Source organism: Nannobrachium achirus, assembly GCF_963921795.1.
Source record: "Nannobrachium achirus genome assembly, chromosome: 16".
NCBI classification, from domain to species: Eukaryota; Metazoa; Chordata; class Actinopteri; order Myctophiformes; family Myctophidae; genus Nannobrachium; species Nannobrachium achirus.
This window is the reverse complement of record NC_137823.1, coordinates 54,084,954-54,157,042: the sequence shown is the minus strand read 5'-3', so window position 1 is coordinate 54,157,042 and position 72,089 is coordinate 54,084,954.

The following is a 72,089-nucleotide window of genomic DNA, read 5'->3' as shown; positions in this document are numbered from 1 at the left end:
TGTAATGCACACGCGTTGGAAATGCGTTCTTTTTTAACCTCCGAAGCTTAGGTGAGTCAGTGCAATTGCTTTTTATCTCATGCTGGATAAAGTTCTGTATGGAAAAAGTGAAACGTTCTGCAGACTCTGCACAACTGTAGCTTCGGTCATCTTTGCCTCACAAAAGCCTTTAGCGTGTGTGTGTGTGTGTGTGTGTGTGTGTGTGTGTGTGTGTGTGTGTGTGTGTGTGTGTGTGTGTGTGTGTGTGAGTGAGTGAGAGAGCGCGCGCGCGTGCATGCCCTCATGCGCGTGCATGCATGTGTTTGTTTGAATTGATTGATTGAATACTTGATTAGCAGTTCGCATAGCAAACGCACTACTGTATGATTATCATCCATACCGTCTGTATGGCTTGTTTACATTGGGGTCCTCTGACAGACATGCAAAACATCTTAAAGTATAACAGTCAGAAATCTGTCTGTCTGTGGATGTGAGATGTATTATAATTATAATTGAACAATGAAAACGACATTCTTATTAGGAAACCTTATCTGTATTTTAACATCAGTCATAATGGTGTAGGCCTACTTGGTGGTCAATTGGCAAAAAAAAATGGGTTACAAAATCGTGGGATATACATATATTTTTTATAATAATAATGATTGTTCTTGGAGAGTCAAATATTATCTATAACTGGTACTCAGTCTAAAAAAAACACTGCTGCATTTAGATTTCACATCATAGTAGGAAACCAATTCTGGGCCAGTTTTAAGACGTATGCTTGGTGGGGATCTTTTAATTTTAATATCCTTCAAATTCTAGAAATATACGGTAAAATACTTTTACTTTTACTTTAAAAGTACTTTTCAAAGCACGTACTTTTTACTTTTTACTTGAGTAATTATTTGGAATGAGTACTTTTACTTTTACTTAAGTACAGAACGTGAGTACTTTTCCCATCTCTGTCTTTCTGTCATTTGTTTCTTTTCCCACGTCCGTCCGTCCGTCCGTCCGTCCGTCCGTCCGTCCGTCCGTCCGTCCGTCCGTCCATCACAGCGGCGCTTGCCCCCCCCCTCGCTATTTATCTATCCATCCAGAGCGTGCGCGACAGACAGACAGACAGACAGACAGACAGACAGACAGACAGACAGACAGACAGACGGCCAGCGCTTGCCGAAGTCAACTATTTCTCTCTCTCTCTCTCTCTCTCTCTCTCTCTCTCTCTCTCTCTCTCTCTCTCTCGCTCTCTCTCTCTCGGTGGATGGATGGATGGATGGATGGATGCAGAAGGATGCATCGGTGGACGCACAAAGCCTTATTGCTTTTCTAATTTTAAGTACTGTATATCTGTGAAGTATCTGTATTCATTCAATGTATATAAATCATGTTTTAATTGTCTGGAGAGAGAGAAGAGGGAGAGAGAGATGGAGAGAGAGAATGAAAGCAGGAATTAGTCATTAGTAGCCTATTACGCACCAGGCATGGACAAAACCTGCGCCATATAATAATTATTATAATAATAGCAATAATAAAGAGAGAGAGAGAGAGAGAGAGAGAGAGAGAGAGAGATAGAGAGAGAGAGAGAGAGAGAGAGAGATGGAGAGAGAGAGAGAGAGAGAGAGAGATGGAGAGAGAGAGAGAGAGAGAGAGAGAGAGAGAGAGAGAGAGAGAGAGAGAGACCCATTCAATGGGATTGAATGTAGGAGTCTCAGAAGTAATGTTGGAGTGCCCGTTGGGCAGATATTTATGCCCATATATGGTGGTTCCATGTTGGAGTGCCCGTTGGGTAGATCTTTATGCCCATACATGGTGTTCTTACAAACTGTCTGGGGTTATAGTATCTATGTTCCCCTGCAACCTCCTAGCCTAGCTGCAGCTAGACATCCCCACACATGTTAAAACCCTATACTATAGGCCTACTGCAGTTAGTTAGCTGCATTAGTATATAGGCTGGCCCCAGGCTAGCCTATTTTAATGTATCTGGTCATTGCTACTTCTAGCCACAAGAGGGAGGCAACAGACTCATACTGTACAGTCTATGTACTGTGTACCTATAGAAGTGTATTTTGAACTGGGGAGTTAAAAAGTTTAAACACAGCTGAAGTGAAATATCCCTTTAATTTCATTTGGTTGAGCTTGTTCCAAACCAGAGTGCCTGTGTGCTGAAATGATAACAGACATGTAAGTTAATGAAGAAAGAATATTCCCAATAACTCAAAACAATTTCTGTACAAAGGAAAATGGTCGAAGCAAAAGAGGTTTTATTACAATAGAGGATATAAAATAAATATACATGACTTTTTTTTTTATCATTTAACAGTCATTTGTACAGTGAAATTTGGACAGGTTTGCTAAAAGCAGCAGAATAAAACCTTTTTCTTTTTTAAATGTTCCTGCACTGTGCTATTGCTGCCTTATCTATATAAATACTATGGAAACACTGTGTATGCACACATGTACACACACACAACACAGCAACAACAACAAAAAGAGTTGACAGACAGACAGACAGACACTCCAACCTACAAATCTCACTGGTGATACTACACAGAAAGAGCCTCGTGGGGGAGGGAAAGGCATGTAGGATTCAATGGCACATTTCAGCAAAACGAGAAAGCTCCCTAATTGAAATTCCCCAAACAAGCATTGTTTTGCCTCATTTATAAGAATTCCATAGCCAAATTGAGACCACCATTATGCAATTTCTTTTTGCTTTAAAACAGGGAACACTTGCTGTAGGCCTATGCTTTTTGACATAAAGTAAAAAATAAAATACAATTTGAGTAGCCAGGGACAGTCCTGCATCACTGAAACACTTTGCAGATGGTGTGTCTCTCGTTCTGTACAAGCTGTTGAGAAAGGTGACAATAAGTGCTTAAAGGCAAATTTATGCTGGCGAGTAAAGCGTCATGTGACACTTTGAAGCATAAATTGGGCTTAATTGGAAAAAAGACAGGCACATGCAACACTATTAACTAAAGGAGTAGGAAATGTGAGAGGAGAAGAGAAGAGGCCTAGCGTAGGGGTCTTCAACGTTTTCAGGCCGGGGACCCCCAAACTGATGGGGAGATGGAGCAGGGACCCCCTACCACCTCGTAGGGTGGGGGGTCGGGGCTACGACATATTTTTTATTTTAAACATGTACAAGTTACAGCGAGCAGGGTGGGCCGTACCACTATCATTTCTAAACATACTACTTATTAACTGAGAACCAATGTCAATAATATCAACAATCTGTCAATTGCATAGTAATCATGTATTCAAGCTATTCAAAATGGATAGAATCATGATTTATTTTTTAACATAAATGTGAAAAAAAAAAAAAAAAAAACATTTTTTGAAATCTTTTTTTTTTTTTTTTTTTTAAGCAATAATTTCGCGGACCCCTTGCAGTACCTCCACGGACCCCCCTGTTGAAGACCCCTGTAGCGGTTTCATGTCATTATGCCTAATTTATGGTCCGTTGTATGACAGTGTTACGCAACAGCGCATAAATGAGGCTTTAGGTGTATATCCTACTATTGTGTGCCTGTAAATATCAACACACACAGCCAGAGGACGGTTGTCTGGGTTACTTATAACTTTCATATCCAATTAGTGTCTAAATGAGACATAAAAAGGAAAAACATTAAATATGCTTTTATTTACCACTAAATATATGAGCAACAACAGTGCATTAAAAGACAAATATCTTATCAATATTTCAATGAGAAATTCTTAAAATGTGTTCTTATGTACAGCATTTTTCAAAACATACTTAACCGCGTCTCAATAATGTGTCAGGACAATATATACTTAAATGACAGCTAATCCTACGTCAAAATTGTTTTGCAGTCTTAAACATTAGGTGGGACATGTACTTAAAAAAAAAAGATATTCAGTTGCTAGTTTGCACATTGTGTGAAATAATAATACACTAGGCCTACAGTAATGGGGAAAAAAATAATATTATGAGCACAGGAGAAATATAAATTATTCTTTTCACAAAACAAAATAAAACAATCATGAACAATCAATTCCCCATTCTTTAGGCGCACAAGATGAATGCTGAGATTAAAAAAGGCACTGTCCACACAAATGAAAAACATGCATCCTTTGATTCCTGAAAAACCTACGAGTCTACAGAGGAAAAAACAACAGATAAACAAAAAATTAAATTGGCCATGTCAGTCAGTAATCACTTAATTGTCATGACAACAGTAACACAAGCATAGGGTTAGGGGGCATTAGTGCCAAATAGTGTCCCTCGATGGTAAAATTCCTTAGTGTTCATTTAACTCCGGAAAGGGTACAAATGGAACCCCTTTGGAGTATAATTAACACTGGGATTTTACTGTGTACTGCAGCGGTTTTCAACCAGTGGTCCAGGGACCACTAGTGGTCCTTGAGGGGATTCCAGGTTGGTCCCAAGCTAAATGATGGAGAGTTGGTAACCAAATGGATCTATAGATCTTTAACTCTTGAGAGTCTAAAATGAAACCACTAACAAGAGTTAAATGATGAAAACCACTTTACCGTACACCTGCAACACAATAGCCCAGTGTTTCTCAATCTTTTTTCTGCATGGGCACACTTTTCATGTCCCAAGAATCCATGGGCACACTTTTCATGTCCCAAGAATCCATGGGCACACTTTTCATGTCCCAAGAATCCATGGGCACACAAACATAATACGGGGGTGTAAATATCGTCACTGTCGGGAAGAAACCTTGTATCTCCAAGTTTCAAATGTGTAAGTTTCTTTGCAAAGTAAAGCCCTGCTTCATCATACAAGGCTGTCGCACAACAGTAGTGAAAACAGCAGATCTACAAGCACACAACGCCTTGCACCGCGAGGCGCTGTGTGCTTGTAGATCGTCTGTTTTCACTAGTTTAAATCATTTTTAAAATGATAAATACAATACTGGCTTTCAAGCAGTTTCAAGGGGCACACTTGACCTTTCCCAGGGGCACACCAAAGGTCCCCAGGCACAGTGGTTGACACTGCAATAGCACGATACAAGCCATTCATGTAGATGATCGTTGCTGTCTGTGGGGAAAACCGTGTTATGTCCAAAACTGATACTTAAGAACCTGTGGTTCCAATGTTGTTACTATTTAGTCACAAACTCTTGTTAATACCACTTTCACGTCATTGTTTAAAAGTAGCCAAAATAGAAGATCTAAAAGTTCACCTGTCGCGTTGTCTGTGCTTGTATCAGTACTTTTGTGGGACACAGGCCAGGGACACTGTAGTGTTACAAATTACTTTCCGCGTTCATTTACGAAAAAACTTATAAAAAGTTGAAATGTGGAAATACAAGTTTTCAGACGGCAACGATGTGTGATTATCATAGTATGTCACTCTAAAGACAAGTAGGAAATAGGATCTAGAGATGCCTTATTTTGTCTGACAGAGGTCCCTTTCTATAGCTACTATAGTTAAGGCAGTGGAGAAGTCCAAAGTAAGGAAGATGGGTATTATTCATATATGTATGCAAATAATAAATATGATTGTATACTATCCATATATATATATGTGCATTTCTTTACAATAGTTCATTTTAAGTACAATGTAAAATGCTGTCAGAAGGGAGGGAAAAACGACAACAAAAGCCTTCAACAACGCCACGTTACAGAGAACAGATATATCCCAGTGAGAACCCATAGGGAACCCATGAACAACACGCTGTCACCATGAAACTCTTAAAGATGCACCTTTTTCCAACCATTTCTTCATAGAATTGGTCCTCACTATTGCGTATTATAAGATGGCACATTTCAGTCTACTTGCTTTTAGGGATGGGATGGGACGATATGAAAATGTCATGTCACGATGATGGTGACAAAATAAATCGCGATATACTTATCACGATAATCAAAATCCATTATCCTGGGGCGGAATATTTGCCCAAAAAAAAATAGCAGATCTACAAGCTCACAGCGCGTTGCGTTGCGACGCGTTGTGAGCTTGTAGATCGCCTATTTTTTGTCAAAGTCATTTGATAGAGAGTGAAAAAAAGGTGAATTGATCCCAGTGCACGACGATAAATGAAATCTCCACATACGATTATCGTGAGTGTTTTTTATCACGATAAACGATAATATCGCTTATCGTCCCATCCCTACTTGCTTTGTGTCTCAAGAGTTGGAGGGACGACGGTCCAGAAACCTGCCTACCATGACATCATCTTATGGTGGTTTCTTCCAAGCTAAAGGAAATGGGGAACTATAGCCTGCTGAAATAGCCAATAGTCACTGTTCTTACACCCGCCGACGCTGGTGAATGCTAACCTGCCGACGCAGGTGAATGCCAACTTGGTGAAGGCTAACCCAAAGCCTAAACCTACTGGGACCTCGAAACAACGGGACATCGAAATATCTTTATTATATATTGCCATCTCAGACTTCATATGGCCAGCCTCAGCCTGTGACATTGGTCATCAATGACGGTTTTCAGACCAGATCACTGACCCATTCAACTTTCATAAAATAAACGTTTAAAAAAAGATTTAAGTTAGAGGGCTCAATTTTGATTGTCTTAAGTACCAGCTCTTATGCCTTAACTCAAAGGCCCGGTCCATACTGTCTCCGACCACCGAACTTTACATCGGAAAGGTCCGGTTCAACTACAAAATTACATCACAAGCATTACCCCGAATTCGGAAAGCTGCACATCGGAAAGTCAGAACTCTCTGACAAACTGTTTTGTGGTTGGAGACAGTATGGACAGGCCTTAAAGTTAAGGCACAAGAGCTGGTACTTAAGACAATCAAAATAGAGCCCTAAAAGTTTTAACATTTTCAAACGATCCACCAAGGACGTGCAGAGAATGTTAGAGGCAGGGGCTGAACTTCCCTAAAAGGGCACTTTTGGCAAAAGAGCATGAACTGTAACACAGAAACACAGAGCAAGTAGACATAAAATAGCCATCCTATTAGTGAGCATTAATGAGGACCCATACATGGAGATGATGCAGTAAAAAAGGCAAATATTTTCCTTTAAGCACTGCACAGATGCAAGCTATTTTGAAAGCCTGTTTTCTTCTTTTTTGCATAGGAATTGTTGTTTTGACAGGATATTGCCCCCCCGCTGCAATCTGCTTCACACTGAATGGTAATGCTTCCCGACAACCTCGTTTTGTGCACTGTAAAATCCTGAGTGTTAACTTAACTCTGAGAGGAGCGTACAAATGGATAACTTAGCACTGAGGATTTTACTATGTGAAGAAGAAAATGTACAACATGTGATCCATTTAGGCCTAGAATTATTGAGTGCTTTAACCAGTGAAAAATAGCAGATATACAAGCTCACAGCGCGGCACCGAGTGCCGCGCTGCAAGCTTGTGGATCTGCTATTTTTTGAAAAAAGTTGTGAAAATGAGTGCAAATCTTTGAATATATTTTCAAAGCGAACATTTGTAACTCAAATTTTGCTTCTGGATGGTCCCTGGAACTAGATATTTTGAGATGGGGGTCCGTGGTCAAATAAATATCATTTTGGGGGTCCTTCACATGAAATGGTTTGAGAACATAGACATAGTAGTCTCTCAAGAACAGACTAACTGAGCTCCATTTAAGTGAAAAGGACCTTTTCTTTGACGATGGCTGGCCAGATTGCTGACATAGAAACATAGGGTTTTCAAAAAATCTTAGGATTCAAAAGACACTTATAGAATCGGGTCAAAATTCTAATGTTCACGATTTTTCAAAAATAGCAGATCTACAAGCTTGTATATCTGCTATTTTTCAATAGTTAAAGCATAAAATAATGATACACAATATAGTGTAATGTTCTGAATAGGTTAAATGCGGTCCTCAATGCTACTGAATTAGATTTCATACAAGATACACGGTACACATAAGAAAGAAACCAGATGGAGAAAACCTTTGATGAATAGCTGCTGGTTTAAATCCCCCATCAAATATGACTGCTCCTCTGAGAAGGTTATTGTACTGTACTGTACTGTACTGTACTGTACTGTACTGTACTGTACTGTACTGTATGCCATCTGGAGCCTATGTTCTGCCAGACCACTGGAACAACAACAACAACAAAATAGAAAAATAAATAAAGATAGATCTATTAAAGATTAGAGATTGACAGAGGTGGCAGTCCTCGTGCAAATGCAGGGGGTGGTTCGAGGTTTCCGTTTCGAGGATAATATTGAAAAGTGTCTCATAACCCCCTCCCCATACAAATTCAGTAATACATCAGTTAAAAATTTGCTTTAAAAAACTCTGGAATTGAAAAAAACAAAAACATATCAGTTCCCTAGCAGACGTGATGCTATAATGGAACTGAGCCAAGAGCATGACCAAATTACTTGGGTAGTTGTTTAACTTACTGGGGCGGCCTATATGACTTCTGACTCTTTCGCTTCATATTGCACAGAAATATGTCGTTCAGGGTGCAACCACTGAACTGAAGTTTTGCAGTTAAACGTATCAATTTTAGAAATCATACTAACTTGAGGCCAGAGGCCCAAAAGACACCAACAAACCCTCAAAGGTATTACTTCCTGCTGTAAAATGCAAACTATTGTCAGTATTCTCTTCCAGAAAGTAGAAGCCGATGTCCTATAATCTCCGACTGTGACAAAGGACAACGGTGACCATCAGCCGTGTTACACCAGTGCAACGTGGGCTGGTGAATTCTGGACACCAGAAGAAAGGCAGTTTCATAGAATTGTCTTGCAAAGAAATGTCTTGCAAAAAACCTCTTTGAGCACTGTATCAAACATGTCCAAGAGGTCCAGAGGTCCAGTTTTCTTTTCATCCTCTAGGTGTCAGTATTTCTTAATCCAGCTGTCTGTTTGCATTTCTTTCCCTTGTGTCCACATCTGCATCAGAGCATACTGTATGCGGTACAGTTACACTTGAGTCATTGGGTGCGTTCTTTAATACAACCCCGCTGACAGGCTGGCATGTGACTTGAACAGGACCAGTAGTATGAAATGAAAAGGCGTATAGCGACAGAGGGACTTGTGCTTGAAGATGTCCTCTAACCGGAGTGTTCTCTTATCTTATTATCAACATAATTCATTAGTTAATTAACACAAACCGAAGAGACATAGCTGAGTGTACTTGGCACAGAAGTAGATGTACAACTTCAAGATGGCCTGCACTGGCTCTGCAGCCTGGGGACAGCATATACACATATCGTCACTGTCGGGCAGAAACCTTGTATCTCCAAGTTTTAAAGTTTGTACGTTTTTTCACCAAGTAAAGCCCTGCTTCATCATACAAGGCTGTCGCACAAAAGTAATGAAAACAGCCGATATACCGTACAAGCACACAACGCTTCGCGGTGTGAGGCGTTGTGTGCTTGTAGATCTGTACATACAAAATGATCTGTACATACAAAATACAAAACGAACGGTCTTGGACATACAAGTTTTCCACCCGACAACGACAATATATATGCACATACTGTATATCCTGTATAATCTATATTAGAGAGGCACATAAAAAACAATATATATATAGCTTTAAATCACAACTGCATGTGTTCATTCCTATGTAAGTTGAACCGGGCAGGCCTGACGTTTCCTTATAGGCATTCTGGCTGTGGACCAGACAGCCTGCTGGGTTCCTACTGAACACCATCGGCACCAGACTTTCTTCTTTCGGCCCTCCGTTTCTCCAGATTAAAGAACGCATCCATTCTCACATGGACCACATTTTGATTTAGCTCACGTCTCTCTACCTGGGCTTCTTCTACTAGTCAGTGCACAGCCCGACAGAGGCGGGCGGAGGAGGAGTGGAAGAGAAGAGAAGAGAAGGATTGCGGGCAGCAGGGCTATCATCATCACCTCGAATATTTGTTCCAGCTCTTTTTTGCAGACGAGTTCATCATGAGTCAGTGCAGTTCTTTGACCGAGTGAGACAATAAACGTATTAATAATAACAACAAATAATAATAATAAAAGAAAAAACACGAAACAACACAGTTAAAAAAATATCAAAATGAAAACAAAGGACGCTGACATCAGGCAGTAACAGTCTCAGGGGAGCAAACGGGGACTGGTGGTCTTGGTTGAGGGCAGGGGTGGTGCACTGTTAGCTGCCCTGTATTATATACAGGGGTGGGTGCACTGTTAGCTGCCCTGTATTATATACAGGGCAGCTAACAGTGCACCCACCCCTGTATTATATACAGGGGTGGGTGCACTGTTAGCTGCCCTGTATTATATACAGGGGTGGGTGCACTGTTAGCTGCCCTGTATTATATACAGGGGTGGGTGCACTGTTAGCTGCCCTGTATTATATACAGGGGTGGGTGCACTGTTAGCTGCCCTGTATTATATACAGGGGTGGGTGCACTGTTAGCTGCCCTGTATTATATACAGGGGTGGGTGCACTGTTAGCTGCCCTGTATTATATACAGGGGCGTCACACCAAATTCTGGGCGCTGGGTACAAGGATTCACTGCGGGCCCCCCATGAATGTTAACTATTGAAAAATAGCAGATATACAAGCTCACAGCGCGGCACCGAGTGCCGCGCTGCGAGCTTGTATATCTGCTATTTTTGAAAAATCGTGAAAATGTGTGCAAGAAACCTATGTCAAGGACCCCCAAGATGATATGTATTTGGCCACGGACCCCGATCTCAAAATATTTCGTTCCAGGGACCCCCAGAAGCGAAATTTCAGTTAGAAATGTTCGCTTAAAAAAATACATATATTCAAAGATCTTCACACATTTTCACAACTTTTCAAAAATAGCAGATCTACAAGCTCGCAGCGCGGCACTCGGTGCCGCGCTGTGAGCTTGTATATCTGCTATTTTTCAATAGATAAAGTTATTAGGGCCCCTCCACCACCTTGGGCCCCAGTAACTCAGTCCCACTTTCCTACCCCTGGTGGTGACGCCCCTGATTATATAGTTTTATGCGCACGTTGGGTAACCTTTACAAGGTTCTTTGTTCCAATGATGGGATGCGTTTCAAACGAACACCTCCACCACCAGCAACACCTCAACACTGGAAGACCAGCACTCCACATAGCTGCCGGCCTTAAATGGTCAAACATTCAGGGTCCTTAAAAATGGCGTGTTTTGTCGGAGAAAATAAGTGCTACATGTTTTTTCTCTTACACACATTTGTTGAATAGCTTGTTTTGTTGGATGTGGCATCTCAAAAGGTAGAGGAGCAAAGGCGATAAAATATATAGAACATATAGTCCATAGAAAGACAACTATTCTTCTTTTTTTTCAAATTTAAATCTTGACAGACAGGTCTAAATATAGAAAAACCCATAACAAGTAGCTTAAGATAAATTGCGCATTTTTGATTTCCCTGCACATACATCAGCGGGAAAGCTGACTTACTGTGTACAAATATTGATTCTAAGGAGATAGTAAAGAAGCTCTCTTGTTTTAAAAAGGACAGGGTTGGCTCATACATCTTCTCCGTGTCATCTTGATTATCCCAAAGTTTAAGCCCAATTTGTATTCTTTCACGAGACAGTGGCACAATCTGTAAATAATTGAAAGTCAGTTTACGGCCAGGGCCACCGTGATGTGATGAAGTACAAGCAAGGCTTTAAGAGCAAGATGAATGAGAGTGATGACAGTAAAGGGCTGTGTGTTTCCTCCCAACGCTTCAGTATTTAACAATATTTACAATGACATCAACTATCAAGGTAAACCTTAAAACTCTAGGAAACAAGCAACAAAAAAAGAAAGAAAAAGCCAACAGAAAAAATAAATCCAATAGAAAAAAGGTGCTATATATAATATAATATTATACATATGAACACAGCTGCGATTCTTCCTCTTGAAGAACATGTTTCTATAAGTGCCATAGTTCTTAGTCTTTGTGATAAGGGTACGTCTCCCCACACCCTCAACGCCCCTTTGTTTCGTTTTTGTCTTTTTTTTCTCTTTTTTTCTTCTTCAAACCAATTCTATCTTACATGGTTTATCAGTTTGTCATCCCTGGAGGGCGGGATTCATGTGTAACTATAATTATTTTGGTTCCTATGTTTGAGTTGCCTTCATATTGCAGTGCCCTTTGGGGAGTGGGATGGAGGGTTCCATCATAGAGTTATGAGGTCATCAAAGGTGAAAGGTCTCCCCCCGCGGAGGGTAGGATCCGTGCGGGACAGGAAGAAGGGATGGCGCGGGTTCAGGGGGAGGAGAGGAGGGAGAGGGAGGACTGAGGAGTAGGAGGAGAAGGAAGAGGGCATGACTCCTCTGCTGGTTGGGGATGGAGTGACTGGTCAGCCTCTCAGTAGCGGTGGGTGGCGTGGGAGTACTGGGAGCTCTGCTGGGAGGACGACGAGTATCCCATGGTGCTCTGGGGCTGGGTGGAACCTTGGACGTTGCTTTGGTAACCAAGGCGGGAGCCGGAGTGCTGTCGGAGAGAAGACTTGTGTGATCACATAATCCAGTGGTTCTCAAACCTTGACATTTGAAGGTCTCCCCTTAACTTTGGCAGTGTACAAATGGAACCAAATGGACCCATTACAAAGCTCACAACGATCTACAAGCTCACAACGTGTCAAGCCATTGAGGAGCATGCAGATCATCTATTTTAGCCAAAAGTTTGCCTATTTTGACATGGCCAGAATAGGAGCGCCATGCAGGATTCATGTGGAGAAGTCGTTCGGTAAATGGCACCTGAAACAGCGTTCTTCAATTCTGATCATCAAGAGCGGCTACCAATGGCGACGTGGAAGTTGTCATTCTTTTTGAAAATAACTAACGAAGGACTTTCTGTGGACATAACTCTGTCTGTGCAAATTAGACCGCTGAATTTACGTTGGAGCCACTGCCAACACACATGAACCGCAGAGCAAGAGAGAGAGAGAGCAAGTGGTGCCCCACATGGTTAGAGAGGCCACTTCACTGATACACTTTATGAGCCACTAGTTATATGGTGGTTAAAGCCATTTCTGAAGCTGTATGTAGGCATTGAGACACCAGCAGGAAAGGTCTTTGGTTTCTGTGTATTCTACAATCAGGGACGTGCTGGCCATTGGCCTCTACAACTCTTTTTCCCGGGCTGAATCAGGGGCCCAGTATGTCCCTGTCTACAATGTTAGATGTTAAAATAAGTCCCATCTGGCATCATAACCTCCATTAAGGGTGATTTATACCGCTTCTTCAACACTGCAAAGCATTGTGAGCTTGTAGATCAGCTATTTTATAGTTAAGTATAATTTTCACTTATAATTTCCCCCAAAATGTGAAAGTGAAGCAGCAGTGTAGCAGCAACACAGCGACTATGCTTCAACAAATGACACATTTGCATCTCAAGTGTTCAAGTTACAGAACGATTTCATCAGTTTCCCTGTTGTTTGTAGTATCCTTTTGGCTGTGTGCGGTTGTTTTGCTCATAAATATATGTCAATAATAAAAGGCAAAAAGTAGCAGAACGGCCTTTGAGACCGTTTAAAATGCAAAACATTAGTCCAACAAGTCTCATAGCCAGGCAGTGACCTACATAATATTACTGTTGTATAATATTACCTCCAAATACTCCTTTCTGAGCAGCATCTTACACTGGGGGTTATTTCCAATCTGAGGTGCAAATTAGCACAGGCTTCCAAGCTAATTCACTGCGATTTTCCAGCAAAAGCCTTATAATCCCTTAAATCTAAACAAGTGATTACTAATCACAGAATTAACCTACTGTATTGAGATATACGGTATAATGTAGGAGTGCATGCCTCTCTAATTAACCACTAGCTTACTGGTCCCACTTAGTTGTCGACCTTTGACCCCTATTTGTAACTATGGAAATACTGTATCAGTGTTAACAGCAACCTCAGGAAAATACTACATTTCCTCACAGAAACTAATGCTCTGAGCAAATTACAAATTGGCTTCCTTCCAAATGATCATATAACAGACCATATTTTCACCCTCACCACCCTAATTAACAACCAAATTCTGTTGACTCCAAAAAGAAATTTGGCACAAGGGCCTGTTGTACAAACTGTTGGAAAGCGGCATTGGAGAGAAAACCTATGAAATCGTAAAATCAATGTACACCAACAACAAATGTGCTCTAAAGATTGATGGAAAACATGCAGATTACACAGAGGGTTCGCAGTTTGATCCCAGGCTCCCCAGAGTTAGTGTCGAAGAGTCCTTGAACCCCTAGTTGCTCCCGATGAGCAGGTTGGTGCCTTGCATGGCTTCCTCTGCCATCGGTGTATGAATGAGTGTGTATGAATGGGTGAATTTAATGCACAATTTCTGTAAAGTGCCTTGAATAAAGGTGCTATATAAATGCACCATTTACCATTAACCCATTTAGGCCTAGAATTATTGAATGCTTTAACCAGGGAAAAATAGCAGATATACAAGCTCACAGCGCGGCACCGAGTGCCGCGCTGCGAGCTTGTAGATCTGCTATTTTTGAATAATGGTGAAAATTTGAATTTTGACCCGATTCTATAAGTTTCTTTTGAATCCTTGTAAAGTTTTTTTGAAAAACCTATGTTTCTATGTCAGCAATCTGGCTGGCCATCGTCAAAGAAAAGCTCAGTTAGTCTGTTCTTGAGAGACTACTATATGTCAGTGGTTCTCAAACCTTTTCATGTGAAGGACCGCCAGCCAAAATGATATGTATTTGTCCACACGGACCCCCATCTCAAATATTTAGTTCCAGGGACCACCCAGAAGCAACATTTGAGTTACAAACGTTGAGCTTTGAATATACATAATTAGGTATTAAAATATTTGCACACATTTTCACGACTTTTTCAAAAATAGCTGATCTACAAGCTCACAACGAGCTTGTAGATGTGCTATTTTCGGCAAAGAGCGTTGGTGTAGAGGGGGGAAAAAAGAGCAGACCAAGTACAGAGTAAAAGGTCAAGTTGAACAAGTATTAAGGGTTCAAGTGGTTAAATATCTGAAAACACGAATTGACATGTAATGAATCCAAAACACACTGACGATTGTGCTGTCAAACAATGAAACTATATGGAATCTATGAACAGGTTGTGGGGGTCCCTGCTTCATCTCTCTCTGCTAAGGGGTCCCTGCTTAAAACCCCGGATTTTTAATCGTTCAACACAGGAGCCAAACAAACACTATAGCAATGATTACTGTCACAATATAGAGCTATTTAACACTGTTACTGAACACTCTATAGCAATGATTACTGTCACAATATAGAGAGAGCTATTTGATTGAAACTTGCTAAATGAAACTAAATGAATATACAGCACAAGCAGCATTCCCCTAATGTAAAAAAAGGGAGGAAAAAACTAAATGCTGACATTGATGTGACTTCTAAATAATAGGACTTGTGTCGCATTGGGTTCAGCCGTCTTTTCATCTCAGTGAGTTGAGAATGGAAACACTGCCCTCATGTGGATTCTTTCATATCACACTGTAACACTGTTACTGAACAAACACGCTATGGGAACGATTGATTCCTGTCACAATAGAGAGCCGTTTAACACTGTTACTGAACAAGCACTCTATAGCAATGATTACTGTGACAACGTGGGGCAGTTTAACCTGGTGCACTGCACTTCCTGGTGTGTCAGGTGAGTGACTGGGGGAGAATTCCTTGGCTACAGCGACATCTGTTGATGAGGTTTTATTTCACCAGACTCTACCTGGCTCCAGGGGGTTGAGGGGGGCCGCGGCCGCTTCGCGGCCGCAGCCAGAGCACGCAGTCCGGCTTGGGTGCCCTCCGAGACCTCGGTGTCTGAGTCTGGAGCTCTGAGAGAGAAAAAAAAAAAAAAAAAAGCCAGCTGCTAAGCTGAGCTGACCTGTGCGTGCGTGCATTCAGTGCAATGTGAATGCATGTGACTAATTGATAGGAAGATAGAGAGATAGATAGATACGTAATAAACATGATTTGGTACAAGCCCAACTAAAAGGAGATCCCAGTAATGTTGTTGGCTTATTTCCACAGGGAAGTCATTCATGAATGAACTAATTATTGATACAGGACTGTCATAGGTATACAGTGTCATTGACAGTACAGTTCACTGGTACAAGGTCAACTAAAAGGAGATCCTAGAAAAGACTAAGCTTATTTCCACAGGAAACCATTGAAGTATCTCATATAACATTGAATGACGGATAGAACAAAGCACTATGCAGGGGAAACAATTTAAAAAATAAAACAATAAAAACAGCCGATCTACAAGGCTGCATATGTGAGCGTGTGGATCAGCTGTTTTGGGCGCCGCCACTGTCGAGGCTGACAAATGAATGATTGCGACCGTCAGGTCGCAGTTACTATCGAAACCTCGACCAGCTGTCTGTATGTCCGTCACACTTTTGCACTGCTCATATCTCTGCAACCGCTGGCCTGATCCGTGCCAGATTTTGCACAGACAGTCCTTGCCCTCCACCCATCGATTCTCTCCTCCTCTTCTAGCGCCACCATGAGGCGAAACCCATTCTGGACACTACTCCTACAGATTTTGCCCTAAAATCACGCAAATCGCCACGCAGTATATATTAGGGAGTCTTACTGGTTTAATTATTTATTTATCCATGCCAAACGTTGCACACACACACACACACACACACACACACACTCACACACACACACTCCTTGGCTGTATTTATTTAATGAATGAATGAATTAATTAATTATTTCCCTGTCTGCACCAGGCCGAAAGGACACATTGGCCCCGGCAACTAACTTTCCCCCGACTGCGTAGGCTACTGATTCTTTAAATAATTAATTAATTAATTATGGCCCCGCCCCCTGCACTGGCTGGGCTCACTGGTACAAGGTCAACTAAAAGGAGCTTTATTTATTTCATTAATTATTATTATTATATGAGGCCCCTGTCGAGACTGACTATTTATTTATTTATTTATTTATTTATTTATTTATTTATTTATTTATTTATTTATTTATTTATTTATTCATTCATTCATTCATTCATTCATTCATTCATTCATTCATTCATTCATTCATCCAGGCGTCTGCCTATCGGCTAAATAAATAAATAAATAAATAAATATATATAAACAAATAGCGTACATCTTCCTTCCTTCCTTCCTTCCTTCCTTCCTTCCTTCCTTCAATAAATAAATAAATAATTAAATAGCGTGCAACCTTTCTTTCCTTCCTTCCTTCCTTCCTTCCTTCCTTCCTTCCTTCCTTCCTTCAATAAATAGATAAATAAATAAATAATTAAATAGCGTGCAACCTTTCTTTCCTTCCTTCCTTCCTTCCTTTCTTTCTTTCTTTCTTTCTTTCTTTCTTTCTTTCTTCCTAAATAAATAAATAAATAAATAAATAAATAAATAGCGGTCCCCGAGGGTGTCATCGCGTGCGGGGCGGCGAGCCTGATTATCATGTATATGAGGCTGCATTAATTATGCTAATGAGGTTGGGGGCGTGGTTTGCATTAATTATGTTAATGAGGGGCGTGGTCTGCATCAATTATGTAAATGAGACTGCACAACATGCATTTGACGCGCGCTTCTTGTTGCTAATTACACGCGAATGCAGGGGGGCGGGGCTAATTAGCCTAATTATTCAAATTGGGGGCGTGGTCTGCATCAATTATGTAAATGAGGTTGGGCGTGGTCTGCATCAATTATGTAAATGAGACTGCACAACTTGCATTTGTTGCTAATTACACGTGAATGCAGGGGGGCGGGGCTAATTAGCCTAATAATTCAAATTGGGGGCGTGGTCTGCATCAATTATGTAAATGAGGTTGGGGCGTGTTCTGCATCAATTATGTAAATGAGACTGCACAACTTGCATTTGACGCGCGCGTCTTGTTACACGCTAATGCAGGAGGCGGGGCTAATTAGACTAATTAGACTAATGGGAGTCTAACTTAATGAGTGGGAGGAGTTTAACTTAATGAGTGGTCGTGGTTTCGAAAAGAGGGAGGAGTCTGACTTAATGAGTGGGCCTAACGTAATGAGTTTTGTGGGCGTCGCACGCATTAATTATGTAAATGAAGCCGACTTATGCAAATGGGGGGGGGCATGGTTTGGAAATGCGTGTGGGCGTGGTGCGCATACATTATGCTCGCATACATTATGCTAATGAGGGCGTTAAGGTAGGTTTCCCAGCGCGTAAAAAATGCAGACGGCCGTATGTAAATGAAGGGGAGGAGCTTAGTCGACATATGCAAATTGGGGGCGGGGCATGGTTTGGAAATGCGTGTGGGCGTGGTGCGCATACATTATGCTTGCATACATTATGCTAATGAGGGCGTTAAGGTAGGTTTCCCAGCGCGTAAAAAAAGCAGACGACCGTATGTAAATGAAGGGGAGGAGCTTAGTCGACTTAAAAAAATTGGGGGCGGTGCATGGTTTGGAAATGCGTGTGGGTGTGGTCCGCATAAATTATGCTAATGAGGCTGTTAAGTGGCGTTTCCCAGCGCGTAAAAAATGCAGACGGCCGTATGTAAATGAAGGGGAGGAGCTTAGTCGACATATGCAAATTGGGGGCGGGGCGTGGTTTGGAAATGCGTGTGGGCGTGGTGCGCATACATTATGCTCGCATACATTATGCTAATGAGGGCGTTAAGGTGTGTTTCCCAGCGTGTAAAAAAAGCAGACGACCCTATGTAAATGAAGGGGAGGAGCTTAGTCGACTTAAAAAAATTGGGGGCGGTGCATGGTTTGGAAATGTATGCGAGCGAGGGCGGTGCATCTCGCTCTCGGAGCACTCGGTGCCGCGCCGTGAGCTTGTAGGTGTGCTATTTTTTTAAAACCGTGAACATTTGTTATGGCAACATTTTATAACGTATGGCTTGCTTTTGGACATTCAGAAATACAGATCTACAAGCATAGCACGTCAGTTTGTGTCAGAGTGGGGTTTGGGACCCCCCTCCAGTCACACTTGACCCCCCTGAACCCAAATAGACCCACCCAAACAGAGATGGGAAGTAACGAAGTACAAATACTTCGTTACTGTAACGAAGTACATTTTTCAGTACTTTGTACTTTACTGAGTAATTATTTTTCTGGGTACTTTTTACTTTTATCCGTTACATTTTAACACAAGTATCTGTACTTTTACTCCGCTACATTTTCAAAACAGGCTCGCTACTTTGGTTTTATGTTAATGTTGCGCCGATGCGTGGCAGATCAAACAAAATGATTACAGCGCTTGATCATCATTCATAGAGGCTGCGCTGATGCTCTGCTGCTGGACAGAGTGAGAGTCACTGTGTCAAGTAGGAAAGCACCGGTCTATTTACTTCCTGTAACTAGACTACCAAATAAAACTAATCATATCCTACATAACATAATAGCCTAATACCCTATGCTCTTATTTTGAAATCCACGGTTTTCAGAGGAAGACGAAGGAAGGTGGTTTAATTCTACCATCATGCTGTAAACCATTCATCTCGTCACAGCTTTCAAACATGTCAACAATGAATTCACGTGGATTATAACTACTAACTATGGATTATAAACACAAGACTTTGGCCATATGCTGCTCCTGTAATGCACACGCGTTGGAAATGCGTTCTTTTTTAACCTCCGAAGCTTAGGTGAGTCAGTGCAATTGCTTTTTATCTCATGCTGGATAAAGTTCTGTATGGAAAAAGTGAAACGTTCTGCAGACTCTGCACAACTGTAGCTTCGGTCATCTTTGCCTCACAAAAGCCTTTAGCGTGTGTGTGTGTGTGTGTGTGTGTGTGTGTGTGTGTGTGTGTGTGTGTGTGTGTGTGTGTGTGTGTGTGTGTGAGTGAGTGAGAGAGCGCGCGCGCGTGCATGCCCTCATGCGCGTGCATGCATGTGTTTGTTTGAATTGATTGATTGAATACTTGATTAGCAGTTCGCATAGCAAACGCACTACTGTATGATTATCATCCATACCGTCTGTATGGCTTGTTTACATTGGGGTCCTCTGACAGACATGCAAAACATCTTAAAGTATAACAGTCAGAAATCTGTCTGTCTGTGGATGTGAGATGTATTATAATTATAATTGAACAATGAAAACGACATTCTTATTAGGAAACCTTATCTGTATTTTAACATCAGTCATAATGGTGTAGGCCTACTTGGTGGTCAATTGGCAAAAAAAAATGGGTTACAAAATCGTGGGATATACATATATTTTTTATAATAATAATGATTGTTCTTGGAGAGTCAAATATTATCTATAACTGGTACTCAGTCTAAAAAAAACACTGCTGCATTTAGATTTCACATCATAGTAGGAAACCAATTCTGGGCCAGTTTTAAGACGTATGCTTGGTGGGGATCTTTTAATTTTAATATCCTTCAAATTCTAGAAATATACGGTAAAATACTTTTACTTTTACTTTAAAAGTACTTTTCAAAGCACGTACTTTTTACTTTTTACTTGAGTAATTATTTGGAATGAGTACTTTTACTTTTACTTAAGTACAGAACGTGAGTACTTTTCCCATCTCTGTCTTTCTGTCATTTGTTTCTTTTCCCACGTCCGTCCGTCCGTCCGTCCGTCCGTCCGTCCGTCCGTCCGTCCGTCCGTCCGTCCATCACAGCGGCGCTTGCCCCCCCCCTCGCTATTTATCTATCCATCCAGAGCGTGCGCGACAGACAGACAGACAGACAGACAGACAGACAGACAGACAGACAGACAGACAGACAGACGGCCAGCGCTTGCCGAAGTCAACTATTTCTCTCTCTCTCTCTCTCTCTCTCTCTCTCTCTCTCTCTCTCTCTCTCTCTCTCGCTCTCTCTCTCTCGGTGGATGGATGGATGGATGGATGGATGCAGAAGGATGCATCGGTGGACGCACAAAGCCTTATTGCTTTTCTAATTTTAAGTACTGTATATCTGTGAAGTATCTGTATTCATTCAATGTATATAAATCATGTTTTAATTGTCTGGAGAGAGAGAAGAGGGAGAGAGAGATGGAGAGAGAGAATGAAAGCAGGAATTAGTCATTAGTAGCCTATTACGCACCAGGCATGGACAAAACCTGCGCCATATAATAATTATTATAATAATAGCAATAATAAAGAGAGAGAGAGAGAGAGAGAGAGAGAGAGAGAGAGATAGAGAGAGAGAGAGAGAGAGAGAGAGATGGAGAGAGAGAGAGAGAGAGAGAGAGATGGAGAGAGAGAGAGAGAGAGAGAGAGAGAGAGAGAGAGAGAGAGAGAGAGAGACCCATTCAATGGGATTGAATGTAGGAGTCTCAGAAGTAATGTTGGAGTGCCCGTTGGGCAGATATTTATGCCCATATATGGTGGTTCCATGTTGGAGTGCCCGTTGGGTAGATCTTTATGCCCATACATGGTGTTCTTACAAACTGTCTGGGGTTATAGTATCTATGTTCCCCTGCAACCTCCTAGCCTAGCTGCAGCTAGACATCCCCACACATGTTAAAACCCTATACTATAGGCCTACTGCAGTTAGTTAGCTGCATTAGTATATAGGCTGGCCCCAGGCTAGCCTATTTTAATGTATCTGGTCATTGCTACTTCTAGCCACAAGAGGGAGGCAACAGACTCATACTGTACAGTCTATGTACTGTGTACCTATAGAAGTGTATTTTGAACTGGGGAGTTAAAAAGTTTAAACACAGCTGAAGTGAAATATCCCTTTAATTTCATTTGGTTGAGCTTGTTCCAAACCAGAGTGCCTGTGTGCTGAAATGATAACAGACATGTAAGTTAATGAAGAAAGAATATTCCCAATAACTCAAAACAATTTCTGTACAAAGGAAAATGGTCGAAGCAAAAGAGGTTTTATTACAATAGAGGATATAAAATAAATATACATGACTTTTTTTTTTATCATTTAACAGTCATTTGTACAGTGAAATTTGGACAGGTTTGCTAAAAGCAGCAGAATAAAACCTTTTTCTTTTTTAAATGTTCCTGCACTGTGCTATTGCTGCCTTATCTATATAAATACTATGGAAACACTGTGTATGCACACATGTACACACACACAACACAGCAACAACAACAAAAAGAGTTGACAGACAGACAGACAGACACTCCAACCTACAAATCTCACTGGTGATACTACACAGAAAGAGCCTCGTGGGGGAGGGAAAGGCATGTAGGATTCAATGGCACATTTCAGCAAAACGAGAAAGCTCCCTAATTGAAATTCCCCAAACAAGCATTGTTTTGCCTCATTTATAAGAATTCCATAGCCAAATTGAGACCACCATTATGCAATTTCTTTTTGCTTTAAAACAGGGAACACTTGCTGTAGGCCTATGCTTTTTGACATAAAGTAAAAAATAAAATACAATTTGAGTAGCCAGGGACAGTCCTGCATCACTGAAACACTTTGCAGATGGTGTGTCTCTCGTTCTGTACAAGCTGTTGAGAAAGGTGACAATAAGTGCTTAAAGGCAAATTTATGCTGGCGAGTAAAGCGTCATGTGACACTTTGAAGCATAAATTGGGCTTAATTGGAAAAAAGACAGGCACATGCAACACTATTAACTAAAGGAGTAGGAAATGTGAGAGGAGAAGAGAAGAGGCCTAGCGTAGGGGTCTTCAACGTTTTCAGGCCGGGGACCCCCAAACTGATGGGGAGATGGAGCAGGGACCCCCTACCACCTCGTAGGGTGGGGGGTCGGGGCTACGACATATTTTTTATTTTAAACATGTACAAGTTACAGCGAGCAGGGTGGGCCGTACCACTATCATTTCTAAACATACTACTTATTAACTGAGAACCAATGTCAATAATATCAACAATCTGTCAATTGCATAGTAATCATGTATTCAAGCTATTCAAAATGGATAGAATCATGATTTATTTTTTAACATAAATGTGAAAAAAAAAAAAAAAAAACATTTTTTGAAATCTTTTTTTTTTTTTTTTTTTAAGCAATAATTTCGCGGACCCCTTGCAGTACCTCCACGGACCCCCCTGTTGAAGACCCCTGTAGCGGTTTCATGTCATTATGCCTAATTTATGGTCCGTTGTATGACAGTGTTACGCAACAGCGCATAAATGAGGCTTTAGGTGTATATCCTACTATTGTGTGCCTGTAAATATCAACACACACAGCCAGAGGACGGTTGTCTGGGTTACTTATAACTTTCATATCCAATTAGTGTCTAAATGAGACATAAAAAGGAAAAACATTAAATATGCTTTTATTTACCACTAAATATATGAGCAACAACAGTGCATTAAAAGACAAATATCTTATCAATATTTCAATGAGAAATTCTTAAAATGTGTTCTTATGTACAGCATTTTTCAAAACATACTTAACCGCGTCTCAATAATGTGTCAGGACAATATATACTTAAATGACAGCTAATCCTACGTCAAAATTGTTTTGCAGTCTTAAACATTAGGTGGGACATGTACTTAAAAAAAAAAGATATTCAGTTGCTAGTTTGCACATTGTGTGAAATAATAATACACTAGGCCTACAGTAATGGGGAAAAAAATAATATTATGAGCACAGGAGAAATATAAATTATTCTTTTCACAAAACAAAATAAAACAATCATGAACAATCAATTCCCCATTCTTTAGGCGCACAAGATGAATGCTGAGATTAAAAAAGGCACTGTCCACACAAATGAAAAACATGCATCCTTTGATTCCTGAAAAACCTACGAGTCTACAGAGGAAAAAACAACAGATAAACAAAAAATTAAATTGGCCATGTCAGTCAGTAATCACTTAATTGTCATGACAACAGTAACACAAGCATAGGGTTAGGGGGCATTAGTGCCAAATAGTGTCCCTCGATGGTAAAATTCCTTAGTGTTCATTTAACTCCGGAAAGGGTACAAATGGAACCCCTTTGGAGTATAATTAACACTGGGATTTTACTGTGTACTGCAGCGGTTTTCAACCAGTGGTCCAGGGACCACTAGTGGTCCTTGAGGGGATTCCAGGTTGGTCCCAAGCTAAATGATGGAGAGTTGGTAACCAAATGGATCTATAGATCTTTAACTCTTGAGAGTCTAAAATGAAACCACTAACAAGAGTTAAATGATGAAAACCACTTTACCGTACACCTGCAACACAATAGCCCAGTGTTTCTCAATCTTTTTTCTGCATGGGCACACTTTTCATGTCCCAAGAATCCATGGGCACACTTTTCATGTCCCAAGAATCCATGGGCACACTTTTCATGTCCCAAGAATCCATGGGCACACAAACATAATACGGGGGTGTAAATATCGTCACTGTCGGGAAGAAACCTTGTATCTCCAAGTTTCAAATGTGTAAGTTTCTTTGCAAAGTAAAGCCCTGCTTCATCATACAAGGCTGTCGCACAACAGTAGTGAAAACAGCAGATCTACAAGCACACAACGCCTTGCACCGCGAGGCGCTGTGTGCTTGTAGATCGTCTGTTTTCACTAGTTTAAATCATTTTTAAAATGATAAATACAATACTGGCTTTCAAGCAGTTTCAAGGGGCACACTTGACCTTTCCCAGGGGCACACCAAAGGTCCCCAGGCACAGTGGTTGACACTGCAATAGCACGATACAAGCCATTCATGTAGATGATCGTTGCTGTCTGTGGGGAAAACCGTGTTATGTCCAAAACTGATACTTAAGAACCTGTGGTTCCAATGTTGTTACTATTTAGTCACAAACTCTTGTTAATACCACTTTCACGTCATTGTTTAAAAGTAGCCAAAATAGAAGATCTAAAAGTTCACCTGTCGCGTTGTCTGTGCTTGTATCAGTACTTTTGTGGGACACAGGCCAGGGACACTGTAGTGTTACAAATTACTTTCCGCGTTCATTTACGAAAAAACGTATAAAAAGTTGAAATGTGGAAATACAAGTTTTCAGACGGCAACGATGTGTGATTATCATAGTATGTCACTCTAAAGACAAGTAGGAAATAGGATCTAGAGATGCCTTATTTTGTCTGACAGAGGTCCCTTTCTATAGCTACTATAGTTAAGGCAGTGGAGAAGTCCAAAGTAAGGAAGATGGGTATTATTCATATATGTATGCAAATAATAAATATGATTGTATACTATCCATATATATATATGTGCATTTCTTTACAATAGTTCATTTTAAGTACAATGTAAAATGCTGTCAGAAGGGAGGGAAAAACGACAACAAAAGCCTTCAACAACGCCACGTTACAGAGAACAGATATATCCCAGTGAGAACCCATAGGGAACCCATGAACAACACGCTGTCACCATGAAACTCTTAAAGATGCACCTTTTTCCAACCATTTCTTCATAGAATTGGTCCTCACTATTGCGTATTATAAGATGGCACATTTCAGTCTACTTGCTTTTAGGGATGGGATGGGACGATATGAAAATGTCATGTCACGATGATGGTGACAAAATAAATCGCGATATACTTATCACGATAATCAAAATCCATTATCCTGGGGCGGAATATTTGCCCAAAAAAAAATAGCAGATCTACAAGCTCACAGCGCGTTGCGTTGCGACGCGTTGTGAGCTTGTAGATCGCCTATTTTTTGTCAAAGTCATTTGATAGAGAGTGAAAAAAAGGTGAATTGATCCCAGTGCACGACGATAAATGAAATCTCCACATACGATTATCGTGAGTGTTTTTTATCACGATAAACGATAATATCGCTTATCGTCCCATCCCTACTTGCTTTGTGTCTCAAGAGTTGGAGGGACGACGGTCCAGAAACCTGCCTACCATGACATCATCTTATGGTGGTTTCTTCCAAGCTAAAGGAAATGGGGAACTATAGCCTGCTGAAATAGCCAATAGTCACTGTTCTTACACCCGCCGACGCTGGTGAATGCTAACCTGCCGACGCAGGTGAATGCCAACTTGGTGAAGGCTAACCCAAAGCCTAAACCTACTGGGACCTCGAAACAACGGGACATCGAAATATCTTTATTATATATTGCCATCTCAGACTTCATATGGCCAGCCTCAGCCTGTGACATTGGTCATCAATGACGGTTTTCAGACCAGATCACTGACCCATTCAACTTTCATAAAATAAACGTTTAAAAAAAGATTTAAGTTAGAGGGCTCAATTTTGATTGTCTTAAGTACCAGCTCTTATGCCTTAACTCAAAGGCCCGGTCCATACTGTCTCCGACCACCGAACTTTACATCGGAAAGGTCCGGTTCAACTACAAAATTACATCACAAGCATTACCCCGAATTCGGAAAGCTGCACATCGGAAAGTCAGAACTCTCTGACAAACTGTTTTGTGGTTGGAGACAGTATGGACAGGCCTTAAAGTTAAGGCACAAGAGCTGGTACTTAAGACAATCAAAATAGAGCCCTAAAAGTTTTAACATTTTCAAACGATCCACCAAGGACGTGCAGAGAATGTTAGAGGCAGGGGCTGAACTTCCCTAAAAGGGCACTTTTGGCAAAAGAGCATGAACTGTAACACAGAAACACAGAGCAAGTAGACATAAAATAGCCATCCTATTAGTGAGCATTAATGAGGACCCATACATGGAGATGATGCAGTAAAAAAGGCAAATATTTTCCTTTAAGCACTGCACAGATGCAAGCTATTTTGAAAGCCTGTTTTCTTCTTTTTTGCATAGGAATTGTTGTTTTGACAGGATATTGCCCCCCCGCTGCAATCTGCTTCACACTGAATGGTAATGCTTCCCGACAACCTCGTTTTGTGCACTGTAAAATCCTGAGTGTTAACTTAACTCTGAGAGGAGCGTACAAATGGATAACTTAGCACTGAGGATTTTACTATGTGAAGAAGAAAATGTACAACATGTGATCCATTTAGGCCTAGAATTATTGAGTGCTTTAACCAGTGAAAAATAGCAGATATACAAGCTCACAGCGCGGCACCGAGTGCCGCGCTGCAAGCTTGTGGATCTGCTATTTTTTGAAAAAAGTTGTGAAAATGAGTGCAAATCTTTGAATATATTTTCAAAGCGAACATTTGTAACTCAAATTTTGCTTCTGGATGGTCCCTGGAACTAGATATTTTGAGATGGGGGTCCGTGGTCAAATAAATATCATTTTGGGGGTCCTTCACATGAAATGGTTTGAGAACATAGACATAGTAGTCTCTCAAGAACAGACTAACTGAGCTCCATTTAAGTGAAAAGGACCTTTTCTTTGACGATGGCTGGCCAGATTGCTGACATAGAAACATAGGGTTTTCAAAAAATCTTAGGATTCAAAAGACACTTATAGAATCGGGTCAAAATTCTAATGTTCACGATTTTTCAAAAATAGCAGATCTACAAGCTTGTATATCTGCTATTTTTCAATAGTTAAAGCATAAAATAATGATACACAATATAGTGTAATGTTCTGAATAGGTTAAATGCGGTCCTCAATGCTACTGAATTAGATTTCATACAAGATACACGGTACACATAAGAAAGAAACCAGATGGAGAAAACCTTTGATGAATAGCTGCTGGTTTAAATCCCCCATCAAATATGACTGCTCCTCTGAGAAGGTTATTGTACTGTACTGTACTGTACTGTACTGTACTGTACTGTACTGTACTGTACTGTATGCCATCTGGAGCCTATGTTCTGCCAGACCACTGGAACAACAACAACAACAAAATAGAAAAATAAATAAAGATAGATCTATTAAAGATTAGAGATTGACAGAGGTGGCAGTCCTCGTGCAAATGCAGGGGGTGGTTCGAGGTTTCCGTTTCGAGGATAATATTGAAAAGTGTCTCATAACCCCCTCCCCATACAAATTCAGTAATACATCAGTTAAAAATTTGCTTTAAAAAACTCTGGAATTGAAAAAAACAAAAACATATCAGTTCCCTAGCAGACGTGATGCTATAATGGAACTGAGCCAAGAGCATGACCAAATTACTTGGGTAGTTGTTTAACTTACTGGGGCGGCCTATATGACTTCTGACTCTTTCGCTTCATATTGCACAGAAATATGTCGTTCAGGGTGCAACCACTGAACTGAAGTTTTGCAGTTAAACGTATCAATTTTAGAAATCATACTAACTTGAGGCCAGAGGCCCAAAAGACACCAACAAACCCTCAAAGGTATTACTTCCTGCTGTAAAATGCAAACTATTGTCAGTATTCTCTTCCAGAAAGTAGAAGCCGATGTCCTATAATCTCCGACTGTGACAAAGGACAACGGTGACCATCAGCCGTGTTACACCAGTGCAACGTGGGCTGGTGAATTCTGGACACCAGAAGAAAGGCAGTTTCATAGAATTGTCTTGCAAAGAAATGTCTTGCAAAAAACCTCTTTGAGCACTGTATCAAACATGTCCAAGAGGTCCAGAGGTCCAGTTTTCTTTTCATCCTCTAGGTGTCAGTATTTCTTAATCCAGCTGTCTGTTTGCATTTCTTTCCCTTGTGTCCACATCTGCATCAGAGCATACTGTATGCGGTACAGTTACACTTGAGTCATTGGGTGCGTTCTTTAATACAACCCCGCTGACAGGCTGGCATGTGACTTGAACAGGACCAGTAGTATGAAATGAAAAGGCGTATAGCGACAGAGGGACTTGTGCTTGAAGATGTCCTCTAACCGGAGTGTTCTCTTATCTTATTATCAACATAATTCATTAGTTAATTAACACAAACCGAAGAGACATAGCTGAGTGTACTTGGCACAGAAGTAGATGTACAACTTCAAGATGGCCTGCACTGGCTCTGCAGCCTGGGGACAGCATATACACATATCGTCACTGTCGGGCAGAAACCTTGTATCTCCAAGTTTTAAAGTTTGTACGTTTTTTCACCAAGTAAAGCCCTGCTTCATCATACAAGGCTGTCGCACAAAAGTAATGAAAACAGCCGATATACCGTACAAGCACACAACGCTTCGCGGTGTGAGGCGTTGTGTGCTTGTAGATCTGTACATACAAAATGATCTGTACATACAAAATACAAAACGAACGGTCTTGGACATACAAGTTTTCCACCCGACAACGACAATATATATGCACATACTGTATATCCTGTATAATCTATATTAGAGAGGCACATAAAAAACAATATATATATAGCTTTAAATCACAACTGCATGTGTTCATTCCTATGTAAGTTGAACCGGGCAGGCCTGACGTTTCCTTATAGGCATTCTGGCTGTGGACCAGACAGCCTGCTGGGTTCCTACTGAACACCATCGGCACCAGACTTTCTTCTTTCGGCCCTCCGTTTCTCCAGATTAAAGAACGCATCCATTCTCACATGGACCACATTTTGATTTAGCTCACGTCTCTCTACCTGGGCTTCTTCTACTAGTCAGTGCACAGCCCGACAGAGGCGGGCGGAGGAGGAGTGGAAGAGAAGAGAAGAGAAGGATTGCGGGCAGCAGGGCTATCATCATCACCTCGAATATTTGTTCCAGCTCTTTTTTGCAGACGAGTTCATCATGAGTCAGTGCAGTTCTTTGACCGAGTGAGACAATAAACGTATTAATAATAACAACAAATAATAATAATAAAAGAAAAAACACGAAACAACACAGTTAAAAAAATATCAAAATGAAAACAAAGGACGCTGACATCAGGCAGTAACAGTCTCAGGGGAGCAAACGGGGACTGGTGGTCTTGGTTGAGGGCAGGGGTGGTGCACTGTTAGCTGCCCTGTATTATATACAGGGGTGGGTGCACTGTTAGCTGCCCTGTATTATATACAGGGGTGGGTGCACTGTTAGCTGCCCTGTATTATATACAGGGCAGCTAACAGTGCACCCACCCCTGTATTATATACAGGGGTGGGTGCACTGTTAGCTGCCCTGTATTATATACAGGGGTGGGTGCACTGTTAGCTGCCCTGTATTATATACAGGGGTGGGTGCACTGTTAGCTGCCCTGTATTATATACAGGGGTGGGTGCACTGTTAGCTGCCCTGTATTATATACAGGGGTGGGTGCACTGTTAGCTGCCCTGTATTATATACAGGGGTGGGTGCACTGTTAGCTGCCCTGTATTATATACAGGGGCGTCACACCAAATTCTGGGCGCTGGGTACAAGGATTCACTGCGGGCCCCCCATGAATGTTAACTATTGAAAAATAGCAGATATACAAGCTCACAGCGCGGCACCGAGTGCCGCGCTGCGAGCTTGTATATCTGCTATTTTTGAAAAATCGTGAAAATGTGTGCAAGAAACCTATGTCAAGGACCCCCAAGATGATATGTATTTGGCCACGGACCCCGATCTCAAAATATTTCGTTCCAGGGACCCCCAGAAGCGAAATTTCAGTTAGAAATGTTCGCTTAAAAAAATACATATATTCAAAGATCTTCACACATTTTCACAACTTTTCAAAAATAGCAGATCTACAAGCTCGCAGCGCGGCACTCGGTGCCGCGCTGTGAGCTTGTATATCTGCTATTTTTCAATAGATAAAGTTATTAGGGCCCCTCCACCACCTTGGGCCCCAGTAACTCAGTCCCACTTTCCTACCCCTGGTGGTGACGCCCCTGATTATATAGTTTTATGCGCACGTTGGGTAACCTTTACAAGGTTCTTTGTTCCAATGATGGGATGCGTTTCAAACGAACACCTCCACCACCAGCAACACCTCAACACTGGAAGACCAGCACTCCACATAGCTGCCGGCCTTAAATGGTCAAACATTCAGGGTCCTTAAAAATGGCGTGTTTTGTCGGAGAAAATAAGTGCTACATGTTTTTTCTCTTACACACATTTGTTGAATAGCTTGTTTTGTTGGATGTGGCATCTCAAAAGGTAGAGGAGCAAAGGCGATAAAATATATAGAACATATAGTCCATAGAAAGACAACTATTCTTCTTTTTTTTCAAATTTAAATCTTGACAGACAGGTCTAAATATAGAAAAACCCATAACAAGTAGCTTAAGATAAATTGCGCATTTTTGATTTCCCTGCACATACATCAGCGGGAAAGCTGACTTACTGTGTACAAATATTGATTCTAAGGAGATAGTAAAGAAGCTCTCTTGTTTTAAAAAGGACAGGGTTGGCTCATACATCTTCTCCGTGTCATCTTGATTATCCCAAAGTTTAAGCCCAATTTGTATTCTTTCACGAGACAGTGGCACAATCTGTAAATAATTGAAAGTCAGTTTACGGCCAGGGCCACCGTGATGTGATGAAGTACAAGCAAGGCTTTAAGAGCAAGATGAATGAGAGTGATGACAGTAAAGGGCTGTGTGTTTCCTCCCAACGCTTCAGTATTTAACAATATTTACAATGACATCAACTATCAAGGTAAACCTTAAAACTCTAGGAAACAAGCAACAAAAAAAGAAAGAAAAAGCCAACAGAAAAAATAAATCCAATAGAAAAAAGGTGCTATATATAATATAATATTATACATATGAACACAGCTGCGATTCTTCCTCTTGAAGAACATGTTTCTATAAGTGCCATAGTTCTTAGTCTTTGTGATAAGGGTACGTCTCCCCACACCCTCAACGCCCCTTTGTTTAGTTTTTGTCTTTTTTTTCTCTTTTTTTCTTCTTCAAACCAATTCTATCTTACATGGTTTATCAGTTTGTCATCCCTGGAGGGCGGGATTCATGTGTAACTATAATTATTTTGGTTCCTATGTTTGAGTTGCCTTCATATTGCAGTGCCCTTTGGGGAGTGGGATGGAGGGTTCCATCATAGAGTTATGAGGTCATCAAAGGTGAAAGGTCTCCCCCCGCGGAGGGTAGGATCCGTGCGGGACAGGAAGAAGGGATGGCGCGGGTTCAGGGGGAGGAGAGGAGGGAGAGGGAGGACTGAGGAGTAGGAGGAGAAGGAAGAGGGCATGACTCCTCTGCTGGTTGGGGATGGAGTGACTGGTCAGCCTCTCAGTAGCGGTGGGTGGCGTGGGAGTACTGGGAGCTCTGCTGGGAGGACGACGAGTATCCCATGGTGCTCTGGGGCTGGGTGGAACCTTGGACGTTGCTTTGGTAACCAAGGCGGGAGCCGGAGTGCTGTCGGAGAGAAGACTTGTGTGATCACATAATCCAGTGGTTCTCAAACCTTGACATTTGAAGGTCTCCCCTTAACTTTGGCAGTGTACAAATGGAACCAAATGGACCCATTACAAAGCTCACAACGATCTACAAGCTCACAACGTGTCAAGCCATTGAGGAGCATGCAGATCATCTATTTTAGCCAAAAGTTTGCCTATTTTGACATGGCCAGAATAGGAGCGCCATGCAGGATTCATGTGGAGAAGTCGTTCGGTAAATGGCACCTGAAACAGCGTTCTTCAATTCTGATCATCAAGAGCGGCTACCAATGGCGACGTGGAAGTTGTCATTCTTTTTGAAAATAACTAACGAAGGACTTTCTGTGGACATAACTCTGTCTGTGCAAATTAGACCGCTGAATTTACGTTGGAGCCACTGCCAACACACATGAACCGCAGAGCAAGAGAGAGAGAGAGCAAGTGGTGCCCCACATGGTTAGAGAGGCCACTTCACTGATACACTTTATGAGCCACTAGTTATATGGTGGTTAAAGCCATTTCTGAAGCTGTATGTAGGCATTGAGACACCAGCAGGAAAGGTCTTTGGTTTCTGTGTATTCTACAATCAGGGACGTGCTGGCCATTGGCCTCTACAACTCTTTTTCCCGGGCTGAATCAGGGGCCCAGTATGTCCCTGTCTACAATGTTAGATGTTAAAATAAGTCCCATCTGGCATCATAACCTCCATTAAGGGTGATTTATACCGCTTCTTCAACACTGCAAAGCATTGTGAGCTTGTAGATCAGCTATTTTATAGTTAAGTATAATTTTCACTTATAATTTCCCCCAAAATGTGAAAGTGAAGCAGCAGTGTAGCAGCAACACAGCGACTATGCTTCAACAAATGACACATTTGCATCTCAAGTGTTCAAGTTACAGAACGATTTCATCAGTTTCCCTGTTGTTTGTAGTATCCTTTTGGCTGTGTGCGGTTGTTTTGCTCATAAATATATGTCAATAATAAAAGGCAAAAAGTAGCAGAACGGCCTTTGAGACCGTTTAAAATGCAAAACATTAGTCCAACAAGTCTCATAGCCAGGCAGTGACCTACATAATATTACTGTTGTATAATATTACCTCCAAATACTCCTTTCTGAGCAGCATCTTACACTGGGGGTTATTTCCAATCTGAGGTGCAAATTAGCACAGGCTTCCAAGCTAATTCACTGCGATTTTCCAGCAAAAGCCTTATAATCCCTTAAATCTAAACAAGTGATTACTAATCACAGAATTAACCTACTGTATTGAGATATACGGTATAATGTAGGAGTGCATGCCTCTCTAATTAACCACTAGCTTACTGGTCCCACTTAGTTGTCGACCTTTGACCCCTATTTGTAACTATGGAAATACTGTATCAGTGTTAACAGCAACCTCAGGAAAATACTACATTTCCTCACAGAAACTAATGCTCTGAGCAAATTACAAATTGGCTTCCTTCCAAATGATCATATAACAGACCATATTTTCACCCTCACCACCCTAATTAACAACCAAATTCTGTTGACTCCAAAAAGAAATTTGGCACAAGGGCCTGTTGTACAAACTGTTGGAAAGCGGCATTGGAGAGAAAACCTATGAAATCGTAAAATCAATGTACACCAACAACAAATGTGCTCTAAAGATTGATGGAAAACATGCAGATTACACAGAGGGTTCGCAGTTTGATCCCAGGCTCCCCAGAGTTAGTGTCGAAGAGTCCTTGAACCCCTAGTTGCTCCCGATGAGCAGGTTGGTGCCTTGCATGGCTTCCTCTGCCATCGGTGTATGAATGAGTGTGTATGAATGGGTGAATTTAATGCACAATTTCTGTAAAGTGCCTTGAATAAAGGTGCTATATAAATGCACCATTTACCATTAACCCATTTAGGCCTAGAATTATTGAATGCTTTAACCAGGGAAAAATAGCAGATATACAAGCTCACAGCGCGGCACCGAGTGCCGCGCTGCGAGCTTGTAGATCTGCTATTTTTGAATAATGGTGAAAATTTGAATTTTGACCCGATTCTATAAGTTTCTTTTGAATCCTTGTAAAGTTTTTTTGAAAAACCTATGTTTCTATGTCAGCAATCTGGCTGGCCATCGTCAAAGAAAAGCTCAGTTAGTCTGTTCTTGAGAGACTACTATATGTCAGTGGTTCTCAAACCTTTTCATGTGAAGGACCGCCAGCCAAAATGATATGTATTTGTCCACACGGACCCCCATCTCAAATATTTAGTTCCAGGGACCACCCAGAAGCAACATTTGAGTTACAAACGTTGAGCTTTGAATATACATAATTAGGTATTAAAATATTTGCACACATTTTCACGACTTTTTCAAAAATAGCTGATCTACAAGCTCACAACGAGCTTGTAGATGTGCTATTTTCGGCAAAGAGCGTTGGTGTAGAGGGGGGAAAAAAGAGCAGACCAAGTACAGAGTAAAAGGTCAAGTTGAACAAGTATTAAGGGTTCAAGTGGTTAAATATCTGAAAACACGAATTGACATGTAATGAATCCAAAACACACTGACGATTGTGCTGTCAAACAATGAAACTATATGGAATCTATGAACAGGTTGTGGGGGTCCCTGCTTCATCTCTCTCTGCTAAGGGGTCCCTGCTTAAAACCCCGGATTTTTAATCGTTCAACACAGGAGCCAAACAAACACTATAGCAATGATTACTGTCACAATATAGAGCTATTTAACACTGTTACTGAACACTCTATAGCAATGATTACTGTCACAATATAGAGAGAGCTATTTGATTGAAACTTGCTAAATGAAACTAAATGAATATACAGCACAAGCAGCATTCCCCTAATGTAAAAAAAGGGAGGAAAAAACTAAATGCTGACATTGATGTGACTTCTAAATAATAGGACTTGTGTCGCATTGGGTTCAGCCGTCTTTTCATCTCAGTGAGTTGAGAATGGAAACACTGCCCTCATGTGGATTCTTTCATATCACACTGTAACACTGTTACTGAACAAACACGCTATGGGAACGATTGATTCCTGTCACAATAGAGAGCCGTTTAACACTGTTACTGAACAAGCACTCTATAGCAATGATTACTGTGACAACGTGGGGCAGTTTAACCTGGTGCACTGCACTTCCTGGTGTGTCAGGTGAGTGACTGGGGGAGAATTCCTTGGCTACAGCGACATCTGTTGATGAGGTTTTATTTCACCAGACTCTACCTGGCTCCAGGGGGTTGAGGGGGGCCGCGGCCGCTTCGCGGCCGCAGCCAGAGCACGCAGTCCGGCTTGGGTGCCCTCCGAGACCTCGGTGTCTGAGTCTGGAGCTCTGAGAGAGAAAAAAAAAAAAAAAAAAGCCAGCTGCTAAGCTGAGCTGACCTGTGCGTGCGTGCATTCAGTGCAATGTGAATGCATGTGACTAATTGATAGGAAGATAGAGAGATAGATAGATACGTAATAAACATGATTTGGTACAAGCCCAACTAAAAGGAGATCCCAGTAATGTTGTTGGCTTATTTCCACAGGGAAGTCATTCATGAATGAACTAATTATTGATACAGGACTGTCATAGGTATACAGTGTCATTGACAGTACAGTTCACTGGTACAAGGTCAACTAAAAGGAGATCCTAGAAAAGACTAAGCTTATTTCCACAGGAAACCATTGAAGTATCTCATATAACATTGAATGACGGATAGAACAAAGCACTATGCAGGGGAAACAATTTAAAAAATAAAACAATAAAAACAGCCGATCTACAAGGCTGCATATGTGAGCGTGTGGATCAGCTGTTTTGGGCGCCGCCACTGTCGAGGCTGACAAATGAATGATTGCGACCGTCAGGTCGCAGTTACTATCGAAACCTCGACCAGCTGTCTGTATGTCCGTCACACTTTTGCACTGCTCATATCTCTGCAACCGCTGGCCTGATCCGTGCCAGATTTTGCACAGACAGTCCTTGCCCTCCACCCATCGATTCTCTCCTCCTCTTCTAGCGCCACCATGAGGCGAAACCCATTCTGGACACTACTCCTACAGATTTTGCCCTAAAATCACGCAAATCGCCACGCAGTATATATTAGGGAGTCTTACTGGTTTAATTATTTATTTATCCATGCCAAACGTTGCACACACACACACACACACACACACACACACTCACACACACACACTCCTTGGCTGTATTTATTTAATGAATGAATGAATTAATTAATTATTTCCCTGTCTGCACCAGGCCGAAAGGACACATTGGCCCCGGCAACTAACTTTCCCCCGACTGCGTAGGCTACTGATTCTTTAAATAATTAATTAATTAATTATGGCCCCGCCCCCTGCACTGGCTGGGCTCACTGGTACAAGGTCAACTAAAAGGAGCTTTATTTATTTCATTAATTATTATTATTATATGAGGCCCCTGTCGAGACTGACTATTTATTTATTTATTTATTTATTTATTTATTTATTTATTTATTTATTTATTTATTTATTTATTTATTCATTCATTCATTCATTCATTCATTCATTCATTCATTCATTCATTCATTCATTCATCCAGGCGTCTGCCTATCGGCTAAATAAATAAATAAATAAATAAATATATATAAACAAATAGCGTACATCTTCCTTCCTTCCTTCCTTCCTTCCTTCCTTCCTTCCTTCAATAAATAAATAAATAATTAAATAGCGTGCAACCTTTCTTTCCTTCCTTCCTTCCTTCCTTCCTTCCTTCCTTCCTTCCTTCCTTCAATAAATAGATAAATAAATAAATAATTAAATAGCGTGCAACCTTTCTTTCCTTCCTTCCTTCCTTCCTTTCTTTCTTTCTTTCTTTCTTTCTTTCTTTCTTTCTTCCTAAATAAATAAATAAATAAATAAATAAATAAATAGCGGTCCCCGAGGGTGTCATCGCGTGCGGGGCGGCGAGCCTGATTATCATGTATATGAGGCTGCATTAATTATGCTAATGAGGTTGGGGGCGTGGTTTGCATTAATTATGTTAATGAGGGGCGTGGTCTGCATCAATTATGTAAATGAGACTGCACAACATGCATTTGACGCGCGCTTCTTGTTGCTAATTACACGCGAATGCAGGGGGGCGGGGCTAATTAGCCTAATTATTCAAATTGGGGGCGTGGTCTGCATCAATTATGTAAATGAGGTTGGGCGTGGTCTGCATCAATTATGTAAATGAGACTGCACAACTTGCATTTGTTGCTAATTACACGTGAATGCAGGGGGGCGGGGCTAATTAGCCTAATAATTCAAATTGGGGGCGTGGTCTGCATCAATTATGTAAATGAGGTTGGGGCGTGTTCTGCATCAATTATGTAAATGAGACTGCACAACTTGCATTTGACGCGCGCGTCTTGTTACACGCTAATGCAGGAGGCGGGGCTAATTAGACTAATTAGACTAATGGGAGTCTAACTTAATGAGTGGGAGGAGTTTAACTTAATGAGTGGTCGTGGTTTCGAAAAGAGGGAGGAGTCTGACTTAATGAGTGGGCCTAACGTAATGAGTTTTGTGGGCGTCGCACGCATTAATTATGTAAATGAAGCCGACTTATGCAAATGGGGGGGGGCATGGTTTGGAAATGCGTGTGGGCGTGGTGCGCATACATTATGCTCGCATACATTATGCTAATGAGGGCGTTAAGGTAGGTTTCCCAGCGCGTAAAAAATGCAGACGGCCGTATGTAAATGAAGGGGAGGAGCTTAGTCGACATATGCAAATTGGGGGCGGGGCATGGTTTGGAAATGCGTGTGGGCGTGGTGCGCATACATTATGCTTGCATACATTATGCTAATGAGGGCGTTAAGGTAGGTTTCCCAGCGCGTAAAAAAAGCAGACGACCGTATGTAAATGAAGGGGAGGAGCTTAGTCGACTTAAAAAAATTGGGGGCGGTGCATGGTTTGGAAATGCGTGTGGGTGTGGTCCGCATAAATTATGCTAATGAGGCTGTTAAGTGGCGTTTCCCAGCGCGTAAAAAATGCAGACGGCCGTATGTAAATGAAGGGGAGGAGCTTAGTCGACATATGCAAATTGGGGGCGGGGCGTGGTTTGGAAATGCGTGTGGGCGTGGTGCGCATACATTATGCTCGCATACATTATGCTAATGAGGGCGTTAAGGTGTGTTTCCCAGCGTGTAAAAAAAGCAGACGACCCTATGTAAATGAAGGGGAGGAGCTTAGTCGACTTAAAAAAATTGGGGGCGGTGCATGGTTTGGAAATGTATGCGAGCGAGGGCGGTGCATCTCGCTCTCGGAGCACTCGGTGCCGCGCCGTGAGCTTGTAGGTGTGCTATTTTTTTAAAACCGTGAACATTTGTTATGGCAACATTTTATAACGTATGGCTTGCTTTTGGACATTCAGAAATACAGATCTACAAGCATAGCACGTCAGTTTGTGTCAGAGTGGGGTTTGGGACCCCCCTCCAGTCACACTTGACCCCCCTGAACCCAAATAGACCCACCCAAACAGAGATGGGAAGTAACGAAGTACAAATACTTCGTTACTGTAACGAAGTACATTTTTCAGTACTTTGTACTTTACTGAGTAATTATTTTTCTGGGTACTTTTTACTTTTATCCGTTACATTTTAACACAAGTATCTGTACTTTTACTCCGCTACATTTTCAAAACAGGCTCGCTACTTTGGTTTTATGTTAATGTTGCGCCGATGCGTGGCAGATCAAACAAAATGATTACAGCGCTTGATCATCATTCATAGAGGCTGCGCTGATGCTCTGCTGCTGGACAGAGTGAGAGTCACTGTGTCAAGTAGGAAAGCACCGGTCTATTTACTTCCTGTAACTAGACTACCAAATAAAACTAATCATATCCTACATAACATAATAGCCTAATACCCTATGCTCTTATTTTGAAATCCACGGTTTTCAGAGGAAGACGAAGGAAGGTGGTTTAATTCTACCATCATGCTGTAAACCATTCATCTCGTCACAGCTTTCAAACATGTCAACAATGAATTCACGTGGATTATAACTACTAACTATGGATTATAAACACAAGACTTTGGCCATATGCTGCTCCTGTAATGCACACGCGTTGGAAATGCGTTCTTTTTTAACCTCCGAAGCTTAGGTGAGTCAGTGCAATTGCTTTTTATCTCATGCTGGATAAAGTTCTGTATGGAAAAAGTGAAACGTTCTGCAGACTCTGCACAACTGTAGCTTCGGTCATCTTTGCCTCACAAAAGCCTTTAGCGTGTGTGTGTGTGTGTGTGTGTGTGTGTGTGTGTGTGTGTGTGTGTGTGTGTGTGTGTGTGTGTGTGTGTGTGAGTGAGTGAGAGAGCGCGCGCGCGTGCATGCCCTCATGCGCGTGCATGCATGTGTTTGTTTGAATTGATTGATTGAATACTTGATTAGCAGTTCGCATAGCAAACGCACTACTGTATGATTATCATCCATACCGTCTGTATGGCTTGTTTACATTGGGGTCCTCTGACAGACATGCAAAACATCTTAAAGTATAACAGTCAGAAATCTGTCTGTCTGTGGATGTGAGATGTATTATAATTATAATTGAACAATGAAAACGACATTCTTATTAGGAAACCTTATCTGTATTTTAACATCAGTCATAATGGTGTAGGCCTACTTGGTGGTCAATTGGCAAAAAAAAATGGGTTACAAAATCGTGGGATATACATATATTTTTTATAATAATAATGATTGTTCTTGGAGAGTCAAATATTATCTATAACTGGTACTCAGTCTAAAAAAAACACTGCTGCATTTAGATTTCACATCATAGTAGGAAACCAATTCTGGGCCAGTTTTAAGACGTATGCTTGGTGGGGATCTTTTAATTTTAATATCCTTCAAATTCTAGAAATATACGGTAAAATACTTTTACTTTTACTTTAAAAGTACTTTTCAAAGCACGTACTTTTTACTTTTTACTTGAGTAATTATTTGGAATGAGTACTTTTACTTTTACTTAAGTACAGAACGTGAGTACTTTTCCCATCTCTGTCTTTCTGTCATTTGTTTCTTTTCCCACGTCCGTCCGTCCGTCCGTCCGTCCGTCCGTCCGTCCGTCCGTCCGTCCGTCCGTCCATCACAGCGGCGCTTGCCCCCCCCCTCGCTATTTATCTATCCATCCAGAGCGTGCGCGACAGACAGACAGACAGACAGACAGACAGACAGACAGACAGACAGACAGACAGACAGACGGCCAGCGCTTGCCGAAGTCAACTATTTCTCTCTCTCTCTCTCTCTCTCTCTCTCTCTCTCTCTCTCTCTCTCTCTCTCTCGCTCTCTCTCTCTCGGTGGATGGATGGATGGATGGATGGATGCAGAAGGATGCATCGGTGGACGCACAAAGCCTTATTGCTTTTCTAATTTTAAGTACTGTATATCTGTGAAGTATCTGTATTCATTCAATGTATATAAATCATGTTTTAATTGTCTGGAGAGAGAGAAGAGGGAGAGAGAGATGGAGAGAGAGAATGAAAGCAGGAATTAGTCATTAGTAGCCTATTACGCACCAGGCATGGACAAAACCTGCGCCATATAATAATTATTATAATAATAGCAATAATAAAGAGAGAGAGAGAGAGAGAGAGAGAGAGAGAGAGAGATAGAGAGAGAGAGAGAGAGAGAGAGAGATGGAGAGAGAGAGAGAGAGAGAGAGAGATGGAGAGAGAGAGAGAGAGAGAGAGAGAGAGAGAGAGAGAGAGAGAGAGAGAGACCCATTCAATGGGATTGAATGTAGGAGTCTCAGAAGTAATGTTGGAGTGCCCGTTGGGCAGATATTTATGCCCATATATGGTGGTTCCATGTTGGAGTGCCCGTTGGGTAGATCTTTATGCCCATACATGGTGTTCTTACAAACTGTCTGGGGTTATAGTATCTATGTTCCCCTGCAACCTCCTAGCCTAGCTGCAGCTAGACATCCCCACACATGTTAAAACCCTATACTATAGGCCTACTGCAGTTAGTTAGCTGCATTAGTATATAGGCTGGCCCCAGGCTAGCCTATTTTAATGTATCTGGTCATTGCTACTTCTAGCCACAAGAGGGAGGCAACAGACTCATACTGTACAGTCTATGTACTGTGTACCTATAGAAGTGTATTTTGAACTGGGGAGTTAAAAAGTTTAAACACAGCTGAAGTGAAATATCCCTTTAATTTCATTTGGTTGAGCTTGTTCCAAACCAGAGTGCCTGTGTGCTGAAATGATAACAGACATGTAAGTTAATGAAGAAAGAATATTCCCAATAACTCAAAACAATTTCTGTACAAAGGAAAATGGTCGAAGCAAAAGAGGTTTTATTACAATAGAGGATATAAAATAAATATACATGACTTTTTTTTTTATCATTTAACAGTCATTTGTACAGTGAAATTTGGACAGGTTTGCTAAAAGCAGCAGAATAAAACCTTTTTCTTTTTTAAATGTTCCTGCACTGTGCTATTGCTGCCTTATCTATATAAATACTATGGAAACACTGTGTATGCACACATGTACACACACACAACACAGCAACAACAACAAAAAGAGTTGACAGACAGACAGACAGACACTCCAACCTACAAATCTCACTGGTGATACTACACAGAAAGAGCCTCGTGGGGGAGGGAAAGGCATGTAGGATTCAATGGCACATTTCAGCAAAACGAGAAAGCTCCCTAATTGAAATTCCCCAAACAAGCATTGTTTTGCCTCATTTATAAGAATTCCATAGCCAAATTGAGACCACCATTATGCAATTTCTTTTTGCTTTAAAACAGGGAACACTTGCTGTAGGCCTATGCTTTTTGACATAAAGTAAAAAATAAAATACAATTTGAGTAGCCAGGGACAGTCCTGCATCACTGAAACACTTTGCAGATGGTGTGTCTCTCGTTCTGTACAAGCTGTTGAGAAAGGTGACAATAAGTGCTTAAAGGCAAATTTATGCTGGCGAGTAAAGCGTCATGTGACACTTTGAAGCATAAATTGGGCTTAATTGGAAAAAAGACAGGCACATGCAACACTATTAACTAAAGGAGTAGGAAATGTGAGAGGAGAAGAGAAGAGGCCTAGCGTAGGGGTCTTCAACGTTTTCAGGCCGGGGACCCCCAAACTGATGGGGAGATGGAGCAGGGACCCCCTACCACCTCGTAGGGTGGGGGGTCGGGGCTACGACATATTTTTTATTTTAAACATGTACAAGTTACAGCGAGCAGGGTGGGCCGTACCACTATCATTTCTAAACATACTACTTATTAACTGAGAACCAATGTCAATAATATCAACAATCTGTCAATTGCATAGTAATCATGTATTCAAGCTATTCAAAATGGATAGAATCATGATTTATTTTTTAACATAAATGTGAAAAAAAAAAAAAAAAAACATTTTTTGAAATCTTTTTTTTTTTTTTTTTTTAAGCAATAATTTCGCGGACCCCTTGCAGTACCTCCACGGACCCCCCTGTTGAAGACCCCTGTAGCGGTTTCATGTCATTATGCCTAATTTATGGTCCGTTGTATGACAGTGTTACGCAACAGCGCATAAATGAGGCTTTAGGTGTATATCCTACTATTGTGTGCCTGTAAATATCAACACACACAGCCAGAGGACGGTTGTCTGGGTTACTTATAACTTTCATATCCAATTAGTGTCTAAATGAGACATAAAAAGGAAAAACATTAAATATGCTTTTATTTACCACTAAATATATGAGCAACAACAGTGCATTAAAAGACAAATATCTTATCAATATTTCAATGAGAAATTCTTAAAATGTGTTCTTATGTACAGCATTTTTCAAAACATACTTAACCGCGTCTCAATAATGTGTCAGGACAATATATACTTAAATGACAGCTAATCCTACGTCAAAATTGTTTTGCAGTCTTAAACATTAGGTGGGACATGTACTTAAAAAAAAAAGATATTCAGTTGCTAGTTTGCACATTGTGTGAAATAATAATACACTAGGCCTACAGTAATGGGGAAAAAAATAATATTATGAGCACAGGAGAAATATAAATTATTCTTTTCACAAAACAAAATAAAACAATCATGAACAATCAATTCCCCATTCTTTAGGCGCACAAGATGAATGCTGAGATTAAAAAAGGCACTGTCCACACAAATGAAAAACATGCATCCTTTGATTCCTGAAAAACCTACGAGTCTACAGAGGAAAAAACAACAGATAAACAAAAAATTAAATTGGCCATGTCAGTCAGTAATCACTTAATTGTCATGACAACAGTAACACAAGCATAGGGTTAGGGGGCATTAGTGCCAAATAGTGTCCCTCGATGGTAAAATTCCTTAGTGTTCATTTAACTCCGGAAAGGGTACAAATGGAACCCCTTTGGAGTATAATTAACACTGGGATTTTACTGTGTACTGCAGCGGTTTTCAACCAGTGGTCCAGGGACCACTAGTGGTCCTTGAGGGGATTCCAGGTTGGTCCCAAGCTAAATGATGGAGAGTTGGTAACCAAATGGATCTATAGATCTTTAACTCTTGAGAGTCTAAAATGAAACCACTAACAAGAGTTAAATGATGAAAACCACTTTACCGTACACCTGCAACACAATAGCCCAGTGTTTCTCAATCTTTTTTCTGCATGGGCACACTTTTCATGTCCCAAGAATCCATGGGCACACTTTTCATGTCCCAAGAATCCATGGGCACACTTTTCATGTCCCAAGAATCCATGGGCACACAAACATAATACGGGGGTGTAAATATCGTCACTGTCGGGAAGAAACCTTGTATCTCCAAGTTTCAAATGTGTAAGTTTCTTTGCAAAGTAAAGCCCTGCTTCATCATACAAGGCTGTCGCACAACAGTAGTGAAAACAGCAGATCTACAAGCACACAACGCCTTGCACCGCGAGGCGCTGTGTGCTTGTAGATCGTCTGTTTTCACTAGTTTAAATCATTTTTAAAATGATAAATACAATACTGGCTTTCAAGCAGTTTCAAGGGGCACACTTGACCTTTCCCAGGGGCACACCAAAGGTCCCCAGGCACAGTGGTTGACACTGCAATAGCACGATACAAGCCATTCATGTAGATGATCGTTGCTGTCTGTGGGGAAAACCGTGTTATGTCCAAAACTGATACTTAAGAACCTGTGGTTCCAATGTTGTTACTATTTAGTCACAAACTCTTGTTAATACCACTTTCACGTCATTGTTTAAAAGTAGCCAAAATAGAAGATCTAAAAGTTCACCTGTCGCGTTGTCTGTGCTTGTATCAGTACTTTTGTGGGACACAGGCCAGGGACACTGTAGTGTTACAAATTACTTTCCGCGTTCATTTACGAAAAAACGTATAAAAAGTTGAAATGTGGAAATACAAGTTTTCAGACGGCAACGATGTGTGATTATCATAGTATGTCACTCTAAAGACAAGTAGGAAATAGGATCTAGAGATGCCTTATTTTGTCTGACAGAGGTCCCTTTCTATAGCTACTATAGTTAAGGCAGTGGAGAAGTCCAAAGTAAGGAAGATGGGTATTATTCATATATGTATGCAAATAATAAATATGATTGTATACTATCCATATATATATATGTGCATTTCTTTACAATAGTTCATTTTAAGTACAATGTAAAATGCTGTCAGAAGGGAGGGAAAAACGACAACAAAAGCCTTCAACAACGCCACGTTACAGAGAACAGATATATCCCAGTGAGAACCCATAGGGAACCCATGAACAACACGCTGTCACCATGAAACTCTTAAAGATGCACCTTTTTCCAACCATTTCTTCATAGAATTGGTCCTCACTATTGCGTATTATAAGATGGCACATTTCAGTCTACTTGCTTTTAGGGATGGGATGGGACGATATGAAAATGTCATGTCACGATGATGGTGACAAAATAAATCGCGATATACTTATCACGATAATCAAAATCCATTATCCTGGGGCGGAATATTTGCCCAAAAAAAAATAGCAGATCTACAAGCTCACAGCGCGTTGCGTTGCGACGCGTTGTGAGCTTGTAGATCGCCTATTTTTTGTCAAAGTCATTTGATAGAGAGTGAAAAAAAGGTGAATTGATCCCAGTGCACGACGATAAATGAAATCTCCACATACGATTATCGTGAGTGTTTTTTATCACGATAAACGATAATATCGCTTATCGTCCCATCCCTACTTGCTTTGTGTCTCAAGAGTTGGAGGGACGACGGTCCAGAAACCTGCCTACCATGACATCATCTTATGGTGGTTTCTTCCAAGCTAAAGGAAATGGGGAACTATAGCCTGCTGAAATAGCCAATAGTCACTGTTCTTACACCCGCCGACGCTGGTGAATGCTAACCTGCCGACGCAGGTGAATGCCAACTTGGTGAAGGCTAACCCAAAGCCTAAACCTACTGGGACCTCGAAACAACGGGACATCGAAATATCTTTATTATATATTGCCATCTCAGACTTCATATGGCCAGCCTCAGCCTGTGACATTGGTCATCAATGACGGTTTTCAGACCAGATCACTGACCCATTCAACTTTCATAAAATAAACGTTTAAAAAAAGATTTAAGTTAGAGGGCTCAATTTTGATTGTCTTAAGTACCAGCTCTTATGCCTTAACTCAAAGGCCCGGTCCATACTGTCTCCGACCACCGAACTTTACATCGGAAAGGTCCGGTTCAACTACAAAATTACATCACAAGCATTACCCCGAATTCGGAAAGCTGCACATCGGAAAGTCAGAACTCTCTGACAAACTGTTTTGTGGTTGGAGACAGTATGGACAGGCCTTAAAGTTAAGGCACAAGAGCTGGTACTTAAGACAATCAAAATAGAGCCCTAAAAGTTTTAACATTTTCAAACGATCCACCAAGGACGTGCAGAGAATGTTAGAGGCAGGGGCTGAACTTCCCTAAAAGGGCACTTTTGGCAAAAGAGCATGAACTGTAACACAGAAACACAGAGCAAGTAGACATAAAATAGCCATCCTATTAGTGAGCATTAATGAGGACCCATACATGGAGATGATGCAGTAAAAAAGGCAAATATTTTCCTTTAAGCACTGCACAGATGCAAGCTATTTTGAAAGCCTGTTTTCTTCTTTTTTGCATAGGAATTGTTGTTTTGACAGGATATTGCCCCCCCGCTGCAATCTGCTTCACACTGAATGGTAATGCTTCCCGACAACCTCGTTTTGTGCACTGTAAAATCCTGAGTGTTAACTTAACTCTGAGAGGAGCGTACAAATGGATAACTTAGCACTGAGGATTTTACTATGTGAAGAAGAAAATGTACAACATGTGATCCATTTAGGCCTAGAATTATTGAGTGCTTTAACCAGTGAAAAATAGCAGATATACAAGCTCACAGCGCGGCACCGAGTGCCGCGCTGCAAGCTTGTGGATCTGCTATTTTTTGAAAAAAGTTGTGAAAATGAGTGCAAATCTTTGAATATATTTTCAAAGCGAACATTTGTAACTCAAATTTTGCTTCTGGATGGTCCCTGGAACTAGATATTTTGAGATGGGGGTCCGTGGTCAAATAAATATCATTTTGGGGGTCCTTCACATGAAATGGTTTGAGAACATAGACATAGTAGTCTCTCAAGAACAGACTAACTGAGCTCCATTTAAGTGAAAAGGACCTTTTCTTTGACGATGGCTGGCCAGATTGCTGACATAGAAACATAGGGTTTTCAAAAAATCTTAGGATTCAAAAGACACTTATAGAATCGGGTCAAAATTCTAATGTTCACGATTTTTCAAAAATAGCAGATCTACAAGCTTGTATATCTGCTATTTTTCAATAGTTAAAGCATAAAATAATGATACACAATATAGTGTAATGTTCTGAATAGGTTAAATGCGGTCCTCAATGCTACTGAATTAGATTTCATACAAGATACACGGTACACATAAGAAAGAAACCAGATGGAGAAAACCTTTGATGAATAGCTGCTGGTTTAAATCCCCCATCAAATATGACTGCTCCTCTGAGAAGGTTATTGTACTGTACTGTACTGTACTGTACTGTACTGTACTGTACTGTACTGTACTGTATGCCATCTGGAGCCTATGTTCTGCCAGACCACTGGAACAACAACAACAACAAAATAGAAAAATAAATAAAGATAGATCTATTAAAGATTAGAGATTGACAGAGGTGGCAGTCCTCGTGCAAATGCAGGGGGTGGTTCGAGGTTTCCGTTTCGAGGATAATATTGAAAAGTGTCTCATAACCCCCTCCCCATACAAATTCAGTAATACATCAGTTAAAAATTTGCTTTAAAAAACTCTGGAATTGAAAAAAACAAAAACATATCAGTTCCCTAGCAGACGTGATGCTATAATGGAACTGAGCCAAGAGCATGACCAAATTACTTGGGTAGTTGTTTAACTTACTGGGGCGGCCTATATGACTTCTGACTCTTTCGCTTCATATTGCACAGAAATATGTCGTTCAGGGTGCAACCACTGAACTGAAGTTTTGCAGTTAAACGTATCAATTTTAGAAATCATACTAACTTGAGGCCAGAGGCCCAAAAGACACCAACAAACCCTCAAAGGTATTACTTCCTGCTGTAAAATGCAAACTATTGTCAGTATTCTCTTCCAGAAAGTAGAAGCCGATGTCCTATAATCTCCGACTGTGACAAAGGACAACGGTGACCATCAGCCGTGTTACACCAGTGCAACGTGGGCTGGTGAATTCTGGACACCAGAAGAAAGGCAGTTTCATAGAATTGTCTTGCAAAGAAATGTCTTGCAAAAAACCTCTTTGAGCACTGTATCAAACATGTCCAAGAGGTCCAGAGGTCCAGTTTTCTTTTCATCCTCTAGGTGTCAGTATTTCTTAATCCAGCTGTCTGTTTGCATTTCTTTCCCTTGTGTCCACATCTGCATCAGAGCATACTGTATGCGGTACAGTTACACTTGAGTCATTGGGTGCGTTCTTTAATACAACCCCGCTGACAGGCTGGCATGTGACTTGAACAGGACCAGTAGTATGAAATGAAAAGGCGTATAGCGACAGAGGGACTTGTGCTTGAAGATGTCCTCTAACCGGAGTGTTCTCTTATCTTATTATCAACATAATTCATTAGTTAATTAACACAAACCGAAGAGACATAGCTGAGTGTACTTGGCACAGAAGTAGATGTACAACTTCAAGATGGCCTGCACTGGCTCTGCAGCCTGGGGACAGCATATACACATATCGTCACTGTCGGGCAGAAACCTTGTATCTCCAAGTTTTAAAGTTTGTACGTTTTTTCACCAAGTAAAGCCCTGCTTCATCATACAAGGCTGTCGCACAAAAGTAATGAAAACAGCCGATATACCGTACAAGCACACAACGCTTCGCGGTGTGAGGCGTTGTGTGCTTGTAGATCTGTACATACAAAATGATCTGTACATACAAAATACAAAACGAACGGTCTTGGACATACAAGTTTTCCACCCGACAACGACAATATATATGCACATACTGTATATCCTGTATAATCTATATTAGAGAGGCACATAAAAAACAATATATATATAGCTTTAAATCACAACTGCATGTGTTCATTCCTATGTAAGTTGAACCGGGCAGGCCTGACGTTTCCTTATAGGCATTCTGGCTGTGGACCAGACAGCCTGCTGGGTTCCTACTGAACACCATCGGCACCAGACTTTCTTCTTTCGGCCCTCCGTTTCTCCAGATTAAAGAACGCATCCATTCTCACATGGACCACATTTTGATTTAGCTCACGTCTCTCTACCTGGGCTTCTTCTACTAGTCAGTGCACAGCCCGACAGAGGCGGGCGGAGGAGGAGTGGAAGAGAAGAGAAGAGAAGGATTGCGGGCAGCAGGGCTATCATCATCACCTCGAATATTTGTTCCAGCTCTTTTTTGCAGACGAGTTCATCATGAGTCAGTGCAGTTCTTTGACCGAGTGAGACAATAAACGTATTAATAATAACAACAAATAATAATAATAAAAGAAAAAACACGAAACAACACAGTTAAAAAAATATCAAAATGAAAACAAAGGACGCTGACATCAGGCAGTAACAGTCTCAGGGGAGCAAACGGGGACTGGTGGTCTTGGTTGAGGGCAGGGGTGGTGCACTGTTAGCTGCCCTGTATTATATACAGGGGTGGGTGCACTGTTAGCTGCCCTGTATTATATACAGGGGTGGGTGCACTGTTAGCTGCCCTGTATTATATACAGGGCAGCTAACAGTGCACCCACCCCTGTATTATATACAGGGGTGGGTGCACTGTTAGCTGCCCTGTATTATATACAGGGGTGGGTGCACTGTTAGCTGCCCTGTATTATATACAGGGGTGGGTGCACTGTTAGCTGCCCTGTATTATATACAGGGGTGGGTGCACTGTTAGCTGCCCTGTATTATATACAGGGGTGGGTGCACTGTTAGCTGCCCTGTATTATATACAGGGGTGGGTGCACTGTTAGCTGCCCTGTATTATATACAGGGGCGTCACACCAAATTCTGGGCGCTGGGTACAAGGATTCACTGCGGGCCCCCCATGAATGTTAACTATTGAAAAATAGCAGATATACAAGCTCACAGCGCGGCACCGAGTGCCGCGCTGCGAGCTTGTATATCTGCTATTTTTGAAAAATCGTGAAAATGTGTGCAAGAAACCTATGTCAAGGACCCCCAAGATGATATGTATTTGGCCACGGACCCCGATCTCAAAATATTTCGTTCCAGGGACCCCCAGAAGCGAAATTTCAGTTAGAAATGTTCGCTTAAAAAAATACATATATTCAAAGATCTTCACACATTTTCACAACTTTTCAAAAATAGCAGATCTACAAGCTCGCAGCGCGGCACTCGGTGCCGCGCTGTGAGCTTGTATATCTGCTATTTTTCAATAGATAAAGTTATTAGGGCCCCTCCACCACCTTGGGCCCCAGTAACTCAGTCCCACTTTCCTACCCCTGGTGGTGACGCCCCTGATTATATAGTTTTATGCGCACGTTGGGTAACCTTTACAAGGTTCTTTGTTCCAATGATGGGATGCGTTTCAAACGAACACCTCCACCACCAGCAACACCTCAACACTGGAAGACCAGCACTCCACATAGCTGCCGGCCTTAAATGGTCAAACATTCAGGGTCCTTAAAAATGGCGTGTTTTGTCGGAGAAAATAAGTGCTACATGTTTTTTCTCTTACACACATTTGTTGAATAGCTTGTTTTGTTGGATGTGGCATCTCAAAAGGTAGAGGAGCAAAGGCGATAAAATATATAGAACATATAGTCCATAGAAAGACAACTATTCTTCTTTTTTTTCAAATTTAAATCTTGACAGACAGGTCTAAATATAGAAAAACCCATAACAAGTAGCTTAAGATAAATTGCGCATTTTTGATTTCCCTGCACATACATCAGCGGGAAAGCTGACTTACTGTGTACAAATATTGATTCTAAGGAGATAGTAAAGAAGCTCTCTTGTTTTAAAAAGGACAGGGTTGGCTCATACATCTTCTCCGTGTCATCTTGATTATCCCAAAGTTTAAGCCCAATTTGTATTCTTTCACGAGACAGTGGCACAATCTGTAAATAATTGAAAGTCAGTTTACGGCCAGGGCCACCGTGATGTGATGAAGTACAAGCAAGGCTTTAAGAGCAAGATGAATGAGAGTGATGACAGTAAAGGGCTGTGTGTTTCCTCCCAACGCTTCAGTATTTAACAATATTTACAATGACATCAACTATCAAGGTAAACCTTAAAACTCTAGGAAACAAGCAACAAAAAAAGAAAGAAAAAGCCAACAGAAAAAATAAATCCAATAGAAAAAAGGTGCTATATATAATATAATATTATACATATGAACACAGCTGCGATTCTTCCTCTTGAAGAACATGTTTCTATAAGTGCCATAGTTCTTAGTCTTTGTGATAAGGGTACGTCTCCCCACACCCTCAACGCCCCTTTGTTTAGTTTTTGTCTTTTTTTTCTCTTTTTTTCTTCTTCAAACCAATTCTATCTTACATGGTTTATCAGTTTGTCATCCCTGGAGGGCGGGATTCATGTGTAACTATAATTATTTTGGTTCCTATGTTTGAGTTGCCTTCATATTGCAGTGCCCTTTGGGGAGTGGGATGGAGGGTTCCATCATAGAGTTATGAGGTCATCAAAGGTGAAAGGTCTCCCCCCGCGGAGGGTAGGATCCGTGCGGGACAGGAAGAAGGGATGGCGCGGGTTCAGGGGGAGGAGAGGAGGGAGAGGGAGGACTGAGGAGTAGGAGGAGAAGGAAGAGGGCATGACTCCTCTGCTGGTTGGGGATGGAGTGACTGGTCAGCCTCTCAGTAGCGGTGGGTGGCGTGGGAGTACTGGGAGCTCTGCTGGGAGGACGACGAGTATCCCATGGTGCTCTGGGGCTGGGTGGAACCTTGGACGTTGCTTTGGTAACCAAGGCGGGAGCCGGAGTGCTGTCGGAGAGAAGACTTGTGTGATCACATAATCCAGTGGTTCTCAAACCTTGACATTTGAAGGTCTCCCCTTAACTTTGGCAGTGTACAAATGGAACCAAATGGACCCATTACAAAGCTCACAACGATCTACAAGCTCACAACGTGTCAAGCCATTGAGGAGCATGCAGATCATCTATTTTAGCCAAAAGTTTGCCTATTTTGACATGGCCAGAATAGGAGCGCCATGCAGGATTCATGTGGAGAAGTCGTTCGGTAAATGGCACCTGAAACAGCGTTCTTCAATTCTGATCATCAAGAGCGGCTACCAATGGCGACGTGGAAGTTGTCATTCTTTTTGAAAATAACTAACGAAGGACTTTCTGTGGACATAACTCTGTCTGTGCAAATTAGACCGCTGAATTTACGTTGGAGCCACTGCCAACACACATGAACCGCAGAGCAAGAGAGAGAGAGAGCAAGTGGTGCCCCACATGGTTAGAGAGGCCACTTCACTGATACACTTTATGAGCCACTAGTTATATGGTGGTTAAAGCCATTTCTGAAGCTGTATGTAGGCATTGAGACACCAGCAGGAAAGGTCTTTGGTTTCTGTGTATTCTACAATCAGGGACGTGCTGGCCATTGGCCTCTACAACTCTTTTTCCCGGGCTGAATCAGGGGCCCAGTATGTCCCTGTCTACAATGTTAGATGTTAAAATAAGTCCCATCTGGCATCATAACCTCCATTAAGGGTGATTTATACCGCTTCTTCAACACTGCAAAGCATTGTGAGCTTGTAGATCAGCTATTTTATAGTTAAGTATAATTTTCACTTATAATTTCCCCCAAAATGTGAAAGTGAAGCAGCAGTGTAGCAGCAACACAGCGACTATGCTTCAACAAATGACACATTTGCATCTCAAGTGTTCAAGTTACAGAACGATTTCATCAGTTTCCCTGTTGTTTGTAGTATCCTTTTGGCTGTGTGCGGTTGTTTTGCTCATAAATATATGTCAATAATAAAAGGCAAAAAGTAGCAGAACGGCCTTTGAGACCGTTTAAAATGCAAAACATTAGTCCAACAAGTCTCATAGCCAGGCAGTGACCTACATAATATTACTGTTGTATAATATTACCTCCAAATACTCCTTTCTGAGCAGCATCTTACACTGGGGGTTATTTCCAATCTGAGGTGCAAATTAGCACAGGCTTCCAAGCTAATTCACTGCGATTTTCCAGCAAAAGCCTTATAATCCCTTAAATCTAAACAAGTGATTACTAATCACAGAATTAACCTACTGTATTGAGATATACGGTATAATGTAGGAGTGCATGCCTCTCTAATTAACCACTAGCTTACTGGTCCCACTTAGTTGTCGACCTTTGACCCCTATTTGTAACTATGGAAATACTGTATCAGTGTTAACAGCAACCTCAGGAAAATACTACATTTCCTCACAGAAACTAATGCTCTGAGCAAATTACAAATTGGCTTCCTTCCAAATGATCATATAACAGACCATATTTTCACCCTCACCACCCTAATTAACAACCAAATTCTGTTGACTCCAAAAAGAAATTTGGCACAAGGGCCTGTTGTACAAACTGTTGGAAAGCGGCATTGGAGAGAAAACCTATGAAATCGTAAAATCAATGTACACCAACAACAAATGTGCTCTAAAGATTGATGGAAAACATGCAGATTACACAGAGGGTTCGCAGTTTGATCCCAGGCTCCCCAGAGTTAGTGTCGAAGAGTCCTTGAACCCCTAGTTGCTCCCGATGAGCAGGTTGGTGCCTTGCATGGCTTCCTCTGCCATCGGTGTATGAATGAGTGTGTATGAATGGGTGAATTTAATGCACAATTTCTGTAAAGTGCCTTGAATAAAGGTGCTATATAAATGCACCATTTACCATTAACCCATTTAGGCCTAGAATTATTGAATGCTTTAACCAGGGAAAAATAGCAGATATACAAGCTCACAGCGCGGCACCGAGTGCCGCGCTGCGAGCTTGTAGATCTGCTATTTTTGAATAATGGTGAAAATTTGAATTTTGACCCGATTCTATAAGTTTCTTTTGAATCCTTGTAAAGTTTTTTTGAAAAACCTATGTTTCTATGTCAGCAATCTGGCTGGCCATCGTCAAAGAAAAGCTCAGTTAGTCTGTTCTTGAGAGACTACTATATGTCAGTGGTTCTCAAACCTTTTCATGTGAAGGACCGCCAGCCAAAATGATATGTATTTGTCCACACGGACCCCCATCTCAAATATTTAGTTCCAGGGACCACCCAGAAGCAACATTTGAGTTACAAACGTTGAGCTTTGAATATACATAATTAGGTATTAAAATATTTGCACACATTTTCACGACTTTTTCAAAAATAGCTGATCTACAAGCTCACAACGAGCTTGTAGATGTGCTATTTTCGGCAAAGAGCGTTGGTGTAGAGGGGGGAAAAAAGAGCAGACCAAGTACAGAGTAAAAGGTCAAGTTGAACAAGTATTAAGGGTTCAAGTGGTTAAATATCTGAAAACACGAATTGACATGTAATGAATCCAAAACACACTGACGATTGTGCTGTCAAACAATGAAACTATATGGAATCTATGAACAGGTTGTGGGGGTCCCTGCTTCATCTCTCTCTGCTAAGGGGTCCCTGCTTAAAACCCCGGATTTTTAATCGTTCAACACAGGAGCCAAACAAACACTATAGCAATGATTACTGTCACAATATAGAGCTATTTAACACTGTTACTGAACACTCTATAGCAATGATTACTGTCACAATATAGAGAGAGCTATTTGATTGAAACTTGCTAAATGAAACTAAATGAATATACAGCACAAGCAGCATTCCCCTAATGTAAAAAAAGGGAGGAAAAAACTAAATGCTGACATTGATGTGACTTCTAAATAATAGGACTTGTGTCGCATTGGGTTCAGCCGTCTTTTCATCTCAGTGAGTTGAGAATGGAAACACTGCCCTCATGTGGATTCTTTCATATCACACTGTAACACTGTTACTGAACAAACACGCTATGGGAACGATTGATTCCTGTCACAATAGAGAGCCGTTTAACACTGTTACTGAACAAGCACTCTATAGCAATGATTACTGTGACAACGTGGGGCAGTTTAACCTGGTGCACTGCACTTCCTGGTGTGTCAGGTGAGTGACTGGGGGAGAATTCCTTGGCTACAGCGACATCTGTTGATGAGGTTTTATTTCACCAGACTCTACCTGGCTCCAGGGGGTTGAGGGGGGCCGCGGCCGCTTCGCGGCCGCAGCCAGAGCACGCAGTCCGGCTTGGGTGCCCTCCGAGACCTCGGTGTCTGAGTCTGGAGCTCTGAGAGAGAAAAAAAAAAAAAAAAAAGCCAGCTGCTAAGCTGAGCTGACCTGTGCGTGCGTGCATTCAGTGCAATGTGAATGCATGTGACTAATTGATAGGAAGATAGAGAGATAGATAGATACGTAATAAACATGATTTGGTACAAGCCCAACTAAAAGGAGATCCCAGTAATGTTGTTGGCTTATTTCCACAGGGAAGTCATTCATGAATGAACTAATTATTGATACAGGACTGTCATAGGTATACAGTGTCATTGACAGTACAGTTCACTGGTACAAGGTCAACTAAAAGGAGATCCTAGAAAAGACTAAGCTTATTTCCACAGGAAACCATTGAAGTATCTCATATAACATTGAATGACGGATAGAACAAAGCACTATGCAGGGGAAACAATTTAAAAAATAAAACAATAAAAACAGCCGATCTACAAGGCTGCATATGTGAGCGTGTGGATCAGCTGTTTTGGGCGCCGCCACTGTCGAGGCTGACAAATGAATGATTGCGACCGTCAGGTCGCAGTTACTATCGAAACCTCGACCAGCTGTCTGTATGTCCGTCACACTTTTGCACTGCTCATATCTCTGCAACCGCTGGCCTGATCCGTGCCAGATTTTGCACAGACAGTCCTTGCCCTCCACCCATCGATTCTCTCCTCCTCTTCTAGCGCCACCATGAGGCGAAACCCATTCTGGACACTACTCCTACAGATTTTGCCCTAAAATCACGCAAATCGCCACGCAGTATATATTAGGGAGTCTTACTGGTTTAATTATTTATTTATCCATGCCAAACGTTGCACACACACACACACACACACACACACACACACTCACACACACACACTCCTTGGCTGTATTTATTTAATGAATGAATGAATTAATTAATTATTTCCCTGTCTGCACCAGGCCGAAAGGACACATTGGCCCCGGCAACTAACTTTCCCCCGACTGCGTAGGCTACTGATTCTTTAAATAATTAATTAATTAATTATGGCCCCGCCCCCTGCACTGGCTGGGCTCACTGGTACAAGGTCAACTAAAAGGAGCTTTATTTATTTCATTAATTATTATTATTATATGAGGCCCCTGTCGAGACTGACTATTTATTTATTTATTTATTTATTTATTTATTTATTTATTTATTTATTTATTTATTTATTTATTTATTTATTTATTCATTCATTCATTCATTCATTCATTCATTCATTCATTCATTCATTCATTCATCCAGGCGTCTGCCTATCGGCTAAATAAATAAATAAATAAATAAATATATATAAACAAATAGCGTACATCTTCCTTCCTTCCTTCCTTCCTTCCTTCCTTCCTTCCTTCAATAAATAAATAAATAATTAAATAGCGTGCAACCTTTCTTTCCTTCCTTCCTTCCTTCCTTCCTTCCTTCCTTCCTTCCTTCCTTCAATAAATAGATAAATAAATAAATAATTAAATAGCGTGCAACCTTTCTTTCCTTCCTTCCTTCCTTCCTTTCTTTCTTTCTTTCTTTCTTTCTTTCTTTCTTTCTTCCTAAATAAATAAATAAATAAATAAATAAATAAATAGCGGTCCCCGAGGGTGTCATCGCGTGCGGGGCGGCGAGCCTGATTATCATGTATATGAGGCTGCATTAATTATGCTAATGAGGTTGGGGGCGTGGTTTGCATTAATTATGTTAATGAGGGGCGTGGTCTGCATCAATTATGTAAATGAGACTGCACAACATGCATTTGACGCGCGCTTCTTGTTGCTAATTACACGCGAATGCAGGGGGGCGGGGCTAATTAGCCTAATTATTCAAATTGGGGGCGTGGTCTGCATCAATTATGTAAATGAGGTTGGGCGTGGTCTGCATCAATTATGTAAATGAGACTGCACAACTTGCATTTGTTGCTAATTACACGTGAATGCAGGGGGGCGGGGCTAATTAGCCTAATAATTCAAATTGGGGGCGTGGTCTGCATCAATTATGTAAATGAGGTTGGGGCGTGTTCTGCATCAATTATGTAAATGAGACTGCACAACTTGCATTTGACGCGCGCGTCTTGTTACACGCTAATGCAGGAGGCGGGGCTAATTAGACTAATTAGACTAATGGGAGTCTAACTTAATGAGTGGGAGGAGTTTAACTTAATGAGTGGTCGTGGTTTCGAAAAGAGGGAGGAGTCTGACTTAATGAGTGGGCCTAACGTAATGAGTTTTGTGGGCGTCGCACGCATTAATTATGTAAATGAAGCCGACTTATGCAAATGGGGGGGGGCATGGTTTGGAAATGCGTGTGGGCGTGGTGCGCATACATTATGCTCGCATACATTATGCTAATGAGGGCGTTAAGGTAGGTTTCCCAGCGCGTAAAAAATGCAGACGGCCGTATGTAAATGAAGGGGAGGAGCTTAGTCGACATATGCAAATTGGGGGCGGGGCATGGTTTGGAAATGCGTGTGGGCGTGGTGCGCATACATTATGCTTGCATACATTATGCTAATGAGGGCGTTAAGGTAGGTTTCCCAGCGCGTAAAAAAAGCAGACGACCGTATGTAAATGAAGGGGAGGAGCTTAGTCGACTTAAAAAAATTGGGGGCGGTGCATGGTTTGGAAATGCGTGTGGGTGTGGTCCGCATAAATTATGCTAATGAGGCTGTTAAGTGGCGTTTCCCAGCGCGTAAAAAATGCAGACGGCCGTATGTAAATGAAGGGGAGGAGCTTAGTCGACATATGCAAATTGGGGGCGGGGCGTGGTTTGGAAATGCGTGTGGGCGTGGTGCGCATACATTATGCTCGCATACATTATGCTAATGAGGGCGTTAAGGTGTGTTTCCCAGCGTGTAAAAAAAGCAGACGACCCTATGTAAATGAAGGGGAGGAGCTTAGTCGACTTAAAAAAATTGGGGGCGGTGCATGGTTTGGAAATGTATGCGAGCGAGGGCGGTGCATCTCGCTCTCGGAGCACTCGGTGCCGCGCCGTGAGCTTGTAGGTGTGCTATTTTTTTAAAACCGTGAACATTTGTTATGGCAACATTTTATAACGTATGGCTTGCTTTTGGACATTCAGAAATACAGATCTACAAGCATAGCACGTCAGTTTGTGTCAGAGTGGGGTTTGGGACCCCCCTCCAGTCACACTTGACCCCCCTGAACCCAAATAGACCCACCCAAACAGAGATGGGAAGTAACGAAGTACAAATACTTCGTTACTGTAACGAAGTACATTTTTCAGTACTTTGTACTTTACTGAGTAATTATTTTTCTGGGTACTTTTTACTTTTATCCGTTACATTTTAACACAAGTATCTGTACTTTTACTCCGCTACATTTTCAAAACAGGCTCGCTACTTTGGTTTTATGTTAATGTTGCGCCGATGCGTGGCAGATCAAACAAAATGATTACAGCGCTTGATCATCATTCATAGAGGCTGCGCTGATGCTCTGCTGCTGGACAGAGTGAGAGTCACTGTGTCAAGTAGGAAAGCACCGGTCTATTTACTTCCTGTAACTAGACTACCAAATAAAACTAATCATATCCTACATAACATAATAGCCTAATACCCTATGCTCTTATTTTGAAATCCACGGTTTTCAGAGGAAGACGAAGGAAGGTGGTTTAATTCTACCATCATGCTGTAAACCATTCATCTCGTCACAGCTTTCAAACATGTCAACAATGAATTCACGTGGATTATAACTACTAACTATGGATTATAAACACAAGACTTTGGCCATATGCTGCTCCTGTAATGCACACGCGTTGGAAATGCGTTCTTTTTTAACCTCCGAAGCTTAGGTGAGTCAGTGCAATTGCTTTTTATCTCATGCTGGATAAAGTTCTGTATGGAAAAAGTGAAACGTTCTGCAGACTCTGCACAACTGTAGCTTCGGTCATCTTTGCCTCACAAAAGCCTTTAGCGTGTGTGTGTGTGTGTGTGTGTGTGTGTGTGTGTGAGTGAGTGAGAGAGCGCGCGCGCGTGCGTGCCCTCATGCGCGTGCATGCATGTGTTTGTTTGAATTGATTGATTGAATACTTGATTAGCAGTTCGCATAGCAAACGCACTACTGTATGATTATCATCCATACCGTCTGTATGGCTTGTTTACATTGGGGTCCTCTGACAGACATGCAAAACATCTTAAAGTATAACAGTCAGAAATCTGTCTGTCTGTGGATGTGAGATGTATTATAATTATAATTGAACAATGAAAACGACATTCTTATTAGGAAACCTTATCTGTATTTTAACATCAGTCATAATGGTGTAGGCCTACTTGGTGGTCAATTGGCAAAAAAAATGGGTTACAAAATCGTGGGATATACATATATTTTTTATAATAATAATGATTGTTCTTGGAGAGTCAAATATTATCTATAACTAGTACTCAGTCTAGGAAACCAATTCTGGGCCAGTTTTAAGACGTATGCTTGGTGGGGATCTTTTCATTTTAATATCCTTCAAATTCTAGAAATATACGGTAAAAATACTTTTACTTTTACTTTAAAAGTACTTTTCAAAGCACGTACTTTTTACTTTTTACTTGAGTAATTATTTGGAATGAGTACTTTTACTTTTACTTAAGTACAGAACGTGAGTACTTTTCCCATCTCTGTCTTTCTGTCATTTGTTTCTTTTCCCACGTCCGTCCGTCCGTCCGTCCGTCCGTCCGTCCATCACAGCGGCGCTTGCCCCCCCCCCCTCGCTATTTATCTATCCATCCAGAGCGTGCGCGACAGACAGACAGACAGACAGACAGACAGACAGACAGACAGACGGCCAGCGCTTGCCGAAGTCAACTATTCTCTCTCTCTCTCTCTCTCTCTCTCTCTCTCTCTCTCTCTCTCTCTCTCTCTCTCTCTCGCTCTCTCTCTCTCGGTGGATGGATGGATGGATTGGATGGATGGATGGATGGATGGATGGATGCAGAAGGATGCATCGGTGGACGCACAAAGCCTTATTGCTCGGTCAATTCTCAACGGATTTTTCTAATTTTAAGTACTGTATATCTGTGAAGTATCTGTATTCATTCAATGTATATAAATCATGTTTTAATTGTCTGGAGAGAGAGAAGAGGGAGAGAGAGATGGAGAGAGAGAATGAAAGCAGGAATTAGTCATTAGTAGCCTATTACGCACCAGGCATGGACAAAACCTGCGCCATATAATAATTATTATAATAATAGCAATAATAAAGAGAGAGAGAGAGAGAGAGAGAGAGAGAGAGAGAGAGAGAGAGAGAGAGAGAGAGAGATGGAGAGAGAGAGAGAGAGAGAGGAGAGAGAGAGAGAGAGAGAGAGAGAGAGAGACAGACCCATTCAATGGGATTGAATGTAGGAGTCTCAGAAGTAATGTTGGAGTGCCCGTTGGGCAGATATTTATGCCCATATATGGTGGTTCCATGTTGGAGTGCCCGTTGGGTAGATCTTTATGCCCATACATGGTGTTCTTACAAACTGTCTGGGGTTATAGTATCTATGTTCCCCTGCAACCTCCTAGCCTAGCTGCAGCTAGACATCCCCACACATGTTAAAACCCTATACTATAGGCCTACTGCAGTTAGTTAGCTGCATTAGTATATAGGCTGGCCCCAGGCTAGCCTATTTTAATGTATCTGGTCATTGCTACTTCTAGCCACAAGAGGGAGGCAACAGACTCATACTGTACAGTCTATGTACTGTGTACCTATAGAAGTGTATTTTGAACTGGGGAGTTAAAAAGTTTAAACACAAATGAAGTGAAATATCCCTTTAATTTCATTTGGTTGAGCTTGTTCCAAACCAGAGTGCCTGTGTGCTGAAATGATAACAGACATGTAAGTTAATGAAGAAAGAATATTCCCAATAATCAAAACAATTTCTGTACAAAGGAAAATGGTCGAAGCAAAAGAGGTTTTATTACAATAGAGGATATCAAATAAATATACATGACTTATTTTCTCATTTAACAGTCATTTGTACAGTGAAATTTGGACAGGTTTGCTAAAAGCAGCAGAATAAAACCTTTTTCTTTTTTAAATGTTCCTGCACTGTGCTATTGGAATATGGAAACACAATACACTTAGGCCATGTGTATATTTTAAACTGACGTGTGCACACCTGTACACACACACAACACAGCAACAACAACAAAAAAGAGTTGACAGACAGACAGACACTCCAACCTACAAATCTCACCGGTGATACTACACAGAAAGAGCCTCATGGGGGAGGGAAAGGCTTGTAGGATTCAATGGCACATTTCAGCAGAACGAGAAAGCTCCCTAATTGAAATTCCCCAAACAAGCATTGTTTTGCAACTTTTGCCTCATTTATGAGAATTCCATATAGCCAAATTGAGACCACCATTATGCAATTTCTTTTTGCTTTAAAACAGGGAACACTTGCTGTATATGGCTCTGATGCATAGGTCAACCTTAATATCATATGCGTTTTGACATAAAGTTTTAAAAGAAATACAATTTGAGTAGCCAGGGACAGTCCTGCATCACTGAAACACTTTGCAGATGGTGTGTCTCTCGTTCTGTACAAGCTGTTGAGAAAGGTGACAATAAGTGCTTAAAGGCAAATTTATGCTGGCAAGTAAAGCGTCATGTGACACTTTGAAGCATAAATTGGGCTTAATTGGAAAAAAGACAGGCACATGCAACACTATTAAAAGGAGTAGGAAATGTGAGAGAAGAGAAGAGGCCTAGCGGTTTCATGTCATTATGCCTAATTTATGGTCCGTTGTATGACAGTGTTACGCGACAGCGCATAAAGGAGGCTTTAGGTGTATATCCTACTATCGTGTGCCTGTAAATATCAACACACACAGCCAGAGGACGGTTGTCTGGGTTACTTATAACTTTCATATCCATAACGTTAGTGTCTAAATGAGACATAAAAAGGAAAAACATTAAATATGCTTTTATTTACCACTAAATATATGAGCAACAACAGTGCATTAAAAGACAAATATCTTATCAATATTTCAATGAGAAATTCTTAAAATGTGTTCTTATGTACAGCATTTTTCAAAACATACTTAACCGCGTCTCAATAATGTGTCAGGACAATATCTATTTAAAATGACAGCTAATCCTACGTCAAAATGGTTTTGCAGTCTTAAACATTAGGTGGGACATGTACTTAAAAAAAAAAAGATATTCAGTCAGTTGCTAGTTTGCACATTGTGTGAAATAATAATACACTAGGCCTACAGTAATGGGGAAAAAAATAATATTATGAGCACAGGAGAAATATAAATTATTCTTTTCACAAAACAAAATAAAACAATCATGAACAATCAATTCCCCATTCTTTAGGCGCACAAGATGAATGCTGAGATTAAAAAAGGCACTGTCCACACAAATGAAAAACATGCATCCTTTGATTCCTGAAAAACCTACGAGTCTACAGAGGAAAAAACAACAGATAAACAAAAAATTAAATTGGCCATGTCAGTCAGTAATCACTTAATTGTCATGACAACAGTAACACAAGCATAGGGTTAGGGGGCATTAGTGCCAAATAGTGTCCCTCGATGGTAAAATTCCTTAGTGTTCATTTAACTCCGGAAAGGGTACAAATGGAACCCCTTTGGAGTATAATTAACACTGGGATTTTACTGTGTACTGCAGCGGTTTTCAACCAGTGGTCCAGGGACCACTAGTGGTCCTTGAGGGGATTCCAGGTTGGTCCCAAGCTAAATGATGGAGAGTTGGTAACCAAATGGATCTATAGATCTTTAACTCTTGAGAGTCTGAAATGAAACCACTAACAAGAGTTAAATGATGAAAACCACTTTACCGTACACCTGCAACACAATAGCCCAGTGTTTCTCAATCTTTTTTCTGCATGGGCACACTTTTCATGTCCCAAGAATCCATGGGCACACTTTTCATGTCCCAAGAATCCATGGGCACACAAACATAATACGGGGGTGTAAATATCGTCACTGTCGGGAAGAAACCTTGTATCTCCAAGTTTCAAATTTGTAAGTTTCTTTGCAAAGTAAAGCCCTGCTTCATCATACAAGGCTGTCGCACAACAGTAGTGAAAACAGCAGATCTACAAGCACACAACGCCTTGCACCGCGAGGCGCTGTGTGCTTGTAGATCGTCTGTTTTCACTAGTTTAAATCATTTTTAAAATGATAAATACAATACTGGCTTTCAAGCAGTTTCAAGGGGCACACTTGACCTTTCCCAGGGGCACACCAAAGGTCCCCAGGCACAGTGGTTGAGAAACACTGCAATAGCACGATACAAGCCATTCATGTAGATGATCGTTGCTGTCTGTGGGGAAAACCGTGTTATGTCCAAAACTGATACTTAAGAACCTGTGGTTCCAATGTTGTTACTATTTAGTCACAAACTCTTGTTAATACCACTTTCACGTCATTGTTTAAAAGTAGCCAAAATAGAAGATCTAAAAGTTCACCTGTCGCGTTGTCTGTGCTTGTATCAGTACTTTTGTGGGACACAGGCCAGGGACACTGTAGTGTTACAAATTACTTTCCGCGTTCATTTACGAAAAAACGTATAAAAAGTTGAAATGTGGAAATACAAGTTTTCAGACGGCAACGGTGTGTGATTATCATATTATGTCACTCTAAAGACAAGTAGGAAATAGGATCTAGAGATGCCTTATTTTGTCTGACAGAGGTCCCTTTCTATAGCTACTATAGTTAAGGCAGTGGAGAAGTCCAAAGTAAGGAAGATGGGTATTATTCATATATGTATGCAAATAATAAATATGATTGTATACTATCCATATATATATATATGTGCATTTCTTTACAATAGTTCATTTTAAGTACAATGTAAAATGCTGTCAGAAGGGAGGGGAAAAACGACAACAAAAGCCTTCAACAACACCACGTTACAGAGAACAGATATATCCCAGTGAGAACCCATAGGGAACCCATGAACAACACGCTGTCACCATGAAACTCTTAAAGATGCACCTTTTTCCAACCATTTCTTCATAGAATTGGTCCTCACTATTGTGTATTATAAGATGGCACATTTCAGTCTACTTGCTTTTAGGGATGGGATGGGACGATATGAAAATGTCATGTCACGATGATGGTGACAAAATAAATCGCGATATACTTATCACGATAATCAAAATCCATTATCCTGGGGCGGAATATTTGCCCAAAAAAAAATAGCAGATCTACAAGCTCACAGCGCGTTGCGTTGCGACGCGTTGTGAGCTTGTAGATCGCCTATTTTTTGTCAAAGTCATTTGATAGAGAGTGAAAAAAAGGTGAATTGATCCCAGTGCACGACGATAAATGAAATCTCCACATACGATTATCGTGAGTGTTTTTTATCACGATAAACGATAATATCGCTTATCGTCCCATCCCTACTTGCTTTGTGTCTCAAGAGTTGGAGGGACGACGGTCCAGAAACCTGCCTACCATGACATCATCTTATGGTGGTTTCTTCCAAGCTAAAGGAAATGGGGAACTATAGCCTGCTGAAATAGCCAATAGTCACTGTTCTTACACCCGCCGACGCTGGTGAATGCTAACCTGCCGACGCAGGTGAATGCCAACTTGGTGAAGGCTAACCCAAAGCCTAAACCTACTGGGACCTCGAAACAACGGGACATCGAAATATCTTTATTATATATTGCCATCTCAGACTTCATATGGCCAGCCTCAGCCTGTGACATTGGTCATCAATGACGGTTTTCAGACCAGATCACTGACCCATTCAACTTTCATAAAATAAACGTTTAAAAAAAGATTTAAGTTAGAGGGCTCAATTTTGATTGTCTTAAGTACCAGCTCTTATGCCTTAACTCAAAGGCCCGGTCCATACTGTCTCCGACCACCGAACTTTACATCGGAAAGGTCCGGTTCAACTACAAAATTACATCACAAGCATTACCCCGAATTCGGAAAGCTGCACATCGGAAAGTCAGAACTCTCTGACAAACTGTTTTGTGGTTGGAGACAGTATGGACAGGCCTTAAAGTTAAGGCACAAGAGCTGGTACTTAAGACAATCAAAATAGAGCCCTAAAAGTTTTAACATTTTCAAACGATCCACCAAGGACGTGCAGAGAATGTTAGAGGCAGGGGCTGAACTTCCCTAAAAGGGCACTTTTGGCAAAAGAGCATGAACTGTAACACAGAAACACAGAGCAAGTAGACATAAAATAGCCATCCTATTAGTGAGCATTAATGAGGACCCATACATGGAGATGATGCAGTAAAAAAGGCAAATATTTTCCTTTAAGCACTGCACAGATGCAAGCTATTTTGAAAGCCTGTTTTCTTCTTTTTTGCATAGGAATTGTTGTTTTGACAGGATATTGCCCCCCCGCTGCAATCTGCTTCACGCTGAATGGTAATGCTTCCCGACAACCTCGTTTTGTGCACAGTAAAATCCTGAGTGTTAACTTAACTCTGAGAGGAGCGTACAAATGGATAACTTAGCACTGAGGATTTTACTATGTGAAGAAGAAAATGTACAACATGTGATCCATTTAGGCCTAGAATTATTGAGTGCTTTAACCAGTGAAAAATAGCAGATATACAAGCTCACAGCGTGGCACAGAGTGCCGCGCTGCAAGCTTGTGGATCGGCTATTTTTTGAAAAAAGTTGTGAAAATGAGTGCAAATCTTTGAATATATTTTCAAAGCGAACATTTGTAACTCAAATGTTGCTTCTGGATGGTCCCTGGAACTAGATATTTTGAGATGGGGGTCCGTGGCCAAATAAATATCATTTTGGGGGTCCTTCACATGAAATGGTTTGAGAACATAGACATAGTAGTCTCTCAAGAACAGACTAACTGAGCTCCATTTAAGTGAAAAGGACCTTTTCTTTGACGATGGCTGGCCAGATTGCTGACATAGAAACATAGGGTTTTCAAAAAATCTTAGGATTCAAAAGACACTTATAGAATCGGGTCAAAATTCTAATGTTCACGATTTTTCAAAAATAGCAGATCTACAAGCTCGCAGCGCGGCACTCGGTGCCGCGCTGTGAGCTTGTATATCTGCTATTTTTCAATAGTTAAAGCATAAAATAATGATACACAATATAGTGTAATGTTCTGAATAGGTTAAATGCGGTCCTCATTGCTATTGAATTAGATTTCATACAAGATACACGGTACACATAAGAAAGAAATCAGATGGAGAAAACCTTTGATGAATAGCTGCTGGTTTAAATCCCCCATCAAATATGACTGCTCCTCTGAGAAGGTTATTGTACTGTACTGTACTGTACTGTACTGTACTGTACTGTACTGTACTGTACTGTACTGTATGCCATCTGGAGCCTGTGTTCTGCCAGACCACTGGAACAACAACAACAACAAAATAGAAAAATAAATAAAGATAGATCTATTAAAGATTAGAGATTGACAGAGGTGGCAGTCCTCGTGCAAATGCAGGGGGTGGTTCGAGGTTTCCGTTTCGAGGATAATATTGAAAAGTGTCTCATAACCCCCTCCCCATACAAATTCAGTAATACATCAGTTAAAAATTTGCTTTAAAAAACTCTGGAATTGAAAAAAACAAAAACATATCAGTTCCCTAGCAGACGTGATGCTATAATGGAACTGAGCCAAGAGCATGACCAAATTACTTGGGTAGTTGTTTAACTTACTGGGGCGGCCTATATGACTTCTGACTCTTTCGCTTCATATTGCACAGAAATATGTCGTTCAGGGTGCAACCACTGAACTGAAGTTTTGCAGTTAAACGTATCAATTTTAGAAATCATACTAACTTGAGGCCAGAGGCCCAAAAGACACCAACAAACCCTCAAAGGTATTACTTCCTGCTGTAAAATGCAAACTATTGTCAGTATTCTCTTCCAGAAAGTAGAAGCCGATGTCCTATAATCTCCGACTGTGACAAAGGACAACGGTGACCATCAGCCGTGTTACACCAGTGCAACGTGGGCTGGTGAATTCTGGACACCAGAAGAAAGGCAGTTTCATAGAATTGTCTTGCAAAGAAATGTCTTGCAAAAAACCTCTTTGAGCACTGTATCAAACATGTCCAAGAGGTCCAGAGGTCCAGTTTTCTTTTCATCCTCTAGGTGTCAGTATTTCTTAATCCAGCTGTCTGTTTGCATTTCTTTCCCTTGTGTCCACATCTGCATCAGAGCATACTGTATGCGGTACAGTTACACTTGAGTCATTGGGTGCGTTCTTTAATACAACCCCGCTGACAGGCTGGCATGTGACTTGAACAGGACCAGTAGTATGAAATGAAAAGGCGTATAGCGACAGAGGGACTTGTGCTTGAAGATGTCCTCTAACCGGAGTGTTCTCTTATCTTATTATCAACATAATTCATTAGTTAATTAACACAAACCGAAGAGACATAGCTGAGTGTACTTGGCATAGAAGTAGATGTACAACTTCAAGATGGCCTGCACTGGCTCTGCAGCCTGGGGACAGCATATACACATATCGTCACTGTCGGGCAGAAACCTTGTATCTCCAAGTTTTAAAGTTTGTACGTTTTTTCACCAAGTAAAGCCCTGCTTCATCATACAAGGCTGTCGCACAAAAGTAATGAAAACAGCCGATATACCGTACAAACGCTTCGCGGTGTGAGGCATTGTGTGCTTGTAGATCTGTACATACAAAATGATCTGTACATACAAAATACAAAACGAACGGTCTTGGACATACAAGTTTTCCACCCGACAACGACAATATATATGCACATACTGTATATCCTGTATAATCTATATTAGAGAGGCACATAAAAAACAATATATATATAGCTTTAAATCACAACTGCATGTGTTCATTCCTATGTAAGTTGAACCGGGCAGGCCTGACGTTTCCTTATAGGCATTCTGGCTGTGGACCAGACAGCCTGCTGGGTTCCTACTGAACACCATCGGCACCAGACTTTCTTCTTTCGGCCCTCCGTTTCTCCAGATTAAAGAACGCATCCATTCTCACATGGACCACATTTTGATTTAGCTCACGTCTCTCTACCTGGGCTTCTTCTACTAGTCAGTGCACAGCCCGACAGAGGCGGGCGGAGGAGGAGTGGAAGAGAAGAGAAGAGAAGGATTGCGGGCAGCAGGGCTATCATCATCACCCCGAATATTTGTTCCAGCTCTTTTTTGCAGACGAGTTCATCATGAGTCAGTGCAGTTCTTTGACCGAGTGAGACAATAAACGCATTAATAATAACAACAATAATAATAATAAAAGAAAAAACACGAAACAACACAGTTAAAAAAATATCAAAATGAAAACAAAGGACGCAGTAACAGTCTCGGGGAGCAAACGGGGGACTGGTTGTCTTGGTTGAGGGCAGGGGTGGTGCACTGTTAGCTGCCCTGTATTATATACAGGGGTGGGTGCACTGTTAGCTGCCCTGTATTATATACAGGGGTGGGTGCACTGTTAGCTGCCCTGTATTATATACAGGGGTGGGTGCACTGTTAGCTGCCCTGTATTATATACAGGGGCGTCACACCAAATTCTGGGCCCTGGGTACAAGGATTCACTGCGGGCCCCCCATGAATGTTAACTATTGAAAAATAGCAGATATACAAGCTCACAGCGCGGCACCGAGTGCCGCGCTGCGAGCTTGTATATCTGCTATTTTTGAAAAATCGTGAAAATGTGTGCAAGAAACCTATATCAAGGACCCCCAAGATGATATGTATTTGGCCACGGACCCCGATCTCAAAATATTTCGTTCCAGGGACCCCCAGAAGCGAAATTTCAGTTAGAAATGTTCGCTTAAAAAAATACATATATTCAAAGATCTTCACACATTTTCACAACTTTTCAAAAATAGCAGATCTACAAGCTCGCAGCGCGGCACTCGGTGCCGCGCTGTGAGCTTGTATATCTGCTATTTTTCAATAGATAAAGTTATTAGGGTCCCTCCACCTTGGGCCCCCAGTAACTTTCCTACCCCTGGTGACGCCCCTGATTATATAGTTTTATGCGCACGTTGGGTAACCTTTACAAGGTTCTTTGTTCCAATGATGGGATGCGTTTCAAACGAACACCTCCACCACCAGCAACACCTCAACACTGGAAGACCAGCACTCCACATAGCTGCCGGCCTTAAATGGTAAAACATTCAGGGTCCTTAAAAATGGCGTGTTTTGTCGGAGAAAATAAGTGCTACATGTTTTTTCTCTTACACACATTTGTTGAATAGCTTGTTTTGTTGGATGTGGCATCTCAAAAGGTAGAGGAGCAAAGGCGATAAAATATATAGAACGTATAGTCCATAGAAAGACAACAATTCTTTTTTTTCCAAATTTAAATCTTGACAGACAGGTCTAAATATAGAAAACCCATAACAAGTAGCTTAAGATAAATTGCGCATTTCTGATTTCCCTGCACATACATCAGCGGGAAAGCTGACTTACTGTGTACAAATATTGATTCTAAGGAGATAGTAAAGAAGCTCTCTTGTTTTAAAAAGGACAGGGTTTGGCTCATACCTCGTCTTCGTGTCATCTTGATTATCCCAAATTTAAGCCCAATTTGTATTCTTTCACGAGACAGTGGCACAATCTGTAAATAATTGAAAGTCAGTTTACGGCCAGGGCCACCGTGATGTGATGAAGTACAAGCAAGGCTTTAAGAGCAAGATGAATGAGAGTGATGACAGTAAAGGGCTGTGTGTTTCCTCCCAACGCTTCAGTATTTAACAATATTTACAATGACATCAACTATCAAGGTAAACCTTAAAACTCTAGGAAACAAGCAACAAAAAAAGAAAGAAAAAGCCAACAGAAAAAAGAAATCCAATAGAAAAAAGGTGCTATATATAATATAATATTATACATATGAACACAGCTGCGATTCTTCCTCTTGAAGAACATGTTTCTATAAGTGCCATAGTTCTTAGTCTTTGTGATAAGGGTACGTCTCCCCACACCCTCAACGCCCCTTTGTTTAGTTTTTGTCTTTTTTTTCTCTTTTTTTCTTCTTCAAACCAATTCTATCTTACATGGTTTATCAGTTTGTCATCCCTGGAGGGCGGGATTCATGTGTAACTATAATTATTTTGGTTCCTATGTTTGAGTTGCCTTCATATTGCAGTGCCCTTTGGGGAGTGGGATGGAAGGGTTCCATCATAGAGTTATGAGGTCATCAAAGGTGAAAGGTCTCCCCCCGCGGAGGGTAGGATCCGTGCGGGACAGGAAGAAGGGATGGCGCGGGTTCAGGGGGAGGAGAGGAGGGAGAGGGAGGACTGAGGAGTAGGAGGAGAAGGAAGAGGGCATGACTCCTCTGCTGGTTGGGGATGGAGTGACTGGTCAGCCTCTCAGTAGCGGTGGGTGGCGTGGGAGTACTGGGAGCTCTGCTGGGAGGACGACGAGTATCCCATGGTGCTCTGGGGCTGGGTGGAACCTTGGACGTTGCTTTGGTAACCAAGGCGGGAGCCGGAGTGCTGTCGGAGAGAAGACTTGTGTGATCACATAATCCAGTGGTTCTCAAACCTTGACATTTGAAGGTCTCCCCTTAACTTTGACAGTGTACAAATGGAACCAAATGGACCCATTACAAAGCTCACAACGATCTACAAGCTCACAACGTGTCAAGCCATTGAGGAGCATGCAGATCATCTATTTTAGCCAAAGGTTTGCCTATTTTGACATGGCCAGAATAGGAGCGCCATGCAGGATTCATGTGGAGAAGTCGTTCGGTAAATGGCACCTGAAACAGCGTTCTTCAATTCTGATCATCAAGAACGGCTACCAATGGCGACGTGGAAGTTGTCATTCTTTTTGAAAATAACTAACGAAGGACTTTCTGTGGACATAACTCTGTCTGTGCAAATTAGACCGCTGAATTTACGTTGGAGCCACTGCCAACACACATGAACCGCAGAGCAAGAGAGAGAGAGAGCAAGTGGTGCCCCACATGGTTAGAGAGGCCACTTCACTGATACACTTTATGAGCCACTAGTTATATGGTGGTTAAAGCCATTTCTGAAGCTGTATGTAGGCATTGAGACACCAGCAGGAAAGGTCTTTGGTTTCTGTGTATTCTACAATGTTAGATGTTAAAATAAGTCCCATCTGGCATCATAACCTCCATTAAGGGTGATTTATACCGCTTCTTCAACACTGCAAAGCATTGTGAGCTTGTAGATCAGCTATTTTATAGTTAAGTATAATTTTCACTTATAATTTCCCCCAAAATGTGAAAGTGAAGCAGCAGTGTAGCAGCAACACAGCGACTATGCTTCAACAAATGACACATTTGCATCTCAAGTGTTCAAGTTACAGAACGATTTCATCAGTTTCCCTGTTGTTTGTAGTATCCTTTTGGCTGTGTGCGGTTGTTTTGCTCATAAATATATGTCAATAATAAAAGGCAAAAAGTAGCAGAACGGTCTTTGAGACCGTTTAAAATGCAAAACATTAGTCCAACAAGTCTCATAGCCAGGCAGTGACCTACATAATATTACTGTTGTATAATATTACCTCCAAATACTCCTTTCTGAGCAGCATCTTACACTGGGGGTTATTTCCAATCTGAGGTGCAAATTAGCACAGGCTTCCAAGCTAATTCACTGCGATTTTCCAGCAAAAGCCTTATAATCCCTTAAATCTAAACAAGTGATTACTAATCACAGAATTAACCTACTGTATTGAGATATACGGTATAATGTAGGAGTGCATGCCTCTCTAATTAACCACTAGCTTACTGGTCCCACTTAGTTGTCGACCTTTGACCCCTATTTGTAACTATGGAAATACTGTATCAGTGTTAACAGCAACCTCAGGAAAATACTACATTTCCTCACAGAAACTAATGCTCTGAGCAAATTACAAATTGGCTTCCTTCCAAATGATCATATAACAGACCATATTTTCACCCTCACCACCCTAATTAACAACCAAATTCTGTTGACTCCAAAAAGAAATTTGGCACAAGGGTCTGTTGTACAAACTGTTGGAAAGCGCGGCATTGGAGAGAAAACCTATGAAATCGTAAAATCAATGTACACCAACAACAAATGTGCTCTAAAGATTGATGGAAAACATGCAGATTACACAGAGGGTTCGCAGTTTGATCCCAGGCTCCCCAGAGTTAGTGTCGAAGAGTCCTTGAACCCCTAGTTGCTCCCGATGAGCAGGTTGGTGCCTTGCATGGCTTCCTCTGCCATCGGTGTATGAATGAGTGTGTATGAATGGGTGAATTTAATGCACAATTTCTGTAAAGTGCCTTGAATAAAGGTGCTATATAAATGCACCATTTACCATTAACCCATTTAGGCCTAGAATTATTGAATGCTTTAACCAGGGAAAAATAGCAGATATACAAGCTCACAGCGCGGCACCGAGTGCCGCGCTGCGAGCTTGTAGATCTGCTATTTTTGAAAAAACGTGAAAATTAGAATTTTGCCCGATTCTATAAGTGTCTATTGAATCCTTCTAAGATTCTTTGAAAAACCTATATTTCTATGTCAGCAATCTGGCTAGCCATCGTCAAAGAAAAGGTCCTTTTCACTTAAATGGAGCTCAGTTAGTCTGTTCTTGAGAGACTACTGTGTCAGTGGTTCTCAAACCTTTTCATGTGAAGGACCCCCAAAATGATATGTATTTGTCCACGGACCCCCATCTCAAAATATTTAGTTCCAGGGACCCCCCAGAAGCAAAATTTGAGTTACAACCGTTCACTT